The 64,396-nt window shown below is 37.5% G+C and overlaps 2 protein-coding genes across 2 annotated transcripts; one reads left to right on the forward strand and one right to left on the reverse strand.

Annotated features, from left to right (window-relative positions):
• The first annotated feature begins 8,453 nt into the window (after positions 1–8,453).
• On the forward strand, positions 8,454–27,617 carry LOC139743449 (arrestin domain-containing protein 3-like). The gene is made up of 8 exons (XM_071653931.1): positions 8,454–8,541; positions 8,990–9,278; positions 16,924–17,058; positions 21,414–21,646; positions 22,776–22,958; positions 24,391–24,585; positions 25,949–26,186; positions 27,301–27,617. Exons 2-8 carry the CDS (start codon positions 9,158–9,160, stop codon positions 27,615–27,617), a joined length of 1,422 nt encoding a protein of 473 aa, XP_071510032.1. The 5' UTR covers positions 8,454–8,541; positions 8,990–9,157.
• Positions 27,618–41,621: 14,004 nt separating this feature from the next.
• Positions 41,622–58,985, reverse strand: LOC139743460 (dnaJ homolog subfamily A member 2-like). The gene is made up of 10 exons (XM_071653941.1): positions 58,884–58,985; positions 53,878–53,937; positions 53,224–53,332; positions 52,264–52,390; positions 50,607–50,687; positions 49,762–49,895; positions 48,734–48,876; positions 46,043–46,241; positions 43,983–44,110; positions 41,622–42,427 (listed from the first exon to the last, which is right to left on the reverse strand). The coding sequence occupies exons 1-10, from the start codon at positions 58,983–58,985 to the stop codon at positions 42,248–42,250; spliced, it is 1,263 nt and encodes a 420-aa protein (XP_071510042.1). The 3' UTR covers positions 41,622–42,247.
• Between the last annotated feature and the right edge of the window lie 5,411 nt (positions 58,986–64,396).

A 64,396-nucleotide genomic window follows, 5' to 3' on the forward strand; every position in this document is an offset into this window, starting at 1 on the left:
TGAAACCACCGACAGCAGACCAAGGTACCACGTAAGTTCACATACTAACACTACGACATGGCAAGTATATATCAGAACAATCATAATGTAGGCTATATACAGTGGCAACAGATAAACTTACATAAAAAAGGAGACCATAAACACACTAACACACATACAAACACACACACACACACACACACACCCTCCAGGGGCGGATCCAGGGAGGACCGCAACCGGCGCACGCCCCCCCCCCTTATTTTTTGTTGAAACAAAAGAAATAAAAAGAAAAAATGGGGGGAGAGGTGCGTGCGCCCCCCATTTAATTTTGTAAACGCGCCCCCTCTTTACGGAATTCCTGGATCCGCCCCTGCCCTCACACCCCCATACACAACCACACCACACAGAGCACTCAAAACTAAAGTAGGCTGGCCAATCTACATAACATCGAATGTTTAACATGTACCTTAACAAATTCATTTCAAATTGTTTAATAGATATTTTTTACACTGAGCTTTGAACGTAGAAAATGTTGTACTGTTCCTAATGTCAACAGGTATAGTTGGTTCCACTCTTTAATACAAGTGCAAGGTTCGGAAAGAGTTCAAGGAAACAGTAGTCCTTACATGAGGACGATGGAAGAGGTTTCTTTGACGTGTGTTGTAGTTATGAATCCGTGAGTTAGGGGCAAATAATTCTTTTAACTGGCAAATTTGTGGACAAGACTGAAGTTTAAACACAAAAACCACACGATGGAACGATACTAATTCATCAGTTGGTAGTAACTTTAACTGAAGGAATAATTGCTTACTCGGCTGTCGGAAGTTGGAATTGGTGACAAGCCTTATTACTTTCTTTTGTAATACTTTCAATTTATCAATGTGAGTCTTAAACGTATTGCCCCATGCAACATTGCAATAAGTCAGGTATAAGGTAGAACAATGCTATTGTATAAAGTTCTTATAAAAATCCTCTCTGGCAATATATATCTTAATCTACATATATAACACCAACACTTCGAGAAACCTGGTGCAAACAGATTCTAGATGGGGTTTCCAAGTCAGATGCTCATCAACAATAACTCCAAGGAATTGAACATGTTCGCTAAGGAAAACATTGTGTCCCCCGATGTTTAAAGTATCAATATCATTCGGAATGATTTTATCTCCAGATCGAAATACAATACATTTAGTCTTTTGAACATTTAGCAATAGCTTAATACAACAAAACCAAGCAAATAATTTTTTTAATTTCAGCATTTGCAACCGTCATTAGAATAACAATGTTTTTATTAGAGAGTAGTAAACTAGTGTCGTCAGCAAATAGTGAATATGAAAATATTTTTGATGAGTTAATGACATCATTGATATATATCAAAAATAACAAAGGACCAAGCACTGACCCCTGTGGCACACCATAGCGAATGGAACCAGATTGCGATTTGACACCATCAATCACTACACGTTGTGAGCGGTTAAGCAAGTGGTTTTGAAACCATAATAATGCTGTTCCTCGTACTCCACAGTGTTCAAGTTTACTCAAAAGGATGATGTGGTCTATGGTGTCAAATGCCTTTGACAAGTCTACAAAAATTCCAAGGCAAAAATGTCCATCATCAAAATGATTTTGTAGTATCCAATAAGTTGAAAACGCCCATGCTAGTAGAAAAATGTTTACGAAAACCAAACTGTTGTGGAATCAGAACATCTCTTTTCAATAGAAAATCGTTTAAATGCTTGTAAACTATTTTCTCTAAAATCTTAGAAAAAAGTGTTAAAAGCGCTATAGGTCTGTAATTAATCAGATTCTTATTATTATCTTTTTTATACACAGGAACTATTTTAGCTACCTTTAGTTTGTCAGGCACAATTCCTTGCGACAATGATTTGTTGAAAGTATATCACATAATGGCTCAGCAAAAAAAAATAAAAAAAATGAATGCATTCCTTGACAACCCGAGGGGCAATATCATCCGACCCACTTGTCATGACTTCAATGACTTAAGCGAGGATATATACAAATTTAGTGATTTCAAATACAGAAGTTGGTCTAAAAAACAAGGATGAATCATCACTACTTGGCTTTAAATATTCATGAAAAGACTTTGGGACTGAAGGAATCTCTCTACTTATTTTAGCGGGTAATCCTATAAAATACCTGTTAAAAGCTTCTGCCTTTTGTTTACTCGACACCAGAGATGATCCTTCATGAAACATCTCAGAAGGAATTGAGCATTTCTTACCTCGTCCCAACAGTCCATTAATGTGTGACCACGTTTTTTTTTAACATCACCTTTTACGCTTTGAAACAAATCGTTATAAAAAGTCTTCTTTGCTAGACGAAGGGTTTTAACCAAAATGTTTTTGAACTCTTCATATTTCTTTTTATTCACATTAGTTGGTGTTTTGACGTAATTGCTATAAAGCTTGTGTTTACGATTTATTGACTTCAATAGGCCACAAGTAACCCGAGGTTACTTACATTTTTTCGTACATGTCACTTGGATGAGAGGAAAACACTGATCATATGTATCTGTAAAAACCCGAATAAAATATTCATAATATGAATCATTAGCATTATCCAATAAATACAGATCCTCCCAGTCGGTATTCAATAGCTGTTGCTTAACTGAAGAAAAAAAATTCTTTCATCTGTTATTAGGCGCTTAAACATGGTTTGATTGTTGGATTTAAGATTCGTAAAATCACCCCAATTAACACAAAAGATAGGCATATGATCGAAATGTCAGAACACAGAACTCGTTATGAATACAGTTTGTAAAAATATTATCTATGAGTGTAGCTGTATTTTGAGATATACAAGTAGGCTTCGTTATGAGAGAAAACAAGCCACTTGAGTTCATTAAATAAAGAAAAAACCTTTAACCTTGTCCTCACAATTATAATTCATCAGATTGAGGTTAAAATCTCCATAGACATCTTTATTTTCCCTGTTCAATATTTGCAACTGGAATTCAATGTTTTCTATAAAAGATGTAATATCACTATTAGGAGCCCTGTACATACAACCGACTATTACTTTCTTATCATTTTTACTACCTATTTCAACAAAAATTGATTCATAGCCCGGCTTTGCACTAGACAAATCATCCCGGATTTTACTTGCTAATTCTTCTTTAATATACAAAGCAACCCCACCACCACGGTCTTATCAGATCGACATAACATGAGCAAAAGAGTAACCTGGTATCTGGAATAAAGAAACATCAGAAGTGGGCTTTAACCAGGTTTCAAAAACACCAATTACTGAGAAGTTATGTTTAAGGTAGGACAATAAAGAAACTAGATCATCATAATTTTTATTCAGACTTCTAGCATTTACATGTAGAATATCAAAATTATTACCTAACTTCCCTTGTAAGACTTCACAATCAACATATAATTACAATCATTTACCATGGAGCTACAATAGCTCCATGCATTTACTAAAATATTTATTTCTTCTTGAAAATCATTATCCATTTAACAAGTAGATAGTATACACAGCAGTAGTACAAATATTTCATATTATTTAGAGCCAACCTAAACAATCCGGACACACGCGGAGCATACAAGCAAGCAACTTCAACCAGCACACAAGCACACACCAGCAGTAACATGTTTAAATGAACTACGCAAAACATAACACAGCAGCCAATTAAGAAAAAGGACTGCAAACATTGTGCCTATCAAAGAGAAAGAAAAAGAAAAAAAAATTAAAAAGTGTATATAGATGTGTATATATGTAAAGAAAAAGATGGAAAAGAAAAAAAAAGAATGCTCTATAAAAGAATACAAGAATGAACAAAATACAAGTTTATGAAACTTGCATACATGTATGTGAAAAATCACACTAAAAAGATGAACAGGAATATCAAGGTTAAAGTGTTCAAAAAGTTTGGGTCACTTCAGAAATGGTCATGTAAAATGAACCAACCAATATTTATAGCTTTCTAAGATCCTCCATGCATGCAATCAGATGTTTGTTACCACCCTTGTCAGTGACAAGGATGCGTCCATCCCGCGACCAAGCTGCTTTGACTTTCTCTGAAGCTCCTGCACTTTACTCATAGTTTAGCCTTGGGCAGGTCTTCTTGGATCGATTTCCCCTTGCCCTTTCAGGGACAAAGTGGCTGCAAAGTGGTGATTTTTTTTTTTTTTTTTTTTTTTTTTTTTTGTCTGAAGGGGGGTGCGTCCCCACGGTCCGCACCAAACGCACCCTCCCTGGTGACGCCAAGGAGGTTACCTCCTTGGTGACGCCCATGTAATTTGAAAGTGTAAAGGAATTATTTTGCACTACGTTTAGACACACAATCCCATTGAACATAAAATTATTTCTCGATCCCCAATACACTTGTACATATGGCAAGCCGTTTTTACATTTAAAGTTAATTTCTGATATCACAAATTCCATTTTGTGATATCAAAAAATCTAATTTTTGATATCAAGAATTCAGTTTGTGATATCAAGAATTAAATTTGTGATATCACAAAATCCATTTTTGATATCACAAATTCAATTTGTGATATCAGAAATTCGAATTTGTGATATCTAAAATTCAATTTGAGATATCACTAAATGAATTTGTGATATCAGAAATTCGAATTTTTGATATCAAAAATAGGTTTCACGCGAAAAACCAATGGTAATTCGTGATATCACAAAATGATTTTTTGATATCACAAATTCGAATTTGTGATATCACGAAATAAATTTGTGATATCACTAATTTCAATTTGTGATATCAAGAATTCTTATTTGTGATATCACAAATGCGAATTTCTGATATCACAAATTCCATTTTGTGATATCACGAATTGAATTATTGATATCACAAAATCGAATTTGTGATATCAGTAATTCACAGGGAATTCGAGCGTTAGTTTTGCGCTGAAATTCAACTGTGAATTCGAGCGTTAGTTGAGCGCAGAAATACACGGGGAATTCGAGCGTTAGTTCAGTGCAGTAAATCCCTGTGAATTCGAGCGTTAGTTGAGCGCAGAAATACAAAGTGAATTCGAGCGTTAGTTTTGCGCTGAAATTCAACTGTGAATTCGAGCGTTAGTTGAGCGCAGAAATACACGGGGAATCCGAGCGTTAGTTCAGTGCAGTAAATCCCTGTGAATTCGAGCGTTAGTTGAGCGCAGAAATACAAAGTGAATTCGAGCGTTAGTTTTGCGCTGAAATTCAACTGTGAATTCGAGCGTTAGTTGAGCGCAGAAATACACAGGGATTTCGAGCGTTAGTTCAGTGCAGTAAATCCCTGTGAATTCGAGCTTTAGTTGAGCGCAGAAATACAAAGTGAATTCGAGCGTTAGTTTTGCGCTGAAATTCAACTGTGAATTCGAGCGTTAGTTGGGCGCAGAAATACACAGGGATTTCGAGCGTTAGTTCAGTGCAGAAAATCGCTGTGAATTCGATCATTAGTTTAGCGCAGAAATACAAAGTGAATTCGAGCGTTAGTTGAGCGCTGAAATACACAGGGAGTTCGAGCGTCAGTTTAGTGCAGAAAATCGCTGTGAATTCGAGCTTTAGTTTAGCGCAGAAATACAAAGGGAATTCGAGCGTTAGTTTTGCCCTGGAATTCAACTGTGAATTCGAGCGGTTTTGTTTGTTGTTTTTTTTTTAGCGCAGAAATACACAGGGAATTGGAACATTACTTTTGAGCTGATATTCAGATGGAAGGTATACTACTGCTAACTTTTTTTAGAACAATGTTCAAAATACCAATAACTATATAATGATTATGAGAGATTTACACATCCATCATTCCCTAAATGATCGTCAAGGTATATTCGATGAATTATTGATACAAATTAGTTGTTTTGCAACATGTTATCATGAATTCAATGATACTATGTTCACTTAGGGCTTACATTTAATTCATCGTTTTGGTCCTCAAATTGTCATCTATTACTACATTATTGTTAATTTTGATACATTTTTCATGTGGTAATCCCCTTTACAGTAGACTCTTCCACCAAATCGATGATAATTATGTGTGGTTGTATGTGTATGTGTGTTATAAAAGCATATACCATGTGTTTGTATTGCGGAGGACCGACCGAGGGCAATCAACCCTCTGGTCTGTGTATGTCAGCAGCGGAGAATAAGAGAGAGAGAGAGACTGTGAGTCATGCGGGGTGCGAGAGGGAGTCGTAAACTTGCCAATTTAATGTCCACCACTGGTGTCGGCTGGTGGTCACATAAAGCAACGTGTTTCTCCTAAAGACATTTTCTCACTCCTCAAAATCAGTCCTCCAGAACAAAGGGGTGTATCAATTAAGACCACTTGTGTTGGGTGTACAGTTTGCCTGCCCCAGTATGTTTACGATTTTGTAAAATAATTTAAAGTGTAATCATATAGGCAAGTTTATTCAAGAACCAAAACCGGGGAGAACAAAACTGGAACGCACAAGCCCAAAAGTCTTCAGACCAGATCAAGAAGAGTGAAGATATCCAGATCTTATGAGGAGTTTATGCAGCAGTATGCATGGCAAACAAACAGTTAGAATTTGTAGTAAGAAAAAAGCAGTGGTACGAAGGACTTCAATTTTGTTAATCTGCGCAATGAGAAATCTCTCTTATTAACTCGGAGGAGTAACAGGGGGAGGTCGGGAGAGAGTATCTTTCACATGACAGAGTAAAGAGAAACGCAAACAAAAGTTGTAAGTCAACCAGTCTCTGTCAAATCAGTGGCGAGATATGGAGGGAAAAAAGGAATATAATAATGACTTTGAAGTAATTGACAACATATAAATAATGGCAATTTAGATATGTTGCTAAACGATTTATTTTCATCGATTCTTTTAAAACCAATTCCTAATCACTTTAAATGAAGACGAGTTGCCAAAACTCTTCATTTAGGTTTTTTTTTTGTAACTATCGTTATATACTATGTAAAGATAACACCTGAAATTCCATAGGAATATCTGCGCTAAACTAATGCTCGAATTCACAGTGTATTTCTGCGCTCAACTAACGCTCGAATTCATTGTTGAATTTCAGCGCAAAACTAAAGCTCGAATTCCCTGTGCATTTCTGCGCTCAACTAACGCTCGAATTCACAGTTGGATTTCAGCGCAAAACTAATGCTCGAATTCCCTGTGTATTTCTGCGCTCAACTAACGCTCGAATTGACAGTTGAATTTCAGCGCAAAACTAATGCTCGAATTCCCTGTGTATTTCTGCGCTGAACTAACGCTCGAATTCACAACTAAATTTCAGCGCAAAACTAATGCTCGAATTCCCTGTGTATTTCTGCGCTCAACTAACGCTCGAATTCACAGTTGAATTTCAGCGCAAAACTAATGCTCGAATTCCTTGTGTATTTCTGCTCTCAACTAACACTCGAATTCACAGCTGAATTTCAGCGCAAAACGAATGCTCGAATTCCGTATGTATTTCTGCGCTCAACTAACGCTCAAATTCCCGTTGGTTTTCTGCACTGAACTAAAGCTCGAATTCCCTGTGTATTTCTGCGCTCAACAAACGCTAGAATTTACGGTTGAATTTCAGCGCAAAACTAATGCTCGAAATCAAATTATTTCTTTGCGAAAGATATGTGCTGAAATTCCATGTAAATTAATGATATCACAAATTGGAATTAGTGATATCACAAAATGTATTTCTTGATATCAAGAATGTGAATTCGTGATATCTCGAATTGAATTCGTGATATCACGAATTGAATTTGTGATATCACTAATTCTATTTCGTGATATCAAAAATTGGTTTTACGTGATAAACCAATGGGTATTTGTGATATCAAAAATTGAATTTGTGATATCAGAAATTCGAATTTTTGATATCACGAAAGGGAATTCGTGATATCAGAAAATCTTTTTAAAAAGTAATATGGCTTGCCATATGTACAGCATCAAGCGCGCACATCGTCGGAAAACAAACCGCGCCCACCACCACTACCTTTCCCACAACAACCCGTACATACTAGTAGTACATTACCTTGTACGTATACGCAGAGCTAGTCTGGTTTCCAGACCCTTTGCCAACTGGACTCCGCGGCGACGAAGTCGCCGCCTTTGCCGAAGGCAAAGGCGCGAGAAAATCAACTTAAACTATACTAGTTTTCGACGTTGAGGGCGTCAATATCATGGATAGCGAAATAGTATGGGCAGAGGGTCTGGAAGCCAGACTAACGCAGAGCTGAGGTACAGATGCCAGCGCTCCCTATAGCTTCACGGTAAGCCCTCATAAATTGTTGAATAGACAGCTGATTGGAACTGTGACATAACACTGATTTGTCAAATCAAAAGATGTAATATCAGGGCCTTATTACTGGGCCATATACAGCTAAGTCACCGACTCCAGATCCAGAAGAGTATAATATAGGCACCTAGTACTCACTCGCAGTCAGTCAGTGATCGTGTCCTCCGGGTCGCGTCCGTAGCAGCAACCGCAAGCACCCGATACCCTTTGCAAGCGCCAGTGCTATCAGTAGGCCTACACCGGACGCGACGCTGTCAAATCCGAGGAATAAAAAATAATATGGTGACAGATAGATTAGGTTCCGTCCTACATAATGATATGAATTTTCTTCAGGTACGGTATCTCGAATATTGCTGCCACCAGGCAAGTCTATTACAAGTTTATACAGACACGTCGATCATGTTTTGATTTAGACCTGCTGAGTGTTGTGTTAATGACTTGTCATATCTCTGTCATCTGTACCCATCAACATTCAGAAATTTAACCATGTGCACATGCCTGTTGCTGCACACATTATTTTATATAAATGTCGACACATTGTTAACTTTCATCAAAGGCAGCATAGAGAAAAGAGCTTGTTTGAAACCTACATATATATCCAAGCAAATTACAGCGCAGTGTTCCTTGTCAAATTGAGTTGAGTTTATGTAGCAGGAGCAGCTCACAAAAGTGCATTATTGCACTATTAAAGGTTGAGTACTTTTGATAAAAGCATTGTCATAGTCTATACTGTGTCTTATCCTGACCTAGCTGTTGTGTGAACGGCTCTTCGCTTCTCAAGCTACAGGTTCTCAAAGTCGGCTGCGGAAACCACTCCCACTAGCCCGCGACCAGACGCCGTGCGGAGCACTTTATCAAAATAGCGACTGGGCTGTGTATAGATACACTCACATAAGATAGTAGCAGCTTTCCTATATTGGCATCTTGAATCACTGGATACCAAAGCAGAATGGGTAAACTGCAAGTCTTTGAAGTTCTTTTGGAAGGGAACTGTGACGTGTATAAACCTGGCGACATCATCCATGGCCAAGTGAGGATTGTGCTGTCAGGAGAAAAAGGAGACATCAGAGGTAAGTAATGAAACAATTATTCCATTTTGGGGGGACATTCTGGTAAGTTGTCTTTAGTTCTCTAGGACAATTAATTACCTCTGGACTATCCCCCCAGACCTTTCACTGAATCCTAACTCTAATTATGATCCTGAACCTAATCATAATCCTAACTGAAGCTTTCTAATCCTAACCCTAATCTTTACATTTACTCTATCACTGTATCACTAACCGATATTTAGGGGGGGGGGGGCATTGTTCTGATACTGGCATCTTTATGTCATTTTTCCAAAGACACATTTGTTAGTCCTTCTTTCCAATACATGTCCGACACGCCAATTTTTTTTGATGTGCACACTCTAAAATGTGAGTTGTCTGACATTCTTTCATTCTCTCTTTTTGAACCAAAAATGGTCCCTCTGTAGTCATCATCTGTATTTGTTTACATTGTTTGAATTTTCATATTGAATTATTTCCATCACTCCATACCCTGTCAACAATGCTTTTTACAGCTGTTCAATTACCATGTGATATTTGTTTGCCCTACGTCATGGTGATTCTTTTTGTCTGTTAGTAGGCATCTCGTGCCTGTTAACAGACAATACATTGCATGTGTGTACAGTTTACCATGGGATGGGTTCCTCAAATTAAGTGTCAGTGGCAGATGATGAACACTAAAATTTTTGTTGTATGCCAAATCATTTTCCCTAACTGGCCCATCGGTGACATTGATGAAAGGTGTAGACATGTTCGAATAAGCTTTACAATAAATGAAATATAAATCATTAGTCATAGATGAGCAGAGTGCTATCTGAGTTTCATCCATATCATGCCGGAAAAACTTATAAAATTGCAAAATTGTAGGCCTATTAGATGTTTTCATGACACAGAGATATGGAACATCTGCATATAATGTATCTAGAGCAGATTAGTCACTAATGATGTCATGGATCAAATTGCTCTCCTTTTTTTGTGCACAAAAATGTGTGCTTTTAAAAAAATATATTTGCTATGCCTTTGGTTGATGATATACGGCAGTTATAAACACACTCTTCCTTGCAGAGTCATCATTGCTTAAAGTCATTACAAGACTGAAAAGAGATCATTACCCAGTCTCATTGCTGAAATGCGTATCATTGGCTAAGATCCAGAAGGGTGAACACTACGTGTAATTACTAATAGTGTCAATCTTGAATATAATTTTCATTTTCATTTTCAGTAAAATGACCATGTCACAATTTAAACAAGAGCACTGTTTTACTGGGTATTTGGAACAATGCTTATAAATCGACCCACTGTTGATTAAATAGACTTTTCATATCATGAAAATTGGTTATTTGTTTAATTTATTTAAATGCTCAAATCTTAGAATGCGATAACACCCTTCTGGTTCTCAGCTGATGATATAAAAAATAGAAAATAGTAAAAAAAAACAAAAAAAAAATTGTGTTGACGTTTATAGTGTGAGACTTCTGAGGTAGTGACATTATCACCATCTCAAGTTTGTCCATTATGGTTGCTTCCAATATTGCCTTTCCAGGAAAATATATGAGGTACCGGTACATGTATATTTGATAAAACATGATATAAGAATGTGCAACCTTCACCATACATTCTAGCATCGTCTGATTGACCTACGGTGTTGTTTGTGTATATAGCCAATTTTAACATGAAACCTTAAATAGAAAATTCATTATATTGATTTCATGGTGATAAACCATCTTCCTTATCTAAGAACACTGACATGACTTACAAATGGATTTATAGGAAGGCATGAGATTATGTTTTTTTAATGTATTAATGCATGTACATTGTAGACAGTTTACATTTTGCAGTTTATCTCAAAGTTTCTTTTTATGCCTCCGTCACGAAGTGGTGCCGGAGGCATTATGTTTTCGGGTTGTCCGTCCGTCCGTCCGTCCGTCCGTCCGTCCGTCCGTCCGTCCTTCCGTCCGTCCGTAATGAATTTTGTGGACAAGGTAACTATCAAAACCTGTTGAGGTATCCTAATGAAACTTGGCATGTATGTGTATTAGGGGGTGAAGTTGTGCCTATCAACTTTTGGGTGCACATGCTAAAGGTCAAAAGGTCAAGGTCAAATACATAAAATTTCACTATTTCCACCATATCTATTGAATGCCTGAAGATATTTTCTTGAAACTTAGTGTATACATGTATTACCCAATTAAGATTCTCTGGTGAAAGTTTGGGTCATGAGGTCAAAGGTCAAAGGTCAAAACGTCAGGGTCAAATACATAAAATTTCACTATTTCCACCATATCTATTGAATGCCTGAAGATATTTTCTTGAAACTAAGTGTATACATGTATTACCCAATTAAGATTCTCTGGTGAAAGTTTGGGTCATGTGGTCAAAGGTCAAAGGTCAAAACGTCAGGGTCAAATACATAAAATTTCACTATTTCCACCATATCTATTGAATGATTGAAGATATTTTCTTGAAACTTAGTGTACACATGTATTACCCAATTAAGATTCTCTGGTGAAGGTTTGGGTCATGAGGTCAAAGGTCAAAAGTCAAAAGGTCAGGGTCAAATGCATGCAATTTCACTATTTCCACCATATCTATTGAATGCCTGAAGATATTTTCTTGAAACTTAGTGTATACATGTATTACCCAATTAAGATTCTCTGGTGAAAGTTTGGGTCACGAGGTCAAAGGTCAAAAGGTCAAGTAAAAATATTAAAACTTTTTTTTTCTCCGTACCTTGGAAAATTGTTCAAGGTATCGTCATGGAACATGGTATATACATGTACTGACTGGAATTGATTATCTAGAGAATGTAGGGTTCATGGGGTCAAAGGTCAGGGGTCAAAGGTCAAGTGCAACACTTCAAAATTTTACTATTTCCCTCATATTTATGCAATGCCAGCAGGGTTATTTTTTTTCACACTTGGTGTATGCATGTGTGACCTAATAGAAATTCTCTGGAAAGTTTTTTTTTCCTTCTTTTTTTTGCCTCAAAGGTCAAAAGGTCAAAGATCAAGTGAAAGTGCTCAACTAACTTTTTCCTCCATATCTCGGAAGTGGCTCAAGTTATCTTGAAACTTAGTACATATTATGCATGTTCTACCTGAAAGTGATTATCTTATGAATTTTAGGGTCAAGGGCCAGATGAAAATGGTAACAATTTACTATTCAATTCAGAAATTCACACCAATTCTCCACACCTGTACCTTGAAAATTACTCAATGCCTAAATGTATGAATGGGTCAAAGTCAAGTTAAAGTCCTTAAATCCCTAGATACATGGGTGAACATTCAACACATTTGTGACAAATTTGTTATTTCAATATTTTGCCAATTTTGTGAAAATGTAATTACACATTGTCCACATGTACTATCTAGACCTATTGGGAAAATCATGCATTATGGTGGAGGCATACCAGTCGCCAAAGCGACATTTCTAGTTTTTCTTGTGATCTGAAAATGGCTTGGTAATCGGTTATGAAAGTAGACAAATGCTAGTCATTCATAGATTGATGATAAATATTATGTTTTCAATGCAGTTTTATTCCAATATAACTATTTCTTGATAAGTTTTCTAGTGCTTTATTTTTATCCCATGAATATATAATATGTTTTTTTTTCCCAAAAAAACTAAACACCACAAATATATATAGTGCAAGTTTATGACAATGGTTGTGGTGTTGATTTATGGAAATTATATGCAATTGCTTCGCACAGTAGAATAACGGGCTGCAGCAACTTTAGCCTGTTTTGATGAGTAGTTTTGATTCATTGTAATATGCCACCAAAACCAAGTTTATGAAGCCAACAACCAGGTGTCAAAGTGTGCAGGAAACATCAAAGAATGATATCTGAAAAGAGATTTACAGTTTACCCCAAATCAAAATGGGACAAATTGTGAAGTCAGCCATTCCATTGTGACTCGCGTGACGGCGTGACATTTATACAAAATTTTAACTTGTTATGGTTGAGTACTTGAAAAATCTATTTTGCAGGCCTGTTTATTTTACATATATATTTCAATCAAGGTATGGACCCTGCACATTGGTTCATAGAAGTTTTTGATGTCAAGTCATTCTAGTAAGAGATACTTCACTTTTTTGCTGTGACTCGCATGACGCGACACTATTGAAGATTTCTGACCTTACTGTACTTGAGTGGATTTTCGTAAGAAAGTACTTGTCCTATGTACACAGAATTTTCTGGATTCAATTTTGAGACATTAGGCAATAAACATGCAAAATTTCATCAGGCCTTGACTTTTTCTTTCAACTCAATTGGCATATAAAAATGTGACTCGCGTGACACGTGAGTGTGACTCGCGTGACGAGTATCATTCAGGACCAAAAGTTCAGCCTACTATAATGATTTTATTGAGTAAAATGAGCCAAATGTTTAACCTAACATGTTATTTATGGGTAGTTTCATCACACATATCTTTAAAACAAAGAAATCATCTATTAAACTCCAATCTCTGATGGGATCATGGGAACTCATAGAACATTTAATACATAAAACATCCAGCAAAAATTCACTTGAACCTCTTTTTTCCCCTCGTCTAATCAAGAGTTCCAGGAAATCATTCTTTTTCAATGAATTTTCTTTTTCTTTCTTATTTACTATAATTGTATCAACAAGTCTTCTATTCAAAATGAATCAAATTCGAACTTCCTTTAGGTTAACTTGCGTATATTTGCTTATTGATTTATATGAATCCATTGAAGCTCTTTTCGAAGTTACTTTGATGCACAAAGAATCCTCACTTCTAATAATATGTAATGCTCACACATACTGATACCCTTTTTTGTTTATCTGCCATTACTGAGTCTGATGTGAAGAATGATCACCATGTTTTGCTTATTTTTTATAGTAAACTACATGATATATGAAGAGTTTGTTTACAAAAACCGATAAGTCCATCTTTGCCAAATGGAGATATTTGCAATTAAAGGTCAAGAAAAATAAAGAGAATAATAAGAAAATGTTTGCTTCTTTTGACCATAACTTCAAAAATATACCTTTACCGTATATGTAGTGACCAGTATATCATTTAAAAGGTATTAGTTTGTATTTTATGACAGAGACCGTACTTCAAAATCTTCAAAAATGGACTTACATGCAAATCGGTTTTTGCAAACAAACTCTTCATATACTATATTCAGTTTTCTTTGCCAAAGTGTTTTTCTGGAGTTTGAGATAGTTTGTCACTGCTTCTTGGAGACAGTTTTCATGCCTAGTTTGTTGGGGCCATTTTATTCATTTATTTTTTTTTTGAAAGACTCAATCTCTTCATTCATGAACTTTAACTAAGTCTACTATTGTTGACAAGATATGGCTGCTGTAATTTACATTAGATGTCTGATTCAGGCTACCATGGCTCTTTTATCCAGCCAGTGGAATATATTCCCCTTTTTCTCCAAGTGACTAAAAGGTAAATGTCACTTCTGACCACTTAGGAGGCTTGTGCCATAGATGCTGCGGGGATGCTTTCTGCTGAAGGCAGCTGCCACCATCAGCCAATTGACTTTTGGGCCTCGGGCCCAATGGTATTTATCCTCATTTCCACCATCACTATTACCATTATCGGATATATCACCACTGCTTCTCTGAGAAGTGAACCTTTTTGCGACAAGATATTTACTCTTTGAAGGTGATATATATATTGAAGTGATGATTAAGTTATGTGGTGCAGCTATACTCCAAAAATAGCAGGCAGGTACAAACCCTCAGAACAATTTTCAACTTCCCTTTGTTTGTGATGAAAGTTGTAGGAAGAGTTTTAAAAAAATACAGCAAGACAAAATTCCTCAGCAGTGGAGATTGAACGCAAGTTTTGATTTTTCACATAACCGCTGCTCTGCCGCTTCAGGCTTGCTCCACTGTCTGTGTCAACTGGATCTTTCTCATGACTTGTAGTGCTGAAATTCCACACTACATTGTAGGTCAATGTTGTGTTTCTCCATCAGCATACAAACTGTAGGTGGGACACTGATAACAAATCTATTTTGAATTGGCGTGCAGGATCATCTGACCATATTTTGACCAATTCACTTCACTGCTGACTGTTTACAGAAGCTCATCCACAAAAACTACAGTGTACAACATAATACTGTTTTGTCATGGTCTAAGCACACATCGTAGGCCTCATCATTGATGATGACATGCGATAATTTTCTCTTGGGGTCACATTATTGATGTATAGAGAGCTATTTGCACCTCATTCCAAATGGCAGATTAGACTTCATCTTAACTGGACCATGAATGATTATCAGCGAAGCCAATTTGGGGGACAGCAAAATTTGAGGGAAGATTTGAAGCCATTTTCTTGTCATCTTTATACAATGTACATATTTGTAACTTGCAGTTGCTGATTGTGGCCACTTTATGAAGCAATGTTCCAAGAACTTCACAGAAGTGGAGCTGACATACAGTACAAGTAGTTGTAATTTCCAAGAAGAGTTCCTGATGCATTATACATTTTTGTTGACGAGGCGGCCACCCACCTCCTACCATTTTTTGTACTGACCAACCAAACGGAAGTTGACAATCCAGTTAGCTATACGTTACTTATTATAATACTACTTATTTACCAATTAACATAAAACATTTACCTTTATTGGGAAAATTAAACATATTACATGATTTAGTTTCAACGCAGAATTTATTCAAAAGAATCTCAATCATTCTGGTCTTTAATTTTTTCAAACCTTTAAACTGTGACTCGAGTGACAACGCTAAGAATTCCTTGCGTGACTCGCGTGGCACAATTGTTCTGGTGTTTTTTACAATGAAGGGGCTTACATATAATGGAAACCTTATTTTCTGGCATGATTGAGGACTCTATAATCCTCATTATTTATCAGCTACATTTCATACAGTCTACTAATTTTTAAGCAATCTAAAATATGGACTTATTTGTGTGACTCGCGTGACACATTTCAAGGTTGTTTTCAATCGAAAGTATTGCCAAGCTCATTACATATCATAAATGGAAAAAACAACTTGATATGGTAAAATGGGTATAAAATGAGACCTTATGTGAAAAAATTATCTATAGACAAAAGAACATGCCTTAAATAGTGAAATTAAAAAAAAGTACCAAAGAGGCATCATTTTTGTAGTAAATATGATCTTTGTTCTGGGAGGTGTAACTCGGCTGTTAGAAAGTGAAAAGCAGTGAAAAATTGGATTTACACCCTTTGAACATATACCTACCCAAATATGAATACTCTTTCTAAATTGCTTGAACTTGAAATTTTAAGGTGCTGGTGTCTAGTTACATGGAATGGTTGGGCTGTAGATATTCATGCCGGTGGTATGAAACCTGGCACGATATGCACTATCCATCGAGACACTTACATGATCGAACTCTTCAATTCAGAAACGGGATAATTTAAACTGCATTCAAATCAAGTTTAAAAAAAAAAATTACCGAAGTGTCATCTTTTACAAAGGAAATTCTAGTACATCATATTCTGTTTTGGTGGTTGAACAATGTTATGTTAGAAATACTGGCATTGAAATCGTCACATTATTGGTTTGATTTTTCTCAAATCAACACTCAGCTGTGTCTTCCATAAACGACTTCCCTTCCGAGTAACTTCCCCCGTAGCAAAAAAGTGCATTGTTTTCTTTTACCACATGGAGTGTGATATGTTCTTTGACCCTTCTAACAGGAATCAAGGTGGTATGTAAGGGCAAGTCTTACACTCACTGGTCTGAGAGCAGAGGTTCAGGGGAGCACAGAAGAACTATTCATTACAGCTGGAAAATTCCATACTTCAAGCAGGAGATCATTCTGCGAGGTGAAGGTACGTCTGCCAGAGCTGATGAAAATGCAGCTCTCAAAATTTATGCTAGTGCACATTTAACATACAAAGTCTGAAATACCGTAAAAGCTGATTTCTGTAAAAGTGGATATTTTGGCACAACTAATTTTTTGCGCTTGGGCGGGTTAGAAGAGTTTCGCATGTTTTTAATTGGGTGGAATCAAGACATCAACTACTGGAACATATGGCACGCAGAAATATTTGCATGCCTTTATTTTCACGCTAGTTTGTGGTGGCATGAAATGCGCGAAAATTTCAACACCGTGGAAATTTCCACTTTTACAGTAGTTACACCGAGGTTATTGTAAGTGGACTATTACCCTAGTGCATTTTTGCGGTCCAACAGTGATTTGTGAAATTCACAAAAATTTTGCCCTTGCTAGAATAACATTTTATACAGTAGCATATATTGTTCATTGATCTTTTCTAGTAACATTTTTCGCCATTTACAAGTAAAGTTTGATGTATACTCATGACAAATATCAGATTATCAATGCTAAGTACTGCTAACTGATTAGTCTTTTAATCCGAAAACTATTTGTTCTTTTGTGTGGACTCAACTTGAAATATTTTTAAACTATTGCGATCCGCATCACAGTGCAATAAAGCACTTCATCTGGATTTGTTTGGAAACCCTCATGATTATTTACCTTGCGCCATCTGTGTAAACAGCACACACACACACACACACACACACTCATGCACACGCAGACACACACATACACACAATCAAGTTTTTTAATCCTGTGATGCAATGTACCATATAAGGTCCGCACACTACAGTGCCCGGAATGGCACTCCATTCAGTGTTTTGGCATGCACATTTTGGATACTGGTATTGAAAGTGCTTCACATGCCGCCGAATTAGGTTTCTGGTCACATGTAAGTGTAAACAGTGGAACTGACATGAATTTTTGCATCATGATGCAAAAATTAATCAGTCTTGAGTCTTGTGTGTGAATGGGCCTATTCAAATATTGAGGTTTGATAACTACTCAAAAAATGACACATCCTTATCAGTCTCTCTATGAATATTATATGTCAGTGTGTTGTGTTCAATACAAATATAAATATGCTTTGTATATAAGTGGCGTAACCCACAATTTAGAGTGATGCTCCATCTGTTGCACCCTAAGCCCCTCTATAAATACTATAAAAAAACCACCCTAGTTTATGTGAAGAGAGTCTTGCTTGAGTTGTCAACACATAGCAAATGTTATCCCCCGCCCCCCCCCCCCCCCCCCCCCACGGCATCATGGCATTTGTCTCTTTGTAATTCATTGTGTAGATTGGTACTACGGTTGACATACAAATGTATTTAGCCAGTAGGCCTTGCATGCTGTGTACTACAAAGAACCAGTAGGCCTTGCTGTGTACTGCAAACAAGCAGGGGGCAAAAATTTATGGGCTGCATGTATTATGTAAATAATTGAAACCATGAAACTAGATTTAGGAGAATAGTGAATCACATGCAATCAGAGTGTCATCATGTCTATTTTTAGCATGAAGCTAGAAAACGGACTTACGAGAGAGAGAGATAGTGATATTAAGAACAGCCTAAGGTCAAAGCATTTATGCTATCATATCATTGGCATGAATATTACTCCTTATGTGTTTGCTGTGTGTTGTGTGTGTGTGTGTGTGTGTGTGCATGTGCATATGTGCATTTGTATAATGGGGGGAGGGGCAATCAGATTTTGACACAATCTTCCTTTTTATACCCCCGCCAAACGAAGTTTGAAGGGGGTATATAGGAATCAGCGGACGGTCGGGCGGTCGGGCGGTCGGGCGGTCGGTCGGGCGGTCGGTCCGTTGCAAATCTTGCGTCGCGAACTACTTCCTCAGTTTTCAACCGATTCCCATAAAACTTGGCACAGATGTGTGCCTTGGGTTGTAGATGTGCAAGACGTATTTTTTGACAGTACCCAAAAGTACGTTGCCATGGTAACGGCATATTATGGGCAAAAATGGGTACAAATCTTGCGTCGCGAACTACTTCCTCAGTTTTCAACCGATTCCCATAAAACTTGGCACAGATGTGTGCCTTGGGTTGTAGATGTGCAAGACGTATTTTTTGACAGTACCCAAAAGTACGTTGCCATGGTAACGGCATATTATGGGCAAAAATGGGTACAAATATTGCGTCGCGAACTCCTCCCACAGTTTTTGATCAATTTTTATGAAATTAGGTACAGATGTTCATCTGAATATGTTAATGTGCAAGACACATATTTCCGGAGTGGAAGAAGTGCGTTGCCATGGTAACGGCATGTTATTGGTAAAATATAGGGCAAAATGCTTCATGGCAAAACTGCTTCATCAGTGTTCTTCCAATTCTCATGGAATTCATATTGAATGTTTGTCTTAGGATATAGGTCAGCATGACACATTTCTTGACAGTGACAAAAAGTATGTTGCCATGGTAACAGCTCACATATTATGAGCCAAAATGATGGAAAATTTTGTGTTGCAAACTACTTCCTCAGTTTTTGCCCAATTTCCATGAAACTTGGTACAGATGTGTGCCTTTGGTTGTAGATGTGCAAGACGCATTTTTCGACAGTACCCGAAAGTACGTTGCCATGGTAACGGCATATTAATGGCAGAAGATCAAGGAAAGATCTTGCGGATTTAACTACTTCCTCTTTTTTTTTGACCAAAGCTTATGAAATGTTGTTTTGACCAAAGCTTATGAAATGTTGTTTGGCGGGGGTATAACCAGTCACTGTAGCGACATTTCTAGTTCGTTGTTGAGATAAGTCTAAATATAAACATGATGCGTTCTTTCTGTAAAAGCACAGTAAGTTTCCAATTCAAAAAGCTAGTTTGAATAAAATCCAAGGTTTAGATTTATCATTGTTGGTTTATGGACTGAAACATTCACGTAATAGTTATACCTTGCATCTGCGTGTCAGCACAAATTCACTACTGGATAAGCCCTGAATCTGTTGACAGTGTATAATGTGTGATTAGCCATGAGTATGTAATGCAGTGAAAATATGCATTATTCATGGACTAAATTTAAAATACCTTTGTTGAATTATTTCCTGAATGTTTGTACATTATTTTGATTATGGAACATTGGCCTCCCTCATGCCACCATAGCAGTCAGTATTTGCACTTGTACTCTGAATGAACTATCTCCTACTCTTCAAATACTATAATTCATCATCATATTCCTGAAATAAACCAGTGTGTGTGTGTGTGTCTGTCTCTATATTTGAGTTAGATATTTGATATTGTGCGGCTTACTTGAATGGAATAACTGTTAAATGGAAATTCCTCTTTGTAAATTGTATGGACTTTTCCAGCATGTTGTCTTTTGAATATGTTGCACCTATGGACTTGGAATATATGGGAATGCAACTTTTATGCTACAATAATATTCCAGATTGAGGAACCTGAGACTTCAAAAGATTGTTTGACAAAGAGCCATTAAGCTCTATTATTTATCAATAATAACAAATGTGGAAAACAGCGTATGAATGACAAAGGTACATTTCTACATTTGACTGAGACCAAAATATTCCAGATTAAGGAACCTGAGAGTTTTGAAAATCATTTGACAAAGAACCACTAAGTTCTGTTATTTATAATTGCAAATGTGGAAAACAGCCTATATGATTGACAAATGTACAATTCTACATTTCTGACTGAGACCAAAATATTCCAGATTAAGGAACCTGAGAGTTTTGAAAATCATTTGACAAAGAACCTGTAAGTTCTGTTATTTATAATTGCAAATGTGGAAAACAGCCTATGATTGACAAATGTACAATTCTACATTTCTGACTTAGACCAAAATATTCCAGATTAAGGAACCTGAGAGTTTTAAAAATCATTTGATGAAGAGCCACCAAGTTTTATTATCTATAATAGAAAATGTGGAAAACAGCCTATGAGTGGCAAATGGACACATTGTACAATTCTGCATTTCTTACTGAAATACAAAAATATTCCAGATTTAGGAATCTGAGAGTTATCAAAATTATCTGATAAAGAGTGAGTATGGAAATTCTACTAATGTGTATAGCTGTTATCTTTGCAAGGGTTTAATTTTCACGAATTTAGCCAATCACAGTTGGACCGTGAATTTAACAACACACAAAAATGTCGCCATGCGTTAGGCCAATGAATCGGGCATTTACAATAGCTTCGGTGTCAATTTGCGAAAACAACATCTCGGAAAATGTCTGGCATCTCCTCATTCGTGGAAATATCTGTCCGCGAAAGTAATAGCTTATCCGATATTCATCAGAGCAAATGGGAAAAACAGCCTGTAGGTGACAAACATTAAATTCTGCAATGTAATTCTGACTTTTTGTGCCCTCTTGTAGGCAAGAATAACAAGGCAGCTAGTAGGATGAAACTCCCCATGGGGGATCACCGCTTCCCTTTCCAGTTCCAGCTGCCGATGCAGTCCATGCCGCCGCCCTTCGAGGGCACGGTGGGCTATGTTCGTTACTACATCAAGACGACCATCGACAGGCCGTGGAAGTTTGACCACAAGGTTCACCGCTTCTTTAGCATCTGGACGGTCAAGGATCTGAACCTGATGCCAAACATACTGGTAAGGGGGTACTGTAGGATCTTGGGATGATGTATACTTCAAGCATGTGAGATTAAAATGTTGCAAGACTGGAAACTACGAACAACAGCAAACAGGTGCACAACTAAAGGAGACAGAATCACGCTGAAATTTCAGGGACTCTTTAAGTAAGGTCTTTGTAATGCTACATGTATACCTAGTCCAATCCTGTGTTTATTGAGTGTTTGCGTCTTCAACTCGTATTATGGTAATCGTGTGAATGTCTCTTACGGAATATATTTTCATCATTTGAACAATTCACTTGAATCAAAGTAGAATGACCAAGGTACAGTCAAACCTGCTGTAGTAGCCACCTGTCTATAGCAGCCACCTGCCACATACGACTACTAAAGCAAATCCCTCCCAGAAGAAAAGCCATAAGTCCCTGTATATAGCAGCTACCTGTCTATAATGGCCACTTTTTCTGTCTCCCTTGGGTGGCCCCTATAGACAGGTTTGACTGCTGTTCTTATCTTTACCCATTTTCATAGTGTCCCTAGTGATTTTGAGAATGGATAGATGTACATGTATTTTGATCAGAATTTTTTTATTGTCATTTTTATCTGTCACTTTCTTGCCTTTCCTTCTCCCTTTCTTATCTTCCTCTATCTGTCTCTCTGTTTTTATATGTTGTTCCCTCAACTGCTAAGTCTTTGTCATGCTGATTACAGCTACAACTCAGTACTCTTGATTTGCCTTACTGGTACCTTGATTGATTCATTTTATATCATTTCCTTCTCTCTCACCCTTGCACAACAAACCCCACCCTCATCCAACCCTCTCCACCCTCATCCAACCCTCCCCTCCCTCATCCAACCCTCCCCTCCCTCATCTAACCCTCCCCTCCCTCATCTAACCCTCCCCTCCCTCATCCAACCCTCCCCACCCTCATGCAACCCTCCCCTCCCTCATCTAACCCTCTCTACCCTCAACCAATCCACCCCACTCTCACCCAACCCAACCTCGCTCAACCCATGCCACCCTCGCCCAATCCACTCCCACTTTCACGCACCCCATCCCACCCCACAAACCCATCCCACCCCACCCTCACCCACTCTCAACCACCCCATCCCACCCCACCCTCACCCAACCCACCCACCAACCCTTCCAGAACAGGCCAGGTGCAGTGTCAGAGAAGACAGTCTGCTGCCTGTGCTGTGAGTCTGGTCCCATCCGGATCGAGGCATACCTGGACAAGTCAGGGTACGCTCCGGGCGAGTCCATTCTCATCACCATGAACCTTAACAACCAGACAGGCAGGGACATCATCTCTCTTAAAGCTGCACTCATACAGGTTGGCTAAACTTTCCATTGGTAGCACCTTTTCTTTTAAAGGGGAAATCTTGGCCAGTTAAGAATTAGTCTGAAAAGAGAAAGTAGAATTTCATATAAGCACAACAGTGAAAATTTGATCAAATTGGGATGAAGTTTAGGGAAGTTGTGAAATTGTGAAATTTTGCAAATTTTGCAAATTTTGTATATTTTGCAAAACAATTCTAAACTGTTGATATAACTATGCAAATGAGTGTGCTGATGATGTCATCACCCTCACAATTTTCCCTTTATCGTGTTAAAAAAAACTGACGAAAGTGCAATTTTTCTGCTATAAAAGTGTAGAACATAATGTTATTCCGGGTGTATACCTTTGAAATAATGATCAGTCAGATGTATTAGGACTTGAGACTGAGGCATAATTGCATTTGAACAAAAAAAAAAAGTGGATTTTACAAGATTTTGTGTACAAACTATATGGTAAGTTGTGAAGCGATGACATCATCAACCCTCTCATTTGCATATTCGCATTGACCATTCAGGAACTGTTTTGGGAAAAGTAGCAAAACTTCAGTTTCATAACCTCATTATTTGATCCAAGTTTTAATCAAATTTTTGCTGTTGTGCTTATCAAATCCGAACCCTTTCTTATCAGACTAGCTTTTAACTGTTCCATAATTTCCTTGTAGAGACTTTTAACCTGATGTTGTGCTCATGATAGAAAATGAAAACTATCCACGAGTCACAAGCCAAATGATGTTATTTAGTTTCCATATTTGTCCTTGCAAGTGACATTTGGAAAAGTTTCCTAGAGGATTTGGTAAGTTATACCTCTCATTATATAGACAAACATATGGTCCTCAGTATGGTTGAGTACCACTTGAAAAATGATCCTACCCAGATAATCATCCCTATTAAAGACCATTATTCCATATACCTTCAGACAGCAACTCTCAACACCACATTACAGCTTAATTCCCTCAGAATATATCAGGTGGAAACACCCACCAGCAAAATTAATACCCTACTCCTAATGCAAAACCAATACCCTTCTACTGGTAGATGTGCCAAAGCAAGTGTGTGTGGTTTGATTTTGTTACCATCAGGGTTAGAGCTGTTTTTTCTTTTTCTTCTTTGTTTATGTTTTGTTGTTGTTGGTGGTTTTTTTTTTTTTTTTTTTTTTTTGGGGGGGGGGGGAGGTGGTAAGATTGTACATTTGAAGTGAGTCATTGATTTGCAATATTACATCGCAATGGAAAGTATCAATGGCTAGCATCATGATTACTGGAAAAAGCTGAAGAACTTTTACCACTTAGATGATGAAAGAAAACCTTTTCTTTCCAGTATCTGAAGATGTTATAACATTTGGATTTTTAGTCCTAATTCAATTCCTTTGTAGGTAATGTTAAACTTTGTATTAGTCTCCCTGATGTGATTTATGTTGTGTGAGACAGTATGCAGAATACAAGGCCAAGCATGGCGGAAGCACTCACAAACGCCACAGCAGCAAACGAGTAGCTGAGCTCCTGTTCCAGGACTTCAATAATCAGGACGTTCTCAACTATGTGGACAGACCGATGCTGATCCCACCCATACCTCCAAACAACTTTGACAACTGTCCAAACATCAGTGTTGTCTACAAAGTCAAGGTAAGAGAGAAAAACTATGAAAAGCTAGCCTTTCCCTTCTCTTCCTGTCCATTCCTAAGGCAGGGCTCGACACTAATGGTGGCCCAGTGGCCCGGGGCCACCAAAAATGAAAGTCGGGCCACCAAATTTTAAAAAAGGGCAAATTTGGTGGCCCGCCTCGGGCCACCAAATATTTTTGAAAAGTACTTGTATGTCAATAAATTTGTAACTTTTTAGCAGTTCAATTTGTTTAAAGCATGGATGAAAAGGACTGAATGAGTGCCTGAGAGTAAGTGTTGAGAGTTTATTTATGAGTAGATATGTTTAACTTCCCAGTCTTGTTATGATAAAATTTAAATATCTGACTCATTAAAAAAAACATAACTTTTAATGTTTTTTATTGGATTTTTCCATAGTTTCCATAGATTAATAATATTAATGATGATGATGATGATGATAATAATGATCATGATGATAATTATCATAATGACGATAATAATGATGATGATGATGATGATAATAATAATAATAATAATAATAATAATAATAATGATAATAATAATAATAATAATAATAATAATAATAATAATAATAATAATAATAATAATAATAGTAATAATAATGATAATGATAATGATGATGATAATAATGATAATATTGATGATAATGATAATAATAATAATGTCTTTTCATAGCCTCCTTTGACTATGTTGCACATTAAGTAAAATCTCTGTCTATTGTAATAGTTCCCCATCGCTTTGTACAAATGTTGGCCAGACTACTCACTTACCAAAACAACTTTTGGCACAGATTTAACACAACACATGCCAATAGCTTGCTGTTATTGTATTGTGCATTCGAAAAATCAATTAAAGCAGACACATGGTAATCAGTTTAGCTACCTGGTTTTTTTAAAATCAAAAATAAATGAGATGTCTTGAAAGAGACTTCATGCCATGCCAATGCTGGAATTAAGTATTGCTTAAAATATACTAGCCTCTGATGAAGAATGTTACTCGAGGTGTCTATTTATACCCATGCAATGACTGTAGAAATCTCATCACCTTTACTCTTTATGTTATCTCAACTTGCCTTCCTAATAGTCCAATAGAAAATGCAATTTTCAAGTTGACTTTAGCAGATAGAGTAAAATCAGACAAATGCAAAGGTAAATGTTTAATGGAAATGAGACCTAAACAAAGGTTAATGAAGTTTTAAAATGTAACTTGTTTTGATTAAGTAGTGATATTATTGTCACAACCACGCATACTTATCAACTTAAGATAGCAGAAGATGAGGGTCTTACCAGCTTTGTAAAAAAATGCAGATTCATCCTTTTTGTAAAGGGTTGTTTGAAGAAAGGTTTCTTTCTTTTTTCATGCAGTTTGAAGTGGACGTTTCTGGGACACCCATTGATCTCAAGTTGGAGCTGCCCATCATAATTGGCACAGTGCCAGCAATGCCCCACGTGATCGCGGCCCAACAGCAGGGCTCACCCTACGGAGCCCAGGCCCCGCCCCAGCAAGCCATGTACCCCCCTCAGGGACCTCCCCAACAACTTGCTACCTACGCCCCTCCGCCGGGATACCAAGCGCCACCACAGAACCAACCTCAACCCACATGTGAGATCATAATTTTGCTTTCATGCCTCTAAGTGCCCCAAAGGGTGGTGGAGGCATCATGTTTTCTGGTTGTCTGTCTGTCTGCCTGTCTGTCCGTCTGTTAACTTGTCCCACATCTTGTTTTCTGAACTAAAGAGTAAACTTGACTAGAAAGGGATTTTTATGGAACCTGGCTCATATTTGCTACATGAGGTGTAAATGCACTGAATAAATTTTTTGCAAAATATCTCAAGGTCAAAGGTCACTGTTCTTGCTGTAGTTGTTGTTATTTGATGATACCATGGAGAAACCAGCAACCACTGTAGTCCTATACCTTGGTTTAACCTCACACAAACTATGACGCATTTACAATGCAGCCAACATTCAAGTCAGACACACTTCTACCAAAAAACTGCTCACAATGCTACACTCACACTATGATCAACACCACAAACACAAGAAATCAGTAGTCTACAAAATTCCTTGTAAATATAGGAAGGTCTACATACGAGATAAAGGCAGATCACTCAAAATCAGACTCAGAAAACGCAAAACATGCACAATAACATGATCACAGCATAGACTAGGAAATTATACAATTCGTCAGACCCTCACAAATTTGTTTGTGACATTTTTTTCTTCTTCTTTTTTGTGTGTATGCTTAAATACACAGTTGTATGCAGCACGTTAAGTAGATAATGACATTAAATCAATAGGAAAATATAACAATATGGTAAAGGCTAGAATACCAAGAAGAAATTAAATGAATGTTACCAGATCTAGGTGTTTCTATACAAGAAGATTAGTATGTAAGTTCTTCAGTTGTCAAAATGTGTTATATGTGTATACATATTTAGATTTGTTGTGTGTGTGTGTGTGTGTGTGTGTGTGTGTGTGAGTGTGTGTGTGCATGTGTGTGTGTGTGTGTGTGTGTGTTTGCATGCATGTGTGTGAGTGTGTGTGTGTGTGCGTGCATGTGTGTGTGTGTGTGTGTGTGTGTGTGTGCGCGCAAATTTATAGTAGTGTTGATCAATTTTTACTAAGCTGGAAATAAACCGTGATATCAATGAATGCAACGGAGAGCATATTCCTCTAACAAATTTAAGGTTTGTATTGTTTTGTTTTGCTCAAATAGCTCCATACCTGCCACCACCTTCATACGAGGTTGCAATGGAGGGTTTCCAGCAAATAGAGGGCAAGAAGGGTTCCTTTGGCACCACAACGTATGCACCGCGGTACCCATACTACCACCCTGACGCCATGAACCAGAGTGTGGGACAAGCAGCTGGCACCAGCGGTCAGGGTCAGGCACCCGTCATGATGCAGCCCCAACCACAGCAACAGGGGGCCAGCTATGCCCCCTACCAGCAACAGGGAACCAGCTACACCCCCTACCAGCAGCAGCCAGTCTCGCCCGATGAAGTGCACATGAAAACTTATCCTGCAATGTGAGAGGCAAGTTGAAAGTTTGTCTGCCCGGTTTCACAGAGAGGTTTGTCCCTTGTGGTGGTAGTGGTATGGGCTTCAGACTTGCAGCTGGAAGATACTGGGTTCAAATCCAGCCAGGCATATACATCTCTGGATGAGTTGTTCTACGCGCTATGTACCTCTTGACCCATGTGTGTAAGAGGAATAGTTTCCTGATGATGCTCAGGAAATAGATTGGCAAGGCCTTCTGGGTAAAGGGTGCCAAGACTTAAGAGGCTTTTACAGGTATATGCAGTCAAGTTGTTATTGTAATTGGAGTTTTTACTGTTAACATACCGTGTATATATGAATACAGCTACCGTAGCAACATCTAAAATGCTCATAGTTGATTCGTAGCAGTTGCGCCGGTGTAACACCAACGTGTTGATGTGATTGTTGTACTTATGGTGCCAAGAGAGCAGAACAACTCCTTAAATGTGATAAGTCTTGTCGATTCGCAGATGAATTTTTAGAATTGTGTTGAAATTATTTGAAGGGTGTTTGAGGTGTCGTGCTCAAGAATCCCAAGATACGGGCAACATTCATCTTGCCCCTTGATTGCATGTCTTTGCCTGCAGTCTGAATTTTCTTAACACAGGCCAAACTAATCGTTGATTCGAGTGTCATTGCGTTCTTCTCAAAATGATGATTCAGTGATGTAAATCTTCTTTTTATATAAATTTTTGTATTATGAGATGTGTTTCATATTTTCCATCAATTTATGGTTCAATGAGGCTGATGTTAGAAGCACAAGCATGATGTTATCAATGATTCATGTGTTTTTATTCATATTATATACATATCTAAGAATTATACAAACTGTACATATGTGCCATTCTCTTCCTTCCTTTCCGTCTTGTACCACACACCAATGCCCATTTAGTCTATTTTAAATAGTAACTTTTAGCACACTATGTTTCCAGCAAATTTGTTTTTACTTTAATGGACTGCAAATATATTGCAAAAATGAGAGTCCACAGTTTATATTGGAAACCACTTCTTTACTTATACTGCTTTATATGTAGAATATTTAATGGTGCAGAATTATCCCAAATTTTACTCTCCAAAGGCTGTTGCAAAACAGCACTTCAATGTGAGCTTTTATATTTTAAAGCTTGTTAAAAAAACCCAGAAAATTATGAATAAATATCCATTGCATATACATGTATTCTCATTCACAAAAATCGTGAATAAGTGAATTTTGCTGATACTAGCCCGTAGTGAGGAAAAACACAAACAAATAAACTGACAGTTTCCACTTTGAGGTCTTAAGTATGAGCTTTTCCTGTCCACCTTTAGATACATGTATCTTGATAAGATTTTTGATAATTTGCAGATGTAAAGCATCAAATTGATTTTATTCAGTTGTATGTACAAAGTGTAGTTGAGAAATCATGTTTCTCATGTTATTTATGAATTGCCGTTCCAAGGATGGTGTAAACATGCATCGTGAATTTTACATGTTTGTGAAGGTTTTTTGTAACTTTGAGACTGAAAGTCACCATGGGGCAGAATGGAGCTTTGTTCTGACTCATAAGGTCTAATGAGGAATTTTCAATGTGATATAATGATATTTAAGTAAAGCAAGATGCTTTTACTGTATATTTTGACAAAATTGAGCAATGGACTGAGAATATAAATGATGCATTAGTGGCTGTGGTATATTTATTGAGAAGTTAATAATGTATATGTGCTTTCTATTTGTAGTTGGTCAATTGAAAAGGTGTAGTATTGTATTTACCTGTCCTGCTGAAAGCATAAAGAGAAAATGCATAGAGGCAGAGAAGCTGTTTTTGCACTTGATTCAAAGTCTGCCTGAAGTGAGGCAGGAAAACACTTTGACCAATAAATCTGCCTCTTGTTCACTGGCCCGTTGTTAACTATACGGTCAGTAATACGGTCGGCCCTCGCAATAGATGTCTTCCATTTACTCTGCTGTGCGAACTTACTTACCCTGTGATGACAAGTAGGAATCGGGGTAGAATCCCCCTTTTTCTGCTATGAGAGATCACATAACTTGTCATGTATAGCTTTTTTACCATGGTACTCCAGTAATGAGTCAAGTCACCAATTTCATGATTTATACCCTTATATACCATTATGCATGCTTTGTCGAGTAAAATGGCCTCGCCTACAAGATGCATCAGTCACATTCAAGCCGCTAAACTGGCATGTGTGCAAATAGGTCGCACAGTCCACTCAGCAAAGTGAGTGGAAAATACATGTCTTTTGTGAGGGGCCAACTGTATTACAGACCATACAATTTAATAGCAAGAGATCGTCACCGAACAAGAGGCAGATTTACTAGTGCGTTTGATTGGCTAAAACATGGTAAGTTAAGTGAGAAGGCAAATTGCGGTTTCATGATGATAGTGTGATGTCATTGCCATTCATCACAATGGAAATTGGTTCTAAAGAACCTCACCTGGTCCAAGTGTTTTATGTGCACACCTGATTCCAATCCAAGCTATAACAAAAGCTGGTGACATCATCACTTCATACTCTGTAGCATGTCATTCTAGAAGTTAAGAAGAGTTATGATTGAAGGGTAAAAGGTATGCCAAGTTGGCACCTACCTGAATTGATTAGCTAAAAATACAGTAGGTCAGGTGAGAAGAGAAACTGCTGCTTTATAATGATGAATCAACGTGTATCATGAAGTCTGCATGTAGTTGCAATGAGCTGCTTCATGCAAGTCCACTTGCCCCTTTCAGACTAGTAGCATCGCACGGCATTTTTGTCAAGATACTTGCCCTAGTCCATTGCCATGAAGTCTCCAGCTGATTTCAAATCTTGTACATATTGTACATGATACAGGTATCAGAGCCTTGAACATGCTTTTAGTAACCAAATGAATCTGACTACAGGAAAGTATTCGCTTTGATTTCACCGTCATGGTCACTAAACGACAGATCACTTAAACATGGAAGTACTATTTTGATATACATTATTGGAAGACCAGCACATTGGTATTCTATCAAATAAGTGAATTTAATTTTTGTGTGGGAAAAAAAAAATGGAACAAGTTGATGCTGTGTTTCAGAGTTCAGGTTATCAGGTACATCAAATTTATTGCACAAAAGATTTTTAATTATGTACATTATAATCAAAGCATTCAAAACATATTTCAGATGGTTATGAGATGCATTGCCATTACTGAAATCAACCTGGGGCTCAGCAGCTGGTGTGTGATAGAGCTTCGATATTTCTCTGTGATATCCAGTACTCTGTATTGTGTGATATTTGTTTTATACTTAAGTGTATTGTGGGTAATGATACTATTTTTGGTCTATCAAAGGAATGTGTAAATCACAAAATAGTTGACAAGAATTGACAAGAAGATGTTCAACCACAAAAGTGTGGGGAATGGAAGAGGCAAATGAACAATTATGGTATGGTACAGATAACATTTTCTGAGGTGTGAGAGAGTTTTAAGCGTAAAAGGTCATTGCGACAAGATTTATGAATTGTGATTCCTCACGTAATGCCTCGAGATGTCAGCTTGTAAAAGTTGTAAATCATAGCTGAGATGACAAGACCTTGTATCTCAAATTTTGTTATTTTTGAAAATGACTTTTTTGGATTAATGGTCAGATAATCTGTTCAGTGATGTCCAGTCCAAATCCTAGCTGTCCTACACCCAAAATAAGCCACCACAGTGTGTCAAAGGAAAGGGAATCCCATGTTACAGTGCTTTGGCTGCCATGTTTTTTTTTTTGTTTTGTTTTGTTTTGATTTTTTTTTTGCTCTCATGAACGTTTGACATTGTGTAGATACAAGGCCTTGTCACCTCTGTGACGATATCCAAATTAGGCAAGAGGAAATGCAGTAATTATGATTATTGTGAAGAAGCATTAGCTAACAGAACTACAGCGTCAAGTTGCCATCCAGCTTGCTATGTACTGGCTTTGAAATTTTGTAGTATGAAAGATCTGATATACTTCATAGATCTTTTGTGATATTTAGCTGCCCATTTGATTGTGTTCTGTTGGTAACAATATGTGAGCAAAACCAACATGGTTTGATGAGTTTGTTGTAACAGTTGCAGCTTTTACAGTTGTACATTCAGCTAGAAGGTCTAGGGATCAAGCTCCTTGAATCCATAAAGGAGACTTTACCCCAAGCATATAGTGGCTTCTGTATGTAGAAAAATTAGTGTCTGATTAAAGTTTGACAAGCCCTTAAAAAAAGAAAAAAGAAAAAAGAACTTAATCTGGTATGAAGTATATGAAATTGCTTTTGTGTGGTAGCTACATGTACACACCATCACTCACCTTGTTAGGAATTGATGGGATTGATATTTTGGCTCTGTACCTGTAGCGTACGGCGCATCAATCACTTGCACAGTAGGATCAGAGCAGACCCCTCTAATGCATCATTCTTCATTGCACAATTTTGAGTGGCAGCTGATTGCATTTGTTCACATTTACATGTATATTTCAGGATACATTATATAGCCCAGTTTGGGTTAATTACTTTACATAATACACTAAGGCTGAAATATAGTTGTTTGAATGGAACTGTTCACTGCTAATGGTGTCCATTAATTACTCTTTCACTATCTGAGGTGGCCTTCTTTAGTATAACACGTTTTAGTAATTAAACAAAAGATACAGTAATGTATAAAAGATGTGATTTAACTTACAGATTTAACCCACCATTACATTGTAATGTCACAAAGTTTTGGGTATTCCTTCCCAATCTGTTGTAGTAGGTCACCTGAGCTGTGGTGTCCATGTTGTATGGCCATGAAGCAGGCGAGGGAAGAAGACAACTCACTTGCTATTTGTCAATCACATTTAGTGACACATGGTGATTGAAATTAATTTTCTTCAGATTATGTCAGACATTTATGCACTATATGTTGGATGAGTATATGTTATGGACAGCTTCTATCAAGTTCAGGCTAAACCTCTTCCTCTTTTTCATTTTACTCAAATTTCAAACATGGCCCGATTACACAAAAGTGGTTTAAAGCAAATCTGTGCATTGAATTTGGTCCATGGACTAAAATGCATAGGCATACCTGTCAATTCTCGGTATTGCCAATGCGAAGAAAACTCGTGCGCACACTGAAGAGCCCTGTCACAGATGCACTGTGGAATTCCTCGGTGCCATTGTCGCTTCCGGTTGTCTTGCGCGCGTCGCAGTTCCCATACCATTCAATGGAGTTATTTGTCTGCTTTTACGTTATTACTCCTTTTTTCTTGGCTATAATTCAGCTTTAAAAGAGTTGAAAGTTTCTAAATTTTACTGATTTGCAGTCACTAGAGTCATGGTTCACTACTGCAAGGCTTCAATGTGCTGGTCACATGATGGAAAGGGAAGAAATATTCGACCAAAAATACCCCTGGATAAAGACAGAACGTGACCCCAGTGCATATGCAGCCAAAACCGGGGCAAGTTCGTCCCCTGAGCTATCCCATAATATATCTAAAATGCTGCTCTGCGCATGGTGCATAGGTATTGGCGATACCGAGAATTGCGTATATCTGTGCATATTCATTACTAGATGTGTATTTTTGCAAGCAATCCGTCACACACATCCACACAGACAAAATCGTAGAATCCATGGTCTAAATTTAAGCTACCTGTGCGAATTTTGGCTTATATGCATGTCTAGGTAAAGCTATGTGCTCAGGAACCTGGACTATGTTGCGTAAAGAGATGCAGTCAAACATAAGTCAGAAAATCAAACGTATGTAGGTCAGGTGTCGGCCAATCAGAATTTAGCATTCAGAGACTTACGTTTGATATTCTGATTTACGCTTGATCCCAGCTTTTTATGTAAGAGGGCCCTGGTTGTCTAATGAAGATTCTGGAGGGAATTATAAAAATATGTGGAGAGCTGTGAGACATTCCAGTCAGAATATTTGAAAGACTATTGATCCAATACTCTAAATGATTCTTGCCTTTTACCGTGAGGTTTTATGAATTTCCATTGTACCAAGTGGATTTTTAAAAATTATAAACTATATAACTTCCACCTGTGGTACACTGAAGTGCTCAACACCAAAAAGCCAGCCAGTGGTACATAGCATTCTTACCTCATTCATTTTGTAATTCTAGAAAAGGTTTTCTATTTTTCATCTATCTGATATTTTCTTCTTCTTTGTGCTCTTCATTTATGGTTTCATCAGGGGAATCTTTATTATTGCTGCTTGAGGTACTTGTGTTGTGTCATTCATTTTGAACAAAATAATGAAGTGAATAAATTAATAGCATACTATTACAAGATATTATGAGAACATTTACCCTGTAATTGTACACCTTTGTGGTCTCCTGCTGCGTGATAAATTATTGCAAATGTCTCTGTGACTTTAAGAACATGTTTATTTGTGGTCCCACTATGGCTGCATTCAACTGAGTAGGAAATGGTGTCAATGTACAATGTATGGAGACATTTCACCATTTGTATGTGCATACACAAAATTTGAAGTTAAATTTTGACTGTAACTTTTACGTGTATAACTCACCAACTCGAAACTTTATTTTGATTGAAATATACGTTTATAATTATATATAGGGCCTGCATATTATTTATATTATAGGCCTATATATATATATATATATATATATATATATATATGTATATAATTATACACATGTGTATATATATATATATATATATATATATATATATATATATATATATATATATATATATATATGTATATATTTATATTTATATGTGTATATACATGTATATAACGTTGCTGGGGTGGCAAGACCTCGTAACTACAAATGTCAAATGTTCAGGAGAGCAAAAAGACATGGCCGCCAAAGCACTGTATCAAATTTGGAAAGCCTTTCCTTTGACATGTCGTGGTGGCTTCATTTTGGGGGTAAGACAGCTAGGATTTGGACAGGACATCACTTTAACTGATTATCTGACCATTTATCAAAAAAAGTCATTTTCACTAAAATTTCAGATTCGCGGTCTTGTCACCCCAGCGACGAATTTTGTATGTATGTGAACATATTAAGTACAGATAAGAAAGCATCTCCGCCCCATTTTATGCATGTGACTGCAAGTTGCTGGTTCTTAGTGGATATTCTAAAAGTAAATCCATAAAGTACAGGGTGTAAATGCATGTTCGCTACTCCTTCAACTTCAATGAGTTAAGAACTGCAGTCTGCAAAAAAGATTTTTTTTTTTTCTTTCAGAATCTTCATGTCATTTGAAAAAGAGCATTGCATTTGAATAATATATCAAATGGTAGAACTCTGGGGTAGACCTCCCTTTTTCTAATGTAATGTCTTCATGGGACTACATACATGTATATACATCAAGTGTAAAGTGCTTCTGTATTTTGTGTCATCCACTGCTTAGTTATCAAAATTTACTTGAGAGAGCATCATAGCCAGGGAAGTTACTTTATCTATCATTTTTAGGCACTTATATACTGTAAAAGTGGATATTTTTGCATGAGTAATTGTTCACGCTTGGCTTGGTGAGTTTCATGTGTTTTTAATTCCACGTAATCAAGACAACTAAGAAACATATAGCATGCAAAAATATTTGTATGCTCTTATTTTCACGCTAGTTTCTGGTTGCGCGAAATGCACAAAAATTTCAACACCATGAAAATTTCCACTTTTACAGTAGTATTTCTCATGATATGAAAATTAAAGACAAGACATCACTATGATATAGAAGTACTTGTGTGGCATAAATGCCACCTGATAAGTCATCTTTTTATTTGATATTTTCAAACATTTAGGTAACCGCTATTTATACTGTATTTAAACAATGAATTTTCAGCAATACAAAATAAATGCCTGACAACACATCCCAAACCAAAGATGATTTTCCCTCAAATCGAATAAATACACCCCACAGAATCATGAATTGCAGATCTGTTACACAGTGATAACACTGCTGCCCAAAGTTAGCTGTATACAGGAAGAAACTTCACAAGGTACATGTAATCTATTAAAGATGGGTTTTCTTTGCAGAACATTATGGATGGATAAGAAATTTTACCAGAGAACGAAAGATTTTACAGAAGTTGTCTCGAGTGGTCTTCAATCTTCCATGTTATGTTTTTCTTTCAACTTGGTGACCATTCTATTGATCATTCTTGAGCTACCCATAACAGGGGTAGATCCAGGAATTCCATAAAGGGGAGGTGCCTTTGCAAAATTAAAGAGGGCGCACGCACCCCCCCCCCCCATTTTTTCTTTTCATTTCTTTTGTTTTAAGCAAAAATAAGGAGGGGGCATGTGCCCGGTGCCCCCCCTCTGGATCCGCCACTGCATAAGACTATTCAGTTGAAAATGACATTTTAACCACCCACATGTACAGAGCTGATTTTATAAGGCTTATTTGCTCTGTCATATCATTTTTTTTTTTTTAATGTGCCGTGTCACACCAAATGCAAGCAAATGAATCCACCATGGGCTGATGAAAATATAATCACCCTTCTGATATTGAACGCATGGATAAGCTTTAAACATACTTTGGCATTCCTGGTCACATACAATTTACAACATAAAAAGATATTTTTACAATTGTTGAGTCTATAGTATATCAAATGATTTTATGTATTGTATTTCTGACTTTCCGAGGCCCATACATATTATCACAATGGCTTGAAAGAGTAATGCACCTTTAAAATAACGATATCAAAGAAATTCATATCCTATCATGTAAGCTTTGTTGCTAAAAAACCAAAAACTTGATAAAACAAAACATGAACATAGTAGGTCCATCACTCTTAAGCTCTATTGGATACATGCCAAAACAATGATGTTACATTAATCAATGAGAAATTGGAAAAGCATGAAGTGGTAGCTCTTACAAGCACTATGTTTTGTCCACCAAAACAGTAGTGCTTGTTAGGGTTTCAATGCCTAGATGCTCTTATGGAGGTCGTTAATTCATACGTCACAGACGCACACAAAAACTGAAATCACAGTGGAGGTTACGCAGAATCTGTTTAATTAAATAACGATTAATGAAGTCTCCCTCTGTACATGTCTCAAAAAAGCTCTTTACAATACACAAAAATCATTTTAATCACATGCATGCACCTACATGTAATCAGGCATACACATTTGAGACTGTATTCTGTTTAATAGGCAGCAAAAGAGTCCGATGTACATAAAATTCAATTTGCACATAACCATTTCTAAGGTGTTTAGTACACTCCTAAAAAACAATCCAGAGAACACATGATAAGCTTGAGAATCTTGAGTGAGGGCAGGGATGATAGATTATTAAAAAATATATTTTATTTGAACTCATTGAAATCACTTAAAGAAATGGTTGTCCTGGCATCAGCATACCACAATCTGTGGAAACTGTTGCACCAAGAGTTGCTTCCCACACTTTCCAGATGGGACAAAAATATGGCTCAGCAATCCAAAATTTCCACTATCATTACAATAAATAGCTGCCAATTTCCATGTGGGACATGTATTACACACATGGTATGCAGGCCGAAATTTGTACGCACAATGGAAACACATGGCATTACAGTACTATGTAGAAAATGCACGGAAAACTATTCCACTGCAAATGTCAAAATACAGTGAAGCTCTACAACTTACAGCAAGTTGACAGTTCAAGCATAAGACTGCCAATTAAATTCCAAAGGGTGTGCATATATCAAAAAAAAAATCTAGAATTGCTCCCTATTGAATTTTACAAAACTGATCTATATTCCACGTTCTTGCATCATCCAAGCTCACACTGGAAAGAGACATTAGAAACGAGTTGGACACTGGTGTGCACAACGTCTAAGGAACTGTTACTTCATTGATAATATCATATTAGAGACTCATAATGAAATCTAGTTTTATTTTCCTCATCAAATGTTTACTTTTACCATGAACAAAAATAACAAATGTTTTATCTTAACACTGAAAAGAGCTGTCAAACACAAATAAAAATCTGAAATTTACACCACTTCCATTTGCTCAGATAATAGCCTATCGTATGGCTCTATGCAAAGTCATAATCACTTCCATACACGTATCACTGTTGCCTTACAGTATTGTCTTAAGCACTGATAGGCCTTGTTAATTCAAACATTACTATCTATGACACTTTATTTTAAAAAAACACACAAGTGACAGAACCACAATGTTAACACATATCTTACTGGAGACTGGAAATAAGGCTATCGTTACAAATCTGTTTCGTATTACGCGCATTTCTGCATGAACATAGCAAGTACAAAAGAATTCTAGCATGGCTGACCTAATTATATTTCATATTTGTTTATTTTATATCAATTACTTTACGTATTAGGATATCTGTTATGATATCTAGATGTTCATGTGAGGAATACTTCGGTGTACAAGAATGCATTGTGTCAAGAGTCATAAAAACAAACAAACAAACAAACAAACAGACAATTTGAACAATAATGAACATGCTAAGCACAGGATGGAGTGGGATGAGAATGGAGACTATTATACAGATGTCAAGCAGGTGTTTCCATGAATGAACAGAGTAGCTTCAGCAGCTAACCCTGAATCTAAAGTCATTGATTTTCCTTCATCAAGTTGAAGTACACTTTTACGATCCAAAACTGTACAGACAGACATCTACTGTAAACGTGGAAATTTTCGCGGTACATTAATTTTCGCGGATTTCGCGCTACGTTCGGCTAGCGCGAATTCAAAAACGCGCGAATATATCTTCGCAATTTTCTATGCACATTTTTTCGTCGATGATACTGCTCCGTAGTACAGACATGTTTACGCATATAGCAGTATCATTGGACGCGCCGCACGCACCGAGCCCATGGCCGATTGGTGTGCTACATCTCCGCGACTACAGTACATGTATCGAGTAAAATACGTGTACAGTGTACTACGTACATAGTGTAGTTGAGCGCTTGTACACTCGCACTCGCGCCGCTAGCGCTCGCTACGTCGCTTTCATACGCTGACATGGCTGGATGAAAACAGCGACTGTGTATTAACCCGCTGCGGAGCGCGAATTCAAGAACCCGCGAATATGTTTTCGAGCCGCTCAGCGCGAAATATAATCGCGCGAAAATATTGACGTTTACAGTATCACAAGAACAAGCTGTATGTAAATGGTCGAGGGATGTCTCTGTCCAAAGACGAAGCGCCCACATTTGTTCATATCAACAAGGAGAAGGTGGAGTTCTGGATACCAGAAGATGCTATGAGTAAATTCAGTTGCTTCTCACAATTCACACACGCGTGAATACTGGCGCTACACTCTTATTGCAATCCTCCTCCACACTGCTTAAAGGGATAGTACAGTATTGGTGGAGATGAGAATTGGGCTTTTAACTTTTTGTGAGATACAAAGAAAACACGTATGAAATAGTACAGAGCATACCATTTTAAGAGGAATTCAAAGTTTATTTGATGAAAATCGGGTTTGGAATGACTGAAACATCCAAAAACAAAGTAAAACAAAGCGATCGTAATAAAATGTGGGTCCCACACTTTATTGGATTGCTCTGTTTTGGATATCTCAGCCATTCCACAACCAATTTTCACTTAATAGATGTTGAATTCCTCATGGAATTACATGCTCTTTCATATTTCATAAAAAGGTTTCTCATTATCTCACCAAAAAAAAAAAAAAAAAGTTAGAATCCTGAAATTAGGTCTCAATCAAACCTACACAATCCCTTTAAATTCTATCACAGCCCAAATCACTCAACATTTCTAGTGAGAATGATCAGTTAGAGAGACTCATATCATCAGCCATCTATGTTGTTTTTAGTATACTTCTATAACTACTGATGAGATCTGCTAGCATTATGTGGTTGGTTGTCAGCTCAAGTCAATCAAAAGGACTTCCAAAAGTTTCAGAGTTGCTATAGATAACTTTCAAAAACAAACAGGGACAAAACAAAACAAAACAGCCATGGGATTTGTCTGAACACAGACTCAGAGGCAACCCTACCAATATAATAGCTATGAATGTGCTCTATGAATTGTCTGGTTGTCTGACTGTCTGTCCATCTGTCTGTCTGTGTGGAGATGTATTTGTGTAAGCAACCAACATGGATTTTGAATACATTGCTACATCCATCCTTTGTTCCTAAGGGATACAATTGAAGGGTTTAATTGAAAAAATGAGTGAACTCCATTCTTTGTAGCTTGAGGCATTTGCAATTACGTGCTCAATAAAAACAGAAAAAAATATGAAAATAAGGGTTATACTTAATCATAACTTCAGAATATTCCTTGTTATGTAACAAGAGAGATATCACTGGAAAGGTTTTATTTTGCTCTATTTGATGATGGGCTTACTGTTAAAACGTCCAAGGATAGTGTTTATCCCAATTCGTGGTCAATCTTTACAAATATCATCCATGGACAGTCTCTTTGCCTACAAGTGTACTTTATAGTGATAAGATATTGCCATCTGCTCCTCTCTTTAATTATCTGCCTTTTGCACACACATCTGAGATGGGCTTGCATAACTAAAGATCACAAAAGATTGTATAAATCTGCTCCTCTTTTTAAATATCTGCCTTGTGCACACAAATCTGACATGGGCTAGCATAACTAAAAATCAAGAGATTTTATAAATCAGTGGGCTTCTCACACAGTATTGCTGATTCTGTATGTATCACCTTCTACTACACATGTGCGTACTTTAATGGTAATCTAACATTCAGCATACTGTATACATGTAAGTCAATGCTTCTCATGGCTAAGGAATGTGTTATATTGGACTAAGTAAAACCTATCATTAATAGAATCCTTATTACTTTTAATGAGCCATGTGTATATTTCTCACTGCAACTTGAACCTCTTACCTGATGGCATTCATTTTTTTTTTAAAGCCATAAATAATATCATCACAAATATAATCAATGGTTGCCTCATTAACAAACTGATTTTGATAGTTGCAGACCAACTACAAATTCACATTCACTTCAAATTCTGTTGTGCATATGGACATGATTCTAATGCAGTAACATGCAAACATACACGGAAGTCCAGATGTTTAACTTCACACCTACAAGCCTTGAGACACCAAAGTTTGATGACTGCTACTTTATATCATAGAGTTTTCCTCATAAGCGATGTGTTTTAACTTTTGGCATCATAGATTTTTCTTTGTGTTTTTTTTTAATGAAACCTTGACAAAATTTAAAATAATCCTTATTTGTGAAGACACATAGCCTTTCCTTGCAAGATAATTATAACTGATTTCCATAATTCTAAGAAATTATGTTAATTCCTAAAGTTCTCATACGAAAACAAATCATCATCCTACTACCTCCTTTCACACCACATTTGTACCCCCCCAAAAAAAGAGACTTGCAAGAGCTTTTTTGTTTCAGTTGTTACCACCCCAATACCTTAAAATGAAGATATCAAATTACATTTTAATTTCCTGATAGCTAAAACACTATGTGAACGTTCTCACTACTCTGTTGAAACTCCAGTACCTGCTCCGTCACATCCGCTCTTACTTATTGCTTTAAATAACACTTCCACAATCACTGAAAAGATGTAAATATCAAGGATGAGTAAAACCTACTACATATCTTATATTCTATTATTCAGCACCGCTCATTTACTTTCACATACCGGCAACTAATCACATATCGAATACGGCTTGCAACACCTTGACATCCTACACCACGGCCTTATAAAGCTCATCGCATCTGAAACTGAACTGAAAGTATTCACACGTTCCACACACACAAACTGGTAAGCATGACATGAGAAAATATTTCTGTACCTATTGGCAATGTCTGACTGATATTTTACAGTTTTCCATGGAGTGAAGATTCAGTGCTAAAATTCTTGGTAATGATACATACATGGTTAACTCTGAAACACTTTCTTCTTCTGATTCACAGAGCTATATTACCTCTCCACTTGGATGGTGCCAGCAAAAATTTATATATCAACAAATCTACAATATTTGACATAGTGTGCAACATTAAGGAGTATGCTCAATCACTTTTTCCCAGAAGTACACATTATAGGATTAAGCACTATATTCATATTAATTACAACTCCACAGTTCAATTAAAAAGTAGCAAAAATACAAGTTTATAAAGACTGGTGCATATATAATGATCAACATGACAACAACAAAAAAAGAGAGGAAATATTAAAAGGTATCGATCATTATTTACCTATCTGCATACAAGAGTATATACCATCAATGTGAGCGAAGTGGGAAATAAAAAGACCACGATGACTACGGTATTTTGTGAAAATGATCAAAGCAGTGACAACAGGTGGTGAAGGCCCAAATCAGTTTGCGACCAATCTCGGACTGAAAACAGGTGCACAGTGGTCCTCAAGTCCTGTCTGGCAAACGCTGCAATCCAAATTATCAACCATGACAACAACTGTCAAGGTGCCATTAAGACTTGAGAGCCTGGACACAAGACTAGTCAAACTGAAGGAGGGGGGGAAAAAAATCAGACCCACTGAAAACAAAATCTGAACAAACAACATATCACAGTCTCAATTATCTAACACAGTCCTGAACATTAATCTCGTCTCGGCATAAACGCGAGAGTCCAAAATGGCAATCTCTCCATTTTTTTTTTCCTCTTTCAGGGACAGTTCGTTATTCACACATTGGTCAAGCGCTAACTCACTGTCCTTTCTGCATTAGGCTGCTACTGTCCACACTGACGTTATTGATGCGCACACTGGACCGACGGGCCACCCGGGTGGTCGTCATCGTCGTCCTCCTCGTAGGCGTCCCGACGCTCTTGGTGATTGTGGGAGAGGTCAAGGTCCATCAGGTCGACTTCTTCGGCCTCATCGCCGGGCGGGGGATACTCTGGTCGCTGGGGTAACAGCTGTTCAAGTTCCTGTACAGAATGTCCCCCAAAAAATTACAATCAGATTTTTGCATTGATAACTTTCAATATGATTAGACTATCTGAATGCTACTTCACAGTCTAAAAATATAATGTCTTACCTGTATTTTGCAGAAAACCCCATTCAATTTGGTTAAGTGGTCACAGAGAAATGTGAATCGTTGTGAAGCATGTCGTGGATGTGATTTTTCCAAGTTTAGCACTTGGATGCTCTTGGAACTGCATATTTATGTGTGAACATAATGGCCAGAACTGGGAGGGAAGGGATACCTGACATGCTCTACAAAAATCTTCATTTCTCTTTGACCACTAAGGCAAATTGGATGGGGTTTTCTGTAAGACGTGGGTAATAAGTTATAGTTTCATACCATGAAATTGTATTTGGATTGATTCACTATTTTTAAAGTTATCATTGCAGAGGGTCCCATAGTAAATTTTTGGGGGGACATACGGTATAGAGGCACGGATGTAAATGGCATTTTAGATAACAAGAGCTAGCTGAATACTAGCACTATACATATTTCTTTTTTTGTTTCTGTTTTTTCGTTGGGGGAGTGGGGCGTGTGTTTTATTCTAATCTAGACATTATCTGGATCACAAAAGCAGTAAAGAAAGATGAATACACCACCTTGTCTCCCTCCAACCGAAAGGGATGAATGATTCTTTCAGTGCTTTTCTAGCAAAGCAATTTACCTCTTTTGTTCTTTTACATGTTTTCTCTCTTTTTTTCTCCCTTCATCTTCATCTCTTCTTTCTCATTTTTTTTTCCTCTCCATCACTTTCTCCATTTTTTGTCAATCTACATCTTTCTGAACATTCTGTTGTTGGTTTATGCCTGTGTTATTCTGCAAGCAAATAACCTGCCCGCTGTGATAAACTGGGTTGTCATTCCTTGACAATTGCTTATGAAAATTTGAAGGATAGCATTTTTCCTCAGTCTGAATTCCATCCTCTCTGGTGATTCGTAGGCATAAACAAAAATACAGTCTGACCTCTCCTATCTGGACATGTTGGGACCAGCGCTCATCCGGATAAAGGATTTGGCTGGATATGGGAGACTCAATGTTTAATACATGCAGCTGCCTACCCAATGGTAGCTACATGTACACATATCAATTTTGTGTGAACATGTCACATCCTCGTCAGCTAGTCTGCGTTCGAAATTCTCTGATAATTAGCTGAATGAAGGACTGCCTGTACATGCACTGATTCCATAACAAGTTTTCTGTCCATGTTCTTGCACTGATTTGGGGATAGTGAATGTATAAATGCATTTACATGAAAATTAGATGTGAATGTATGTTATTTATGTTGGGAAAAGATATGCAATCAATGTGAGTGTGTGTAGGAATCTTGTTCCAGTCTGAAATCCCCCTTTTCCCCGTAATTAATAGATTGAAAAAAAAAAACAACGCCAAAATCGCATCCAGATAATAGAGAAATCTGGATAAAGGGAGGCTGGATAGGAGAAGTTGAACTGTATTATGAAGACAGAGACATATGGTTAACGGGATTGGCAGATAAAGGGGCACACCGACATCGTTACCTTCAACTTCTCTTCAGATGTGAAATTGTTTTCAGGGAATTCAATGTTGAACTTGATGATGAGGTTGCCCTTTTCGTAGGGATTCCTGTACATGGGCATGCCTTCTCCTTCCACGACCCGTTTGCAGCCTGTAAACAGTGAAGCACAAACACAGTCTCTAAGAACAAGGGCTCCCTCACAGTTTGTTAATTTTTCTGTCTGACTGCATGTGAGTAATAGCAACTGCTGCATGCATTCCTCATCTTCACAAACATGATTGACACGACACTAGATAAATGGATAAATAAGATAGATATAGATAGCTAGACAGACAGATAGGTTCATACTGTAAAGGCAGAAATGTTTGCGTTATATTACTTTTCGAGTATTTCGCACTACATTTGGCGAGCGTGAATTTATAAACCCATGAAAATATCTTTACAATTTTCTCTGCACATTTTGAATGGGTTGGCAATTATTGTGCAGATTTAACTCAAGAACCCACAAAAATATAAATGTGCTTTTGAGCCACTCAGCACGGAAAAAAGTCTTGACATTTACTGGATTAGAGACTAGATATACTGTGTGCTCCCATTACAACAAACTCCTCGGAACCGGCAGTTTTCTTTGGATCCATTCTTTGCTATAACGAAATTTCGTTATAAACGAACAGCAGAATGTATTCATATACAGAGATGATGATTTTGGGACTTGAATTTTGATTTTGTTGTAATGAGAATTTTGTTACAAGGACCGTGTTTGTTGTAATGGGAGTGCACTGTAATGCATGCAAGTGTCTTGCTGTATTTTAGACATTATATTAAATCGCTGTAAAAATCAGAAACAGACTTGACACAGACATGAGTAATACACGTCCCAGACCGCTGCAGCTCAAGCAGTGATCTCCTCATTAGATGGTGTGACATTACCAAACTAGTTCAAGATGGATCACACTACAAATTAACCCACTGAGGACGGTTTGATTTTGCTACAACAAGCGTTTCCCATAGACACTTGCATGAGTATACTTGGGACTCGTCCTCAACAGGTTAATGCAGTAACTTGGTTGGTGTCACACCCTCAACATTAGCAGAATAATTTCTATAGTATCATGTTTGCAGTTAATGAAATAAGCATTGCGACATCAGGAATACAATTTCACAGCTGCATAATCAACAAGGAAAAGCAGAAATTACGCGGTGCGTAATATATGTCCCCGCCGGAAGTAGCATTTTGTAACAAAATGTACAATACAGGTCAAAAAATCAAGGTCAAAGGTCAAAGAAGTCAAAGGTCAAAATTCTGTGTAGAAGTGTTGAAGCCCTCACCTAGTGCCATCACATAAAGCAAACGGAATCGAAATCGGGTTAGAAATGGCGAAGGAGTAGCATTTTGTAGCAAAATGTACAATACAGGTCAAAAAATCAAGGTCAAAGGTCAAAGAAGTCAAAGGTCAAAATTCTGTGTAGAAGTTTTGAAGCCCTCACCTAGTGCCATCACATAAAGCAAATGGAATCGAAATCGGGTTAGAAATGGCGAAGGAGTAGCATTTTGTAGCAAAATGTACAATATAGGTCAAAGGTCAAGGTCAAAGGTCATGACTGAAATTCTGTGTAGAAGTTTCAAAGCTCCCATGTAGTGCTATCATATAAAGCAAACAGAATCAAAATTGGCTCATAAATGACAGAGAAGTAGCAAATTTAAGATTTTGATCACACACGGACGCACACACGGACGGACACACGGACGGACGGACGGACGGACGGACGGACGGACGGACACACGGACACACACACGTACGGAGCCCGTTTCATAGTCCCCTGCTCGAACTCGTTCGGCGGGGACAAAAAGTATGCATACTCTTTGTGAGCTGCAGAAGGCATGCATTTCAAATGAAAATCTCTTGCTACACTATAAAATTTGGATTGCATTACAGATTTTGCCATTTTGAGCGATTTTGTGAGGGTTCTTGTTTTCCAGTCACACTGTAAATAAGCATAATTAGGGCAATGTGACACTGGCTATTAGAGTGTTTCAAGTTGTTTTTCCCTTCCTCTCACTGACACGATTACAACACTTACCCGGCTGGATTATTTTGCCCGGTGGGTACTTGACAAGTAGTTTCCTGTTGTCTAAGTGTGTTATTGAAAACTGGAAGCCACACAACGCCTCCGTGATGCCAATGGTATGCTCCATGTAGAGGTCGGTGCCCTGGCGCTTGAACTGGTTGTGCTCCTTCTCCACCAGTATGATGATCACATCTCCCGGCTCTACATCCGGCTGGAGGATTTGAAGGGTTGACAGTAACGACATGTGAGATCAAGGAGGTTCTAGAGCTGGAGTTCCAACTGGCCATAATTATTCAAACAGTTGTCATATTTCTATGGATGCACAAAAGAATTCCACAGGTGCATTAGTACCCTTGACGTTCGATGTTTGAAGCCGCCATCATTCTGGGCAATCAGAAGAAGGATTTTGAACTCTAACATTATATCGGGTATATCTTGCTTGTTTATTCATTAAATGACATGAAATTTCTCCTTATGATAAAACATTTAGAACAAAGGTGAAACTTGTCCAGAAATACCTGCCAAGGGGGAAATCGGAGCTGTATGTTGTGAAAGTATTTGAAAGTACACCCTCTTTGAATGCCGATTGTAACATTTTTCCGCTAAATTCCGACAAATAAAACTGATATGGAATAATCTTCGATAATAGTTCTTTATAAATCAATATGTCAGATTTGTGCCCGGACATGCCCATGTCCAGTAAACTTGATTTTCATTTCATCAATTTCTTTGTGATTTCTACCCGCGCATCCCCTGCCTGTACCTTTTTGTATTGCTCATGTTCCATAAGTAGGGATGGCGAAAAGTTATCACCATCATAAAGACATATCTTTCCTAGAAGGTAGCTGGTCGTTATGCAATGACACATGAATCAATTGTCTTCCTACCTATGGGGCAGCTCCAGTTTAGTACATACTTCAAGTATTTTTGAGTGGCCGCTTCGAACATGGGATCAAAGGGAATAAAACTGTTGTTAATCCATCTCCTGAACCTCCTTGGTGAGATCAAAGCAAACTTGTAACTACTTCTTATGTCATCGCTTTGTATTGAGCGAGGCTATCAACACCATCACTGATGTCACTAATCTGACATGTCGCTGCACTTTTTCACTATAACAATGTTATGGTTCTGTTGTAACAGTCATACTGTATGTAGGTTTTGCACAAAATGAGGGAAAGATTTGATATCTTTGACAAAGAATTCAAATGATGTTGCTCCTTACTTTGGAAAGTGTATGTTTCAACTTGAATAGGCCTAGGGTAAAATATATACCAAGAGACGAAACTGAACATAATTTTACCCATTTATTATCCTTGATCGGTCAAAGAAATATTACTTTCGAATTCCCCTCAACATTTCCATGCTAAGTGAGGTAATATAAGGGAAATGAATAAAATAAACAAACATAAGCAGGAACAAATACATTAATCTGTATAACTCAGATTTTGCAAAATGACTGCAACCACAGTTGAAGCACTCCACTAGATGAGCCTGCCTGACTTTGTTATACATGTATTGTGTGCTATTCATGACTTCCAATCTACCTAGAATCGCTATCCCACAGCCATAATGGTTGTGTAGTCCCTCAGAAAGCCCAGTGCTGCTGCCTCCCCCCTCCCCCATCCAATATTACTTTCATCATTAAGAGATATCATTTTATCATACAGAGGCCATTCTAGCATTTACAAGTTCACAAAAATTATATATAGGACAGCATGGCAGTACATTTGTTCATTGTAGCTTCAGTTTCAGTGAGAACAAATCTATGCTACAGAGATAAAGTCCTGATGAAGACTGCCATGCCATACACCTGTATTTTACAATCTACCACAGTAACTGCATTTTGGTGAATAATCTCTTGGGTCATTAACAGGGGCGGATCCAGGAATTCTGAAAAGTGTGTGTGTGTGTGTGTGTGGGGGGGGGGGGAGGAGGTGCCAAAAATATTTCTGGTGCCACTTCTGGGTTTCATCGGTCGACAAGCAAAAAAAAAGCGCTTCAGCGCAAGTTTCTGGCGCCACTACAATCAGCTGACAAAGATGGTTTCTTCAAAACTTAAGGGGGGAGGGGGGGCCGTGCCCCCTTTCATTTTTTTCTTTTTATTTCTTTTGTTTTAACCAAAAAACAGGAAGGATGCCCCCGTCTGGATACGCTTGTGAAAACAGACAGTGTGAGATTCTTATCATCAGATAAACCACAACCCTAAAACATATCACCTGCCCACTAATAGCTTAAAATTACTGAACTGTTCCACTTCTACAGAGGTCTACCCCATTTTACTTTAGCTAAAAGTCTGGAATTGTGGCCCTTGTATTCATGACCATTAATCAGCTGTCAGGTCACAAATATCTATACCAAGCAGCATTCTGGTACCTTGGGCTGATCTCAAAGTATCAAGGTGATATGACATACATACATACAAGAAGACAACCCTGGAACAGAACACACTGAAACCCAATACAGTGCACTCCCGTTATAACGAACACAGTTATAACGAAATTCCGGTTACAACGAAGTAAAAATTAAGGCAGCAACATTATACGCTCTATGTATTTTTATTGTTTATTTGTTCGGTTAGAACAATATTTTGATATAACGAAAGAAAACTGCTGGTCCCGGGGACTTCATTATAACAGGGGTCCACTGTATATGGCAAAGGTGTCAGGGAGATTGGGTGTAGTACGGAGGTTAAAGCACTCTTACCTGCTGATCACCCTCCCCTCTGAACGTGATCCTCTGCCCCTCCTTCATGCCCTTGTCGATGTGTACCTCTAGGATCTTGGACTCTTTGTTGACCTTCATCCCGTTACACTTCTTGCAGCGATCCTTCTCATTTATTCTCTCCCCTGGGGGGTGGGTGACACAATGTGGAGGAAGGTTTAAATACTGCATACTGTATACGCCATATATTTAGCGAGTCTAAATTTTCATGAATCGAGACCTCCCAACGATTTCGCGAGTGGTTAAATTCACAATCACGGAGTCCTGTACTGAATGGAGACCTGTATACATGTGCCTCACATTCACATCAGGACTAATATTTTCACGCATCTTTAATTTCACGAATAGCAGCTGATTCACGAAATTTGTGAAAATAAAAACCTCAGGAAATATTCGGCGTATTACAGTACATGTTACACTTTCATATTCTCTGTGTCTTACGCAGACAAGGCAATTTTTAAAGTTATCCTATGTCAACAAAAAAATTCTGTTGTGAGTCACATGCCAGTAATCAGGTATTTTTTGTCTTCGAATGTCATAAAACTTTTCTTGAGGCTAGTTGTACGACTATTGAACATGAAATGTAACTAAAAATGAATGTATAAATGAAGAGTTTATTCAAAAAGAGAGTTAACTCCATTTATCTATTTGGTTTTGGGGTCTTTTTTGTTGTTGTTGTTGATTGTTCCAAAGGTTGGGGGGGGGGGGGAAAGCAACCCATGAACAAACTGGAAACTACATTTATCAATGTACTTTGTACCCATAGCACTAACTTTGCTCTATCACTTCTGATTCTTGAGAAAAAGAATTTTTAAAGATTCCTTATGTTTTTTCAAGGGGGCCCAGGGGCCCCTGGGGAGCATGCTACCCATTTTAACAAAGTGAGATCCTATTCCCCTAGGGATGATACCTGTCAAGTTTGGTGAAAATTCATTCTGGGATTTTCAAGAAGAAGATGAAAATGTATCATTTAGGTCCCACTTTGGACAATGGTCAGCTGACACACTTACCTTCTCCCCGGCAGTCCGGACACGTCGATTGCATCTGCTGGACCATTCCCGGCCCGAGCTGTCGTATCGTCACTTTGATTCCCCGCCCGTGACAGGTGCGACACGGCTGCATGGCACCGGGCTTGCCCCCAACTCTGCAAAAGCAAGGACAGGTTTGCAGTTAATATCACAATGAGGCTTTCACATTGTGTCAAATATATTTAACCCTTTGTGCGCTTTGAGAGCTAATTGGCACAGAAAACCCCATAGCATTGTACAGACTGTCCCAAGTATGTGACACTGAAAGGGTTAAAAAAAAATATTGTGCAGGCCTTCATGGTGTGATTGTGACACCGTCTGTGCAGCAATTTCCATTTGCTTGATGCACAATAGGGCTAAAACTGAATTTTCCTGTCTTGCCTGATACACAAGATTGTCATCAACTTCGCAAATTTTCTGCACAACACCAGAATGCTTCTCTAAAGAAAATGCAATATCCATGAACATTTAATCACATGAATATAGTGACTCTAATGCAATTTATTGTGTCATCTGATTTTGCTGACATAGTCGTTGATAGGTAATTATTTTTTCTTTTGTGTGTGTATGTGTATTTCTATAACACAAATCTCATTCATGTCCAAGGAATTAGATTACACTGAATAACAGTGGTCCTCTTTTGCCAGAACATATGTCCATATCTTTTTGTTATTGTTGTTTTTACCACTACTATCTAGCACTCTTACTGGTTTCAAAACATGTACTTGTATATGAGTCACTTTATGACAGCAGAAGTTTTGAAACACATCATGCTTTCATTTGTTTTCCTTTCTTTTAAACTGATGAATAAGTTGACAGGTACTTACCCACCACATGCATCACAAATTACATTCTTGCTAAGTTGAAGCTTTGATACTTTGCCATTGTACAGATCTTCCAGAGAAACTCTGTAACACAATCACAGTGAAATAGTTGGACAAACACACATCAAGTGCTGCTCTCAGAGAGACTGCACACTGTTTGCACTTTAAAGGGATCATATAGTTTTGGTTGAGACTGAACTTCAAGTTTATATCATTTTTATTCATTTTTTATTTTTTTGGTGAGATAGTGAGAAACCTCTTATGAAATATGAAAGAGCATGTAATTCCATGAGGATTTCAACGTTTATTTGATGAAAATTGATTTTGAAATGGCTGAGATATCCAAAACAGAGTGATCCTAATAAAGTGTGGGACCCACATTTTATCATGATCATTTTGTTTTACTTTGTTTTTGGATGTTTCAGCTATCCCAAACCCGATTTTCATCAAATAAACTTTGAATTTCTCTTAAAATGGTATGCTCTGTACTATTTCATAAGTGTTTTCTTGGTATCTCGCAAAAAAGTTAAAGCCCAATTTTCATCTCCACCAATACTGTACCATCCCTTTAAATTGAGAGGGAAAAATGAATGTTAGGCTGTTTAAACCACATTTCAAACACATTATGTTGACAACTTCAGTACAATTGTACCATATTAAAGCATCTCCCATAGTACATATAGATATAAGTAAAAGAAATGTTCAGGATAAGTGATACAGCAATGAAATTTTTACACATAAAAATGTAATGACCATACGATTCCCTTTCTCTGTATCGTTTATAAAACCATTGTTCTTCACACTTCAATATTACTTGGTGGAAATGCACATTTGCATGCTTATCAATCATAAATACACAAATTGCTATATTGAATAATCATTTTGAATTTTGTCTTCAGTAAGGGAAGATACTAGTCTATGTCTGTCAGTGAAACATTTCTTGAAATAATTGCAATTAATTTATGGAAAATATTTTCGAAAGGTGTAAAAGTCATGTAAGCAACAGACAAAAATACTGTGGAGAAAGTAAAAGTTGATGTGATAGAAACAGGAAGTATGGCAAACCAAGAGAGATAGACTGGGAGGTACCGGCAGAGCATGTGAGATTAACTGACCGGTGGAAGAAAGGAATAATAGCAAAGTACGAAGGATAAACTGGCCAGTGACAGAAAGGAACAAAAGCAAAGCCTATGAGTTAACCTCACTATAGAGAGAAAAGAATGACGGCAAAAAGCATTTAAAAGAGATACAATGTCTAGTGAGTGAGAGGGGTACAGACCAACATGTGAAATGTTCTGACAGACCTGAAAGAGAAGAAGTGTGGGGGGGGGGGGGGGGGGTGTATGATAGACCGACACGGAAGAGTAGATACAAGGTACTGTAAAGCTTAGGAGATCAACTGAACAGTGTGAAGGGGTAATGGCAAAACATGTAATGAAATGACCTGTAAGAGAAAAAGGAGCAACTGCAAAATGAACAATAATGTCACTAGTGACACAGCAAGGGGAAATTACAAAGTATGCAAAGATAAATTAAATGATGAAAGAGAAAATGGACAAAGAAAAGATCGAAAGGTAAATAGCAAGGCATGTAAAGATAAAGTGACCAGTAAGAGAGGGAGAAAGAGAGAAAGAAAGGAACAATGGCACAGCAAACTGACCGGTGTTGATGTAGAGTATCTTCCCCCTTCATTCTTCGTCTGCTCGTCCTCCTGGGTCCCCTTCCACCAAACGGACCTCCGAACATACTTTCACCAAAGAAGCTCGAGAAGAGATCTTCCATACCTCCTGTGGATTGGCAAAATTGGCATGTTTCTTTCTTTCTCAATCAGGAAATGCCCCCCACAAAAAAAAAAAAAAAAGAGAAGAAAAATGAAACTCAAATACATACAATGTGCATATGATTGCATTTATATCATCTATGGTTGCATCTTCTATCCACAGAGGACGATTCAGAAGATTTCTGTCTCTTCTACTTATGGAACATTTCATTACATGAACTACCAACAACACTGCAGAGTCTTTATCACACTGACCTACTAGTGTCAATTTGCAGAATATTACGCTTGCAAACTATACAGTTTTAATACAGTACTTCTTTCACGAAGTTATGACTGAGTGATTCTGTTTAAATGAAAAAAAAAAAAATCTGGACAACATAACCCTCATCTATCTATGACGATGCATACACGCTAGGTGAAATCTAGCTACTCAACAACTTACAGTCTGTTCATACAAAGGGGTTGATGGAAATAAGTTTGGGGGAGATTCCAGTCAAAACTTAGAAGTGAAAATAGATCCAGAATTTACAATGTATTTGTCAAAGTTCCTGCTTTGAGATGCATTCAGATTTTTTTTTAAACTTCAAAGTATTAGAATGTGCTATAAACACCCACAGTATCATTATAAATCAAGATGACATAAAATGAAATCACTACACTAAAGAAGTTGATTGTCATTGATGTTTATTCTACCTAATTTCCAAAGAAACAAACAATTGATGTATATTGTTCATAATACCTTTGCGTGTCAAGTTGGGACAATTTGCCAATTCTGATGTGACATGTTACTTTGATATTCACTATTGATAGATTTTTCAAAGATTTTTTCTTCCAACTTACCTCCACCTCGGCCACCTCCTTCTTTCAGGGCATCAAGTCCATAATTATCGTAGGTTTCCCGCTTTTCTGGGTCTGATAGTACCTCATACGCAAAGCTGATTTCCTTAAACTGCAAACACGCAAAGAATATTGAATTACAATTGTAAGCCAACGCATAAAATGAAATGGTACATAATGCAAAGACAACTGCACAGCAGACAGCAGATCGAATTCTTAACTACATGTATGCAAGCATTCAGTTATCACCTATAAAAGACTTCATTAGAGCATATTCTCGTAGCAAATCTTACACTGTATTCACTTTAGGTACAAATCAGTCAAAGTGAACAGTCACATACTCGTTTAGTAAAGTTTCTTGCTGCATGTACTGGGTATTTGATTTGATTGAACTCAATACCGCTTGTAAGCAAATCAAAATCTATTAACCCGTTGAGGACGAGTCCTGAGTATACTCCGGCAGGTGTCTATAGGAAAGGCGTTCTGTAGCAAAATCAGTCCGTCCTCGACAGGTTAAACATCTTCTGCAATTTAATATAGGTACTGTGGATTATGAAAAACAAATATCTTTGGACAAATATGACTGCTGTGAGACAGCTATTGGGAGTTGACATTAGAGTTTTCTTTCAGTTTAAGCTGCAATAACTTGTCACTTACTTTATCTCCATATTCTGGATTCTTGTCTGGATGATATTGTTTTGCCATCTTCCGATAGGCCTGGTAACATGAAAAAAAGAGAAGAAAATTATGGTAAATTATGTTATTTGCACATTTTCCTACAAACATTGCTTTATCAATGCATGCATTAAAACAAGAAACAAATATTCTCCAAACAATGAGCACATTTGAATGTTTCACTAAGTACTGCATCTTCTAAAGATCACCTGTTTTTCAGTTGCATTGTGCCTTGAGTACATAGAGTGTACATGCTGCCAAAACTCAAATCTTCCCAAGTTGTTTAACTCTTTATGTGCCACGTTCACACGTCCGACTCAGTCGACGGCGTGCCAACTTGGCATATTCTGCTCAAACGCACAAACCCGCCCAAACCGATCAATAAATCGCCCAATGCCACAGTACAATGGAAGCGTTTCATGCTGTACCATTCCTGTCACACGTAGCTTGCATTTTATGTGTTGATTCAATATCAACCAATGTTCATTCCTGGATTTACAAGTAAATTCCCAGCTTGTGCCAGTGTTTTGTGTGCAAAAGCATGCCTCTGCAATAATATAGCTATTGCTCTTTTGAAAGGAAAATAAAATAGATTTGTCATGTGATTCACATCAAATCAAAGCTCAGAATTTTCTCTACTTTGCTCATTACATGTCAAGGGTAACACAAATCTATAAAAGTTCCATAGATTTGAAAAAAAAGAAGAATGTTTTCCCAAAGCAGGACTAAATCGCCGTCTCAGAATAACGTGACACAGAGGGGGTTTACAACGTGGCACATAAAGAGTTAAGGGTAGCTTGGACTTGCAGGTTGCTCGTTTAATCACCTTGATGCTATGATGCTCAAGATGTTCCCTTTGTGGAAAAGATTAACTAATCCCTTCACTTCAAAAAAGACACTCTGACTCAGCATTACAAAGTCATGGTGCACATTTTCTGTGTAGATGTTGCATTTCACAGGGAGTGGGGGATTGGCTATGGGCATGAATAGGATTATGTACACAGCTATGTGTATCTTCTCAGATTACGTGTATACCAAGTCTAGATGTATTTTAATTTTCTGCTGTGTTCGACCTGCAGGTCTCAAAATTATGAACATCAAGAGAATCTTTACAAATTAATTTGTATGGTCCTTTCTAGAAGTGTCTACAAAAATGCACACACATACATGTATATGTACAGTTGTATATACTGTATCTCCCAGTCTACTGTTTTCTCCCAACATATCAGTTTTGATAAAGACTCATATAATCCGAAGATTACACCTGCTCCTAAAATTTCTACACATCTATCCCATTCAAAACTAGGACTATTACCAAATAATGTAACCAGGCTGTAAATGTATTGTAAATGTATGAGGACATACATGTACACAATTGTACATTGTAAATGATACTCTATTTTACATACAGCAAAGCAAACTTCATGTCATTACTCCACTGCAGTCCAGTTCTTATCATAATAAGCCAGCGTCATCTTGCTCAAAAAGGAAAAAAGAAAAAAATGCTTAACTACATTTGTACTTGCAATTTCATGGACAAACCTCTGTTTGTGCAAAATAAAAACTATGATGTAAAGACTGTATTTTGGAAGTTGCTGAGGCATGCAAGCACACACACATACATACACGGTGCCCACACATACACACATTTTATATACACACAACTCCTCACTTTCAAACCTGCACAAAATGTTGTACATTGCATAAATGGGTATAATGTATCGGTACTTCAGTTTGCAAATTTATTAGACTCCTAAAGAGTCACAGCACACACACACGTGTTGGTGCTTATATTTTCCATTCCTCCTTGACACAAGACATGGCCTAGTGCACACAGATCTACTGTACTGTAGGTCTGTATCTAGTCAATGTATTTATTGTAGTCACCCTGTAGAGACTTGGCTCAGCTCAGTCAAAGTAGTAGGGTCTAGTGGATTACACATGCATAGATCTAGCGATTAGTACCAGCATGGTACCAAGGCAGTACTGAGTAGTAAGTAGAAGTGTAGCCTGACCAGATGCCATGCTTCCCATTGCATCTCCGTTGGTCAATTCCACGGAAAGGTTGCATTTTATGATAATCAAACTATTGAGTATAGATGATTAATGAAGCCTAATTAGATGATCTGGTATTGTTTACTCAAAGCAGCCTTTCACAACGGATATTTTGATACCTCATTTGTGAACATCGGTGAACGTGGAGTGGAGTTATGTCCAAAAAACCTTCATTTTTCACAAAAATTGTCAATTTTTGCAGAATTTATGTATCATTTCTGATACACTATTATGACCATAATACAGCTTGTGTAATTCTCAGATGGCTTATTTTCTGAATGTTCTTTGGTCATAGATCAATTGGCTTTATGATGTTCTAGAACTTGTTCCGGCATCAGTAAATATTATTCTCTCAATCTCAAAATGTGGTAGTTGATAGCGTCCCATAAGTCACGTTTTTGTGTCCCATCAGTCACACTGGTTTTCCCTATCCTGCTACTGTACCAATGAGTACCTAGATATTCATACCACTTGGCTCAGAGTAAGCACCAACCCTTTGCTACATTCAGGAAAGAAAATATCTTTCCAGAGTCTCTGTGTGTAAGAATATTTCAGAACTTACTTTCCCACGTGAAAAACGGTGGTCCTCAGATGTCCCATCAGTCACGACAGCAATTTTTCGTTGCTGTACGTAATGGAATGATACTTTTCAAACTGAGTATGGTGTTTTCATAAACTGTGATATGATGGATCTAACCATGAACTGAGAAAAATGCACTTGATGCAACTATTTTCTCAAAATACTGGTTTGACATTGCCAAAAATTGTCACTTTGTCCCATTAAGTCACAATGGAATTGACCAGTTGTGTCCAGCAACAGGGCTGTGCAGACCGATGGGATTTATTGTTTTACACTGAACAATAATTTTGCATAGCAAAGTGATACGAGCAGACCTGTCTCTAAACAGCTTAACAGAGGGCTGACCATACATGTCCCAATGTCAGATAAGAAGCTCACCGTGAAGAGACAGATCCCATCGGACGTTGAGTGCAGTGTACTGTGTACAGTTGTAGGAGTGTACTACAATTGTAGCTGGTGTCAAAGAATGAAAAGATTCAGTGTATCACTCAGGGGGGCAGGGTACCGCCCCTACCTTACAGGTATTCCATTTATGATTTTTTGTCAAAATGTCTGAAAGTGAAAATCAGCAAATTCATGTCAACATGCTCATGACAGGTATTTCACAAACCACAAGTCAAGAAATAAACACCGGAAGGCTCTGTTGTCTTGTTGTGTTGTTCATATGAGACAGAAAGATCCATCTGTCCGGAAGAGTCCTTTACTTTTTTGATGTTATCGCTCTAATCCAGAGACAGTACTAGGAGGGGATCTGTGAAGCCAGACACAGTCTCTGCGGAACATATCCCCGACGACCAGATACAGACCGACCTTTCGGTCACTGTTCATATTAGACAGAAAGAGTCTGTCCGGAGGAGTCTTTTTTTTTTTTTTGTGGATGTTATCGCTCTCCTCCATAGACAGACGAAAGCTTGTACCGGTACTATACATCGCTGTGGGGAAGCTCTAACCACTGTCTCTAAGGAGAATTGGGTGAGGTACCTCACCCTTCTTGAATGCGTCTAATTCACAGCCCTAGATCGGCAAATTTTAACTTGTATAGCAAAATCAACATTTGAAGAATGCATTGCACTCACCAGAACAATGAATGATCCAACATTTTGATAGAATTTTCATGAAAAAAGACAACTACCAGCCCGTCGGTATGGTCGTAACAGCTCTTCAACATACATTGTATGAATCCATTAGCCAATCACATGCCAGGCAGATTTCTACGTGTTTTTTTTAATTAAAACAACAATGGCCAACGGATTCAAATTGGTGACTTACATTTAGCGAACGGCGATGTTGCGATATGGATACAAATTTCTGCGATCTAACTAGTTTAACTGTATTTCAATTGCACAATGTGAGAAAGTTACATCAAATATTGCTGCATAATATTAATGTGTCATGTCTTGTCAAACTTGTTTGAGTGTAAAAAAGCTGTATGAAATTGGGTTCATCGTAATGTTTGGTCTGTGCGCGACCGCTGGCAGAACAGCCCTTCAGGAGCCAGCGTCATAGCCTTCAGTCTGTATAGGAGGGATCCGTGAAGCCAGACGCAGTCTCCGCGGAATATATCCCCGACGACCAGATACGTACACAGACCGATCTTTCGGTCAATGTTCATATTTAACACTTACATAACAATCACTATTATGACAATAGACTTGCCTTGACTTTAGTGTCTTAGAATAGTAGTAGGGTAGTATTTTCTATACACTCACAGCTATGTTTATAATAAGACTAAATGGGCTCTACTACACAGGATGCCTGATCTCAGATGATGTACTTCTACAGCAAATGTAGGCCCACAGGTAATTGCATGTGCATGGCCTTGATTTTGTCCAACGTTACAGAATGGAAAGAGGAAACTGCAAAATTTCTTAGTCATACAGACCCTGATGTGTATTATTACATTGTGTTTCACATCAACAATGAAACTTCGTCATATCTGTGAATTTTGTTTAATTCATAAAATACTGCAAGAGGATAGAAAGAACACAATCCGCCGTGGTTTCAATGTGACGCTAGTACTAAACGAAAGAGAAGGTTCACGAAGCTTTTCTACTTTTCAGCGTGCGGGCCGCTCGTATAGACACCGTATAAACGCATACATACGATCGTCAACCTATGGAACCTACCGGCACGGCGCGACTCGCGATCGCCGCCGTGCACCGTGTACCCTGCATGGTCACATGCATTTGGCATGAAGTCCCATAGACGGCACACGTTATATCCTAAGCCACGCTTGCAGCACACACAGACCTTATGTATAAATCGTCAAGTCATTCATTCCATCACCAGCACTCAGTGACAAAATCCTCCGGCAGGCGATTCGAACAAACAGTGTATTCTTAAATCTAATTACCTTTTTTAACTCCGTATCATTTGCTGATTTCGGGACCCCCAGAAGATCGTAAAGACTGGTATCGACAGGGCCACTGGCCCGAGGCCGTCCGAAGAACGCCATTTTTTTGCGTCACGTTTCTAGTGCAAAGACCAAAGTGAATCAGAATTGAACGCACGGATATCGGATCAACATGTATGCAAAGCTAAAGGCGCATGTACTGTATGTGCTTCGATCATTACCAATCGCGAAGCATAGCAGCGCAACTTCAGCGCAACCCAACCACGAACTCTGCGTTGGCGTGAAATCACACGCAGCCTGCACGCAGCGCGAACCGTCATGCGTAGAAAAGAACATCCACTTGTGAAAGAAACCGGACAGACAGAGTCTAAGGATTTTGTATTTGGAAATAACCGGACACTTTGAACCGAATGATGGAGAGTGCATGCAGAGTGCATACTATAATGTTGCAAAGATATTAAAAAGGGCGAGAAGGGATTTCCCAGTATCTCATATAGACCTACTGGATAATTGTGCATGTTTGGTCTCTGGTTTTTATTCACTGATTATCTTACCCCAATTAATATCATGCTATAACAGTAGTGGGCCGTTGTGAATGAACTTTCTGTTTAATTAGCGGTAGAAAAGGGCCAATTAATTTCGTAGACCTTGAATTCATTGTAGGCCTACAAAATATACAAAATGATATTTTGCAAGGGACACTCAAAGTTACTCAAGATTTGTCTATCGAATATGAATTTAGAGAAAGGTCACAAAATACGTCTCTATATTTGGGACCTTGCGGCTTAACAAGCTGTGCTTTATCCATGTAAACATCAACCTTTGAGTTGAGTTGAGTTGAGTTGAGTGTATTAACAACATACATGTGAATATGATAACATGATAACATGAAATTCCATAGGGTAAGATACAATAACATGAAAATGTTTTATAAGAATACAATGATTTTGTACAAGGTTCTTACAGGTATGCAAGCATATGTTTTACATACTTATATTATCTTATACACATAAGAATACATGTGGTATGATAGATTTAGTTTCGTTGTGATACATTTATCACTGAAAAGGCACAGAGTATGTAATGTAGACATACGCATAGACAAAGGTTCTGAAAAAAATAGAAAAACAGAAGATAATGTTGTTAAAGGGGGAACCAAAAGTTAGCACAAACTGTGCTAGTCGAGAATGGTTCTCCCATTACAGCTACATGTATATTTAAGCTGCTTATTGCAAGGTCTACCCATTTAAAGTAAATGTACTATAAAAGTAGTCAAGTCAAGTTGATAGTCAAGTTGATTTTATTTCATTTCCAACAAACAAATAAGAAATACAAAGAAACACTCATATATAAACACAGACGTCATGAAATCAGTACCACAATGCGATGAACAGAATAACATTGTAAGAAAAATATAGGTAAATTATCAACAGAGATACAAATATCTGTTACGTCACTGTGGTAAATGCATAAACGATATTGCTGGAAATGGAGGGGACTGCTAAAAAGCAGAGCTTGTAGAATGCAGTCCCCTCATCAAGAAAAAAAATGCAAACAACAACAACAACAACAAATTTCCCTATAAGCGGTAGCAAAAAACAAAACAAAAAAAAAAAAAAAAAAAACAGACAAGAGTAATACACAGGTACAAGCACACTTACGGACGCACATTAACAAACACATGACGGCTCTCTTGTAAGGAAAAAATTGAGGAGGATATACTAGTAGTGAAGAAGGTAGTAAGTTCGAGGTGGACAAGGGGGGGGGGGGGGAGGAGGGGAGAGGAGAGGAAAATGGTGGGTCATATCCAGGGCACTGGAGGCACAGAAGCACGGGCTCGCTGGTGAAGAAAGAGTAGTGAGAATAACGAAGCAACAACAACTTTGAAAATCAACAGTAAAAAAAGAAAAATGAATTATGCTGCGTACGAAGTTTTTAGATAATTCTTTAACTTTAAAGAAAATGTATGAAAACTTTAAGCTTCTTTGATGTTATTATCCAGAGAATTCCAGAATTTTGGTCCAGAAAAGGAGAATAAAGATTTTGCAAAAACCGTTCTAGTCAAAGGCAAATGATATTCATGGGATTGACGGGTTGGATATGCATGAACAGTTTCATTCTTTAAAAACATGGAATCAAACACAAGGGGGAGAGAATGGTTGGTGAGTTTATACATGAATTGTCCTAATTGCAAACGATAAAGATCATGAATTTTCAAAATATCATTTTCGTGGAATAAATTATTAGTATGACTTCTCCACGATTCGTGACAAATGATACGAAGAGCTTTTTTCTGTAATAATAATATTCTTTCTGTATAAGTAGAAAAAGTGTTTCCCCATGCGAGTATCCCATAATTTAAGTAAGGTAGTATCAAAGTAGAATATAACATAAAAAGTACATTTTTGGGAAGATAAAATTCAACTTTGTTTATAACACTATATATTCCTTGAAATAACACGACATACAGTATCAATATGCGAACCCCAGGTAAGTTTATTGTCCAGGATCAAACCTAAGAATTTGATGGAGGAAACTTCTTCTATGACCGTGTCTTCCAGGAAAATATTTCTCGGTAAATTTTCCAGCGAATTACTGAACAACATGCATTTAGTTTTTTGCAAATTTATTGATAATTTGTTCACTCTTATCCACTGAAGTAACTTCATTAATTCACTATTTAAATTATCAATTAATCGATCAGAATCAGAATCAGATAAAAACACATTGGTATCATCCGCAAATAATAAGAAAGAGAGGATGTTTGAAGAATTTGACATATCATTCACATAGAGAATAAATAAAAGGGGACCTAGTAAGCTTCCTTGAGGAACACCACAGTTAACATTTTGTGTAGTCGATGCATGTCCGTTGATAAATACAAACTGTTTTCGATTAGTAAGGTAACTCCTGAACCACTCCAAGGCCTTTCCTCTGATACCATAATGTGATAATTTGTGAAGTAGTATGCTGTGGTCTATGGTATCAAAGGCCTTGGAGAGGTCCAGGAAGACTCCAATAGTATGATGAAATGTGTCTATCGCTTTTGAAACCCTATCAAGGAAGGTAAGGATTGCATGAGATGTGCAATGCTTTTGCCGAAATCCGAATTGATAATCAGAAATAATTTCGTGGGTGTCTAAGAAATTCAAAAGCCTGGTGTAAACAACCTTTTCTAATATTTTCGAAACAGAGGTTAGTAGGGATATTGGTCTATAATTGGAGACATCTTCCCTTTCCCCTTTTTTATGGACGGGAATTACTTTGGAGACTTTCATAGCCTCAGGGACAACGCCATTACTTATAGACAGATTAAATACATATACAAGTGGATCAACAATATAATCAATAATACTTTTCAAAAGGACATTATCAATGCCGTCATATCCAGAGCTTTTTTTATTTTTCAGATTCTGAACTATATCTAATAATTCATTTCTATGCAAAGGCACGAAAAACAATGAGCTTGGATTGGGGACTTCTAAATAATCTTGAAAATTCAGATGACTATGTGGAATATTTTGGGCAAGATTACTTCCCATTTGTGAAAAATACTGGTTGAAAATATCAACTATTGAGGAAACATCATCAACAAATACATCACCATGTTTGATTGATGTAATACTGGGTTTATCCTTATTTTTGTTGATAGCCATATTGATAACTTTCCAAGTATTTTGAACATCATGTTTAAACAAACTTATCTGAGTAGTGAAATATTTCCGTTTCTCATAATGTAATATTTGAGTGAGGACGTTTTTATATGAAGTGTATTTATCATGAGATCATTGCTGGGTACGTTTAATTTTGTCAGCATAATACAAATTATTCTTTCGATTGATTGATCGCAGTAAGGACTTGGATACCCATGGAAGTCTGGGGGATCTTTTATAATTTCTGGATTTCTTTTTAACAACAGGAACATGCTTATCCATAACCGAAATTAAAGTACTCATAAACAAGTCATAAGCCTCATTTGTATTGTCGGTATTATATACAAAAGACCAATCCACATTACCGAGGTCATTTTGCAACCTCTCTATATTTCCAGGTGTCACCTTCCGGAAAGTTGACACCGGGTCGTTTATGGTGATTTTTTTCTGAAGGGGAATGTGAGTGAAAATAGGGTAATGATCTGATAAATCTGAAAGGATGATACCGGAGACCGGTAAGGGGTTAATATTACAAAATATATTATCAATCAGAGTTGCCGAGTGATTGGTTACTCGAGTTGGTTTGGTTATAAGGGGTAAAAAAGATGTGGACATCATAATATCAAGAAAAGATTGAGCAGTATTCATTGTTTGAAACTTAGATAAATCTATATTGAAATCTCCCATAATATAACAGTCTTTATTATGAAATATTGGATTATGGAATAGAAATTGCAAATAATCCAAAAAATCTTGGGTGTTAGAATTAGGAGGTCTATACATTATAAATACAAGTATATTTTTGGCATGGGCGACCTTGATTTCAACACATAATGATTCAACGATTCCGTTCATACAAATTAAATCTTTTTGTATAACGTAATCAAGGTCTTATTTAACGTATAAACCAACACCTCCGCCCATTCTATCGTGTCTACTATTCTCTATAAAATCATAGCCTGGAAGAGAATATGCGGAAGCAGAATCCTGAGTAATGCATGTTTCAGTAAGACCTATTATAGAAAAAGATATATCATGAGTATTATCCAAAAAACAACAGAATTTATCAAAATTCTTATTCAAACTCCTTATGTTCAAATGCAATAATGAAAAACAATCGGTGAGTCCGGTTAAAGATTTGAATTGATTCATAGTATAACACTTGGAGCTTAAATATCGTTCATTATTATCCTCATCAAATTCTACATCTGTTTCACAGAAATTGAAATCATAAACAGCAGGATACTCATCATTTTGGGAGTCATTAACTGTGTATGATACTGGATCTTGATGAAACATTTCAAAAAATTCGTCGTTATTTAGTGAACTGAAAGCGAAGTTTTCAATTCGCATCATCTAAAATATAAAGGATGAATGGCAAGACCGAACTCGAGTTGCAGCGAGAACCATGCAGAGTGTGTTCGAGTGCACAAGACAATGATCCAAGGAACAGAAGAAAAGGGATAACTGAAGAATGCGAGCAACGCTGCGAAAAGAATGGAATAGTAGAAGGGGGAGAGAGAAGCAGGAGAAGACAATACATTAAAAGTACATTAAACTAAACACTAAATATTCTTTTCATCACTAAACTCTTTAGGTTTCTTCGAAATGAAGATCTTGTTCTTTCCTCTTGAACATTTTTGGGCAAACTATTCCAAAACTTTGACCCGACAAAAGATATAGAAAATGTACCATGTGTCGTTTTACATTTCGGGAGTCTAAGCATGGAATGATCTCTGCCTCTAGTCCTGTATGCATGATTCATTGGCTCATAATATTGCGTCACAGAATGGTTCAATTTTTGTAATTATACCAAAAAAAATGTAGGTCTACTGTCCCACGAAGGGTTTGTATTACATG

The sequence above is a fragment of the Diadema antillarum genome, unplaced genomic scaffold, assembly GCF_040938485.1.
Source record: "Diadema antillarum isolate AM-2024a unplaced genomic scaffold, OU_Dant_1.0 seq00001083_RagTag, whole genome shotgun sequence".
Classification (NCBI taxonomy): domain Eukaryota; kingdom Metazoa; phylum Echinodermata; class Echinoidea; order Diadematoida; family Diadematidae; genus Diadema; species Diadema antillarum.

Bases quoted from the DNA above. Each gene is read 5' to 3' on its own strand.
- LOC139743449 (XM_071653931.1), top strand. From the start codon at position 9,158: ATGGGTAAACTGCAAGTCTTTGAAGTTCTTTTGGAAGGGAACTGTGAC. The intron at 21,647-22,775 runs GTAAGGGGGTAC...CAACCCTTCCAG, and splicing joins ACCTGATGCCAAACATACTG to AACAGGCCAGGTGCAGTGTC. The intron at 24,586-25,948 runs GTAAGAGAGAAA...TTTTTCATGCAG, and splicing joins GTGTTGTCTACAAAGTCAAG to TTTGAAGTGGACGTTTCTGG.
- LOC139743460 (XM_071653941.1), bottom strand. From the start codon at position 58,985: ATGGCGTTCTTCGGACGGCCTCGGGCCAGTGGCCCTGTCGATACCAGT. The intron at 53,333-53,877 runs GTAAGTGACAAG...GCGTGTTTGCAG, and splicing joins ATCCAGAATATGGAGATAAA to TTTAAGGAAATCAGCTTTGC. The intron at 44,111-46,042 runs GTAAGTGTTGTA...CACTGTTTACAG, and splicing joins GGGCAAAATAATCCAGCCGG to GCTGCAAACGGGTCGTGGAA.